The 64,491-nt window shown below is 37.2% G+C and overlaps 2 protein-coding genes and 1 pseudogene across 3 annotated transcripts; 2 read left to right on the top strand and 1 right to left on the bottom strand.

Annotated features, from left to right (window-relative positions):
- Window positions 1–3,788: 3,788 nt before the first annotated feature.
- POLB (DNA polymerase beta) lies at window positions 3,789–39,541 on the top strand. Of its 2 annotated transcripts, XR_011166018.1 has the most exons (15): window positions 3,789–4,071; window positions 5,076–5,133; window positions 9,097–9,163; window positions 11,660–11,734; window positions 12,777–12,835; window positions 14,598–14,647; window positions 18,670–18,721; window positions 23,005–23,059; window positions 23,165–23,237; window positions 24,241–24,311; window positions 25,221–25,307; window positions 33,122–33,186; window positions 34,061–34,200; window positions 36,464–36,617; window positions 37,435–39,541. XR_011166018.1 is itself a non-coding variant. In XM_069075820.1 (14 exons), the coding sequence occupies exons 1-14, from the start codon at window positions 4,011–4,013 to the stop codon at window positions 36,556–36,558; spliced, it is 1,008 nt and encodes a 335-aa protein (XP_068931921.1). In that variant the 5' UTR covers window positions 3,789–4,010; the 3' UTR covers window positions 36,559–36,698. The 2 variants fall into 2 exon arrangements, 1 of the variants encoding a protein (XP_068931921.1); XM_069075820.1 differs by lacking the exon at window positions 37,435–39,541 and having other exon boundaries at window positions 36,464–36,698.
- Window positions 37,643–41,351, bottom strand: DKK4 (dickkopf WNT signaling pathway inhibitor 4). The gene is made up of 4 exons (XM_069075822.1): window positions 41,005–41,351; window positions 39,996–40,149; window positions 39,029–39,178; window positions 37,643–37,893 (listed from the first exon to the last, which is right to left on the bottom strand). The coding sequence occupies exons 1-4, from the start codon at window positions 41,113–41,115 to the stop codon at window positions 37,643–37,645; spliced, it is 666 nt and encodes a 221-aa protein (XP_068931923.1). The 5' UTR covers window positions 41,116–41,351.
- A 10,461-nt stretch (window positions 41,352–51,812) lies between these two features.
- LOC138152083 (glutathione S-transferase Mu 3-like) lies at window positions 51,813–52,886 on the top strand (annotated as a pseudogene).
- The last annotated feature ends 11,605 nt before the right edge of the window (window positions 52,887–64,491 follow it).

Genomic DNA, 64,491 nt, shown 5'->3' with positions numbered 1-64,491 from the left:
TTAGAGGTAGCTAGGTGGTACAGTGGAAAGAATGCTAGACCTGGAGTTAGGAAGACCTGTGATCAAATCTGGCCTCAGATACTCAATAGCTGTGTGACCTCCCATGGTCAAGTCACTTAACCTCTCTTTGCCTTGGTTTCCTCAATTGTAAAATGGGGATAATAATATAAGCCCTTTGGGCATAGTTCCAAACTGCTCTACAGAATGGTTGAATCAGTTCACAAATCCACCAACAGTACATTAATGTCTCATTTTCTCCACATCCCCTCCAACATACCTTTTCTATCCTATTAACCAATCAAATTGGTACTGTGTTTCCCCGATAATAAGACCTATCCCGAATATAAGCCCTCCCCTTACTGTGTAAGATTCCTCTAAAATAAGCCCTCCCCCGAAAATAAGCCCTATTGAGATTGCTACTGTAGTGAAGGTGATCCCTGCACTACATGCACCGCCCCCCCCCACCCCCCGAAACGCACGCCGCACTGCGAGCTGCATCCAATCAGAGCTGCAGCAGTGAGCGTGTCATCCTGTTCTTCCCCAATGATTTGCTTGCTGGTACACTTTTTTGTTCACATTTACCTGTTTATTAAAATTGCTGTCAATGTTCATTAAAATAAGACCTCCCCTGAAAATAAGCCCTCTGGTGTTTTTCTGTCCAAAAAAATAATAAGACAGTGTCTTATTATCGGGAAAACACGGTATGAAATAGCACCTCAGAATTGTTTTAATTTGCATCCCTCCAATTAATAATGAGTTAGAGAATTTTTTCTTAAGGCTATAGATAGCTTTGATTCCTTCATCTAAAAACTGATCCTATTTTTGGATCATTTTTCAGTTGGGGAATGGCTCTTATTTTTACAAATTTAACTCTGTTCTCTATATGTTTGAGAAATGAGGCCTTTATCAGAGAAAGTTGTTTCAAAAAAAATTTTATAGCAACTGTTTTTATATATGTGTTTATATCTATCCTGGAATACAAAGCTGCAGAAGTTCTTGAGCTAGCAGGAAATGCATCAGAAAACTTACTCCTTGCTATTTGCAACTTGCTTCATGGGGTAATGATGAATGGGACTCTTGTATTAAGAAAAGCAACAACAGCTGTTGGTGGTGGTGTGTGCTTCCAGCCATCCCTAAATCTCTGATTGGAAAGGACAACAGAAGACTATTTAAAGGATGCCAGGATCCCATGTTCTCTTAGGACTCTGACAACTGCCCAGTGTCAGTAATTTCCAGTGCAATATATCTCTGTGAAAAACACAAATTTAACATTTTTGTAATTCAATTTTGATTCATCTGGAAGCTTACTAAGTTCTTCAGCCAATCACATTTCAGCATTGAAGTCTTAGTGGTAGTTAAATGGTACTGTGGCTTCAAAGAAGCTATTGATTCTGTAGTAGTGGGTTGGGATTGAGTTGTTTTAAAAATATGTGTGTTTAGGGGCGGCCAGGTGGCTCAGCAAGCAAGAGCATCAGCTCCAGTGTCGGGATGACCTGGGGATCGAATCAGGGCTCAGATACTTAGTACCACACCCAGAAATAACTGGCCGAATAACCTTGAGCAAGTTACTTAACCCCGATTGCTTTAAAAAAATTTTTTTTTAAATATGTGTGTTCAGATTTTAATTGTGATGCCTAGTTAGAGTAACAAATATTGGGTCTTATATAGACTTTTATTTCCACTCTGATGGGTAAGTTCAAAAACGGCCAAATTTTCCTCATACACATCTTCTTATTGTTGAGTTGTGTCCAACTTTTCATGACCCTATTTGGGGTTTTCTTGGTTTGCCATTTCCTTTTCTAGCTTTTTTTACAGAAGAGGAAACTGAGGCAAATTGGGGGTCATACAGTTAGTGTCTGAGGCCAGATTTGAATTCAGGAAGAACTCTAACTTCCTAGCTCTAGGCCCAGCATTCTATCCACTGCACTATCTAGCTGTTGGTCAAGGAGTAATAGGGAGTCCCTAAATATCTGAGAGCATAGGTAGGTGGCACAGTGGATAGAGTGCCCTGCTTAGAGTTAGGAAGACCTGAGTCCAAATCTGGTCTCAGATACTGTGTGACCCTGGGCAAATCGCATAATGCTGTTTGCCTCAGTTTCCTCATCTGTAAGATGAGCTGGAGAAAGAAATGGCAAACCACTCCATTATCTTTGCCAAGAAAACCCAAAATTAGGTCATGAAGAGTTGGACAGGACTAATTGACCCAAATATATGTTTATGTGTTTGTATATATATGTATATATGCATAAAATTTTTTGGAGTGTGGCATATTTAGACCTATGCCCTTGGAAAATTATTTTACTCTCTATGACAAATTGGTAAGGGGGAGATACTAGCAGCAGGAATGCAAATCACTAGAGCAATTATATTAGTATAGAACTATCTTAATTAAGGGAATGGCCCTAAGAATGGAGAAGTGATGTGTGTGAGAAATGTTGGGTACACATAGATTATCACAAGATTTGGAACTGATTGGATAAAAAGGCAAGGCTGACTCCAAGGTTTTGAACCTGGGTGATAAGGAGCTAATTCTTTTTTTTTTTTTTTGGAGGGCAATTGGGGTTAAGTGACTTGCTCAAAGTCACACGGCTAGTTAATTGTGTCAAGTGTCTGAGGCTGGATTTGAACTCAGTTTCTCCTGACTCCAGGGCCAGTGTTCTATTCACTGCCCCACCTAGCGGCCCCCCAAGGAGTTAATTCTTAACAGAAACGGGGAAATTGAGAGAAATGGGAAAGCTGAGTTCAGTCTGGGGCATGTGAAGCTTCAGAGGCCAATAGGACCGTGGGCTGAAATGTTCCGAAGGCTTGAACAGCACTTGAGAGTTCAAGCTCAGGAGAGAGCTCGGGGCTGGACATATGTGTGTATATGATCATGTAAAAGGTACCGCGCTAGGTTTGGAGGCTAGAAATATGAAGGACCAGCACAGTCCTTACTGTCAGGAAACTTACATTTTACCAGGAGGATAAGCAGGCACCTTTACACAGTATCACAGTGATGGTGGCAAAGGAGAGACGCAAAGAAAAAGCTCTAGAGATATTTGAGGGAGAAAGCACTTGCAGGTGAGCGTGGAGGGAGTAAGGAAGGTCGCAGGGAAGAGAGGGCCCCTGAACTCAGCCATGAAGAAAAAGAAGGATCTTAATAGGCAGAGGAGAGGAAGGCATGGATTCCAAGAATGGGTGATGGCATGCAGGAATTCCCCTGCAGAAGACAGCCGACCAAGCAAGCTGACACCATCCGGAGAAACAGAATAATCCTTTTTGGTGGGAACGAGATTAAGGAGGATTTTTATACCAAATTAAATAGTTGATATTTCATCCCACAGACAATAGGGAGCCAGGGGAAGTTTCATGGCAGGGGAGTAAATGGCAAACTCATCCCTAAGTGCTTTTACCATGGACTAAGCTCCCCCTTGCTTTTTTCCGGGATTCCGGTCTTTTGGGTATTTCTAAACCACCCCAAATGATTTGTGATTTTTCGTCCAAGACCAAGGTTCCAAGGAACAACACTAGGAAGAATCTATGTAAATTTTGCGAAAAGGAGAAGAAGCCTGTGGGCCCCGCCCCGCCCCCTTGCTCCATGAAGAAATTCCAAGTCTCGGAGAGCCCTCTGCTGGCTTTTCTCGGTTCCTTCTCTTCCTCCTCTGCCAACCTCCTTAATCCTCCCCTCCTCCCAGCGCTTTAAAGACACTCACTGCGCAGGCGCACACATCTCACGCTTCTTTCTCTTTTTCTCCCTTCCCTTTAAAAAATTTGGGGGGGGGGGGGGAATGGGGCTCACGTTCAACGTGCTGACGAAGGCGCAAGCGCATGCGCAGGACCCGTCTCCGTCTGTCAGAGCGCCCGGGTAGCCATTGTTACCGCTTCTGACTTCGGTATTTGTTGGAGCGGATGCCCGGCTCCTTGTCGGGGGGCCGTCCTCCCTCACCCCCAGCGAGGTCCCCGCTACCCCGCTCGGCCTCCATAGACAGAGGTGGGGGAGGCCCCGAGCTGGGGCTCCAGTCCATTCCACCATGAGCAAACGGAAGGCGCCGCAGGAGACTCTCAACATGGGCATCACCGACTTCCTGACGGGTCAGCGGACGCGGCGTCCGATCCTGCCCCCCCTTCCCTCCCCCCCAGGGGCCCCCGCAGAGGCCACGCAGACCCCGATAGCTTTTCCCGAAAAGCCATTTGCTTTGTCATCGTCATTAACATGATGTTAATTAACCTCGTTTTGGTTGGGGGGGCCTGGGCATGGAGGGGGCCTTGAGCACTGCTGGGGGGGGGGGGTGCTCACTCTCGAGGAGGGCAGGGCAAGGTGCTCCACCTGCCCCTACCGGATCCCAGGTGGCTCACCTGTCAGGCAGGGGTGCTGATACTGACGCTGCTGACCTCAGCAGAATCGCTGTGAAAAAAGTGCCTTGTTGACTGGTAAAGTGCTTTTAGAAACTCGGGTTTGCAGTCAGGAGACCTGAGTTCAAGTCCTGGTTCAGGCAGGGTTCCTGTGCAACCCATGGGCAAGTAGTTATAATAATAATAGCATTTATATGGCTGTTTAAGATTTTTAATGTATTTACAAACATTATCTAATTTTATTCTCACAGCAAGCCTGGGAAGTAGGAGCTATTTGTTGTCCCTATGTTAAGGCTGGAGAAAATGAAGCAGAGGTTTAGTGACTTGACCAGGGTCACAGCTAGTAAGTGTCAGAGACTGGATTTGAACCCGGATATTCCTGTCTTCAGGTCCAGCACTCTGTCATCGAGCTGTTTACCTTACTAAGCCTCAGCTTCCTTAATCTGTATAACATTGAAATGATACGTGGCTGTCTCAGTGTGGTAGGGTAAGTGCTTTGCAAACATAAAAGCGGTATAGAAATGCTATTTATTATTTGCTGTTCAAGGGTTATTTGACTGGTGCCCTCCTTACCAAGGCCATCTCTTCTTGGCCTGGTTCTGCCCTGCCACAAACAACAGTGGACATGAGTCAGTTAGTACAGTAGAGGTATTTTTGCCCAGTCTCATTGCAGGAAGCCCAGTTTGCACAAATGTGCCTATTAGACATTCTAGCTCACCATATACTTCTTGTTGCTTTTCCAGAACTCGCAAATTATGAGAGGAATGTGAACCGAGCAATCCATAAGTACAATGCTTACAGGTAGGAGGATACTGTGTTTTCTGGTTACACTTGGTCTCACAGAATGCACTAGAACAATTTTGTTCTTTAAATTAATAGTAATTTAAATGAGCAGAGTTGAATGTTATTGGATTGTCTTCAAGGAAACTGAGTCTGTTGTGGTCAAATTATTCCTGTTTGACTATTCCTGGATAAAGCTTGACAAGATCCTTTTTGGGTTAGCTATCAGCATGTTTTTTTGTCTGTAATTCATTGCAGGAGATGTGATCTTGGATAGTAAAGATGTTAATAGTGATAAAAACAAGATCAAAAACGTCTAGTTCTAAAATTCTTTTAGTCTGCTTTGAGTCTTTGCAGTTTTCACTGACTTGTCCAGTACTATGGCAGCTGTGAGAAATTCACTTTTATGAAAATATGACCAGTCATGTCAAATGATGAGGTTCTGTCAGACTCATTCTCCTTTACTATTGGAGTACTTTACAAGTGCTTACTCGGTTTGAATGCCTATGTGCCCAGCACAGTTGTAGTCAGCCAGTTCTAACACAGTCAGTGTGATGATATTGAAGGATATAACACAGGACCCAGAAGTGACATCAGACTGTTTTCAGATGATGTGGGAAATTCAGAATTATGTAAAAATCACTTAAACTTTTCAAAAATTACTCCTAGAGTTTCTTGTTCAGCCATTTCAGTCACATCCAACTCTTTGTGACCTCATTTGGGGTTTTCTTGGCAAAGATACTGAAGTGGTTTGCTATTTCCTTCGCCAGTTCATTTTACAGATGAGGAAACTGAGGCAGACAGGGTTAAGTGACTTGCTCAGGGTCATACAGTTAGTGTCTGAGGCCCATTTGAACTCATGAAGATGAGTCTTCTGGCTCTAGGCCCAGCACTCTCCACTCTGCTACCTAACTTATTTATGCTTTAATTTAACATCTGAGGGTAGTGTGGATATTACAGGTCAAAACAGTATTATATACTGCAACCTCTATCACCAAAATTATGTATATAGGCAAAACTTCATTAGCAATACATAATGAAAAAATGTCAGTGAAATTCTGCACATTATTGGTGATATCCTGTTAGAAAAGTTAAAGTACAAATCAAAAAGTCTAGTTTTTTTGTGGGGGAGGGGTTTGGAATGGCAGAATAACAGAATAAGACTATTAAAAGCACTGAGAGAAACTGTTGACAGAGCATATAGTTTTTGAGCAATTTTGTCATCTTCACTTACAATGCAGAGTTACTATTAAATGACAAGATTAGATTGCCAGCAGTGAGATTCTAGAGTGTCCCAGTCTGCTACCCAGTATGTTCATGAACTGAATGAGTATAGAACAGTTCTCAAATACTGGAGTATAAGGACCCCTTTTTATTATCAAATTTCACAGAACTCCATGATAGTAGTTGTACTACTGGTATATCTATTGACTGAGAAAATACATAATAACAAAACACTGCTATAAAGTCATTAATACTTTTAAATGAGTTTGTATTTTATTAATCACAATAGTGTCTAAATATAATTGGAAATTTGAAATCTCTACTCTTAAGACTTATTAATGTTCAATTTGCAAAAGATATGTTTACTTATTTATGGTGTCTTGAACTTCTTGCAATAATTCCAAAGTCTTCCAGTGTCCATGACCTACACAAATTAGGAACTACAATTATACAGCTGAAATTACCTGATCATCTAGTGAAGAATAGTTTTTACATTTTAAATAAAACTTTATTTTAAAATGTGAAAACTATTCTCAGTTTGGGCCCCATAGTTTGCTGATCCAAGTATAGAGGGTGGGTGTCAGCAAGGAACCACAAGTGACTACTTTGAGATAAACTAAAATGAGGCAAACAAGTAAGGCAAAGTGAAGAAACGTCATAAGAATGTTTTGAAACACAAGTTCAAAATAAATGGCAAGTAGTTGTTAAAATATTGAGGAAGCGATCAGTTGATAGATTAGCTTGCCATGGAGTAGTCAAAATGTGGGGAATAAATTTCAGTTGAAAAGGTGGATCTGTAAAGAAAGTCCTCTAGATTGGCTGTTTCACAAACAATTCATTAAATACACATTAAGTACTTATAATTTGCATTGTATCATGCTAAGACCTAGGAGAGAAAAAAAAGGTAAATATAGCATCTTTCCTGGCCCTTAAAAGCTTACCATCTAGTTAGGGTAGATATAATACAAACTTGACATAGTGAATCTTTGATCTTGCTGCTGTATGGATACTCCCATCAACAGTGCAGATAGCAGTATTTGTGCAGACAGCAAGTACCTTAATTCTTGTCCATGTTCTGCAAGTCCTCCACAGAGGGACAACCCAGTGTGCTTTCTGTAGATCTCTTGACATTGCATAGATTTCACTGGAGTCCATGGATTAGTTAGCACCCTCCAAATTGTGTACCTTGAACATAGATTTCCCGTGTATATACAGTATAGACTATGGGCAGATAAAATGCTATAAGAGTAGATAAGAGACTACTTCCATCTTAGGTTAGGGTTAGGGACTGAGGGAAGGCTTCTTGGAGGAGGTGACAACTGATCTGGCCCTAGAAAGATGAGTAGGTTATCAACAGAAGGGATAGGCCAGGTATAGTAAACAATGCATACAAAGACTCCAGGGTAGGAAAACTTGGGTTTGGGTTTTTTTTTTTAGATGACTGTAAGTTTGGCTGGAATATTATATTTGTAATGAGGAAGAGTGTGGGGTAAGGCTTAAATGGTAGTTTGGTGCCAGATAGTTGAAGACTAGTAATACCAGGGTAAGAATTGATTTAAAATAGGTAGGATCATTGATTTAATACTGAGAAGCATCTTAGAAAAGCCAGCAGTAAAGCCATTAGAGTTTTTGAGCAGTGACATAATGTGATCTGATCTGTGTGTTAGGAAGATTACACTGACAACTGTATATAAGATTGGAGTGGGGAGAGAGGCTAGTGAGGTAACCAATTGCTTTAGCCTAAACAAAAATATGATAAGAGCCTGAACGGGTGGCTGTAAGAACGAGAAAGATAGGAAAGACATAATGTGAAGTTAATACCTTATGACAGTCTTGGCCTATGCATGGTGAAAAAAGACCGCTGCTGACAAAAAAACTTGAAAAATCCTTGTGCCCGAAAGTTGAGGAATAGTTAAACAAATTTTGGTCTGTGAAAGTAATGGAATTTTAGTGTACTATAAGAAATGACAAAGAATTAATGGCTAGAGAGCTGTCTTTAGAGTAAGAAAACCTGGGTTCAGAAGTACTGCCTCTGGCATATACTATGAGACCTTGCAAGTCATTTAATCTCCCAAGGATGAGGCAGTCGACTAAGTTTTTTTTTTTCCAAATAGTTGCTCATTTGTATTGTTGGAGGGAGTTTCCTCATGGGAATCCCTGCACCAATGAAATTACAGGTCCAGGCCAAAAAAAAGGAAATAACAAATACAAAGAAATGAAGGAGCAACTTATATGAGCAACATAATGGAAAAAGTTAAATCAGAACAACATGTAGATTGTCTACAATTAGGTTAAAAAAAGAGACAAAACTATACATAGAGCCTAAAAGCAAACAGAAAAGTAAACCAAACTTTTGCACTCTTATTAAAATTAATATATGTGCTTTTTAAAAAAATTGAGTGACCTTTTTGTTTTTATTTTTGTTTGTGAATGTTTTCATTAATAGTACCTAAGCTTAGAATACATTTTTCAAAGCACTGCTTTGTTATGTTATGTTAGTCTTTATAACCAAATTCCTTGAGTAAGGCTCTAACAGTGTCATCTCCAAACACGAAGGTGGACACAGTACTTACACAGATAGACAGCAGTAGAGGTTCAATAAATGACTTGGAGCATCACATATGAGAGTCATAAAAATTTTGTTTTGAGGAAGAAATGATAGTATTTTGGTAGAAATTGAGGGGTGACTGAGTATATCTTAAAGGTTCCCTAATAGAAAAGCTTAAAATCTGACTTGGTTGGTTTTGGTTTGTTTTAAAGAAAAGCAGCCTCTGTGATAGCCAAGTACCCAAGCAAAATAAAGAGTGGAGCAGAAGCAAAGAAACTGGTAAGACTTATAACCAATTAAAATAAAGAAGTATCCTAATTTGCATCATACATCATATCCAGATATTAAACTAAAGACTATCCCTTTTCTTGGAATGATTCTAATATATCGTTCAGCCTGTTGAAACAGCTAAAACTCAAAAGATTAATTTTAACGGTCTTTTTTTTTTTTTAATAAAAGTGCTAACATGTTTTCCAAAAATCTCCTGTGGAATACATAGTAGTATAGTACAGGGGTTAGCCACCCAGCAGACATCTGTTTTTATATGGCCCAATAGCTAAGAATGGTTTGAACATTTTAAACTACTGTAATTTTTTTAATGTAAAAAATATTTTTAGCTCTTGAATCATACAGGAATGTGGTCCCCTAGCATAGTGCATAGACTACTAGACATCAAGTCAAAAAGACTGTTTCAAATCCTGTTTCTGACATTTACCAGTTACCAACATAAGGAACTTCACTTCCTTAGTCTTTGTCCTCATCTTGAAAATGAAAATAATAATATTCATAGTACCTCTATTGCATAGTTGTTATGAGACTCAAATGAGATAATGTAATGTAAAGCATTTTTCAAACCTTAAAGTGTCATGTAAATGTCAGCTAAACTTATAACTTACTGCTCCCACCACTTCCATGTACCTGTTGATCCACAATCTAAATATCAAATCTCAACTATGAACCAGTTTCCATTTTCATTTTTGTTTTGAGAATCCATGACCTCTTTGCTATTATGTGATAAGTATATTTAGCAACACCTGCATGTTTAGAAAAATTTAGATTTTTTTAAAGTATGACTAATTTTCCTTCATAGCTTTTAATGTTAGAATGGAAAATATTTTGTCCTTCCTTGAACATTGCTCTATTTATTTAATTAATGTTTTATTCATGCTTCTTTTTTCATTACTCCCCAATGACCTCCTCCCTCCATAGAATACTTCCACTTCGAATAGTAGAATTAAGCAAAGCAAACCACTTTATTTTCTCTTTAGTGAAGAATTAAAGCTGCTAAAAATGCATTGTCCGCAATGTTCTTTTCCCTCGTTAGAAGAGGCAGCATAATGCAGTAAAAAGAATACAGAATTTGGTATCAGAGGACCTCAGAAACCTTTCCTACTTTCCTTTTCTACTTTTTATCTTGGAAAAGGTCCCTTGGCCTCTGTAGGTCTGTTTCCTCATGAGGGGTTTGGACTAGGTGGCCTCTAAGGTCCCTTCCAGCTCTAATTCATCCTTTGAATATATTGGCATGCCCAACAAAGTATATCTCATTTTGCATCTCTAGTCTACCACCTCTCTGCCAAGAAGAAGGATGTATGTTTCATCATCTAGTCTTCTGATGTCAAAGAATTCTGATGTCCTTCAGTGTATTAGTTCACTCTACATCAGTTCCTACAAATCTTCCCCAGTGTCTCTGAATTCTTCATATGTCTTTTCGTAAAGCACAGTGATACTATGTTTAATTTTTATAACACAATTGTTTAGCTGTTTCCCACTTTGTTTCCAGTAATTTGATACTCTGTCAAAAATACTATGTATCCATGGAGCTTTTTTCTCTGTCTCTGACCTTCTTGTGGCTTAATTCCCATAGTGACATCACTGGGTCAGAGGGTGTATACATTTTAGTTCCAAATTGTTTCCAGAGTCGTAGACCAATTCACAGCTCCAGAACTGCATTGGTATGCTTGTTTTCTTAAAGCCCTTTCAAAATTCACCATTTTCATCTTTTATACCTTTGCCAATGGAATAACTGAGAGGCAGAACCTCAAAACTTGGAACATTTGCCTTCCTTCTTTTGCTCTTAGTGATTTGGGGGCATTTTTCATGTGTTGACACTACATTTCTTATGAAAATTTACTGTTCATGTCTTTCTACTTATTCTCTGTGGAAAGATTCTTGTCAGACATGAGTTTTAGTTTTAAGAGGGGAAAAGTCTGTATCCAGATACAGAAAATCAAAGGCCTTGAACTTTACTTTCAGCCTTTATTTTTTTTTTTTACAGTAATGGACTTACTTCCAATGAGCTTGAAAAATTGATTTAATATTTAATTCAGGAAATCTATTTATTCTCAGTTATCATGTGTTTTAGTGCATATTTAAATATTCTACCCCATAGAGGTGATTTTTTAACTGGAGCAGAGTTTCACTTATCCCTTATTTCTTTTTTTGGCCTGGGGGTGGGGAGAGGCAAGGCATTCCAGGTTAAGTGACTTGCCCATGGTCACACAGCTAGTAAGAGTCAAGTGTCTGAGGGCAGATTTGAACTCAGGTCCTCTTGACTACAGGGCTGGTGCTCTATTCACTGCTCCACCTAGCTGCCCTTCATCTATTCCTTATTTCAAGACTTTCTAGGTGATGGTCACTTATTTTCTGTTTTGCTTTTTATTTTGCTTTTAGTTAATGTAGACTTCAAAGATTTCATATTTCATTTATGTGTGAACTGCCTAGCATGTATTAAGTGCTTAGTAAATACTTATTGATTAATCTTTATTTCCAATTTAGGATGGTGTAGGAGCAAAAATTGCTGAGAAGATTGATGAGTTTTTAACTACTGGAAAATTACGTAAACTGGAAAAGGTAAATCCTCATTTGATTTACTTTTACTTCATTATAATTTTTTACAGTTCAATGATGTATTCAGAATTAGTAATGTCTCATAAAATATTAATAAGATTACTAAAGAAAAAAGATATTACATTAAGAACATTATATTTTTAAAATGTTTATCATTCTAATAAAACATTCACTTTTTACTCACTGTTTTAAGAGATGGCTTCAGCTTTTAGGATCACATGAGTTCCATATTCACATTGCTATTCCAGTGGAGAACCTATAAGAACCAGCGAAGTGAAGAACTATGTTTACCTCAAATAGTTTTCAACTTTATTTCAGCCTTATGCTAATCAGTAGCTTTGTCTCTCCTGATGGTTTGTATGTAGATCTTTGTATAGAATTGGATAAATTGGAGATAGGAAATCTTCAGGAGGTTCTATAACTGGCTTTGCCAGTTTAGAAAGTTCCCTATAGAAATATAGTTAGTCTTTCACAATATGGAAACATTTTGAATAACTACACATGTATAACCTATATTGAATTGCTTATCTTCTCAGTGGGGGTGGGTGAGGAGGGAAGAAGGCAAAGAATCTGGAAATCAAAGTTTTAAAAACAAATATAAAAAAACTTTTTTTAATTGTGTTGGTTTTGGTTGTTTTTTTTTTTTACATTCAGCTGGGAAATAAGATATACAGGCACTGGGGTATAGAAATCCATCCTGCCCTACTAGAAAGTTAGAGGGGGTTTGGGGGAGGATATAAGAGAGAGCAGACTGGGGGAAGGGATATTCAGTAGGCTCACTATTTTGGGGTGGGGGATAGGAGAAAGACAGGGAGAAAATTTGTAACTCAAAATCTTGTGAAAATGAAGGTTGAAAACTAAAAATAAATTTCAAAAACGTTCCCTATATTATCCATTATACTTGAATATTTTCTCTCTGCAGATCTAAAAATGTCACCCTGAAATGGCTATGCATATTTGTTGACTGGTTGATGACTTAAATAAAATAATATTAGTTATAAAGGCAACCCAGATTGATATGTGCCTTTTTTATTCTTTTTTGAAGATTAGGGAGGATGATACAAGTTCATCCATCAATTTCCTGACACGAGTTAGTGGTATTGGGTAAGAAATGCATTTTAAATTATACTATGACTGTTTTGTTTAGTATATGTAATCTTTTAATTTTGTATCAAAGCAGGCCTTTTTGGCACTGAACAAAGTAAAATATTAATATAGGAAGGCCCGTTTTATTTTTACAGAATGAAGTATTCTTCCAGGTTTCAAAAGACGAAACTTTTAACTACTTTTAATAGATGTCTTACTAAAGTATGTGTTTACCTATCTTGAACAGTGTACATTTGGTGTGCATACACTGAGTATGTTAACCTGGTTTTAATGACTACACTATACACTACACTATATTGGAAAGAACACTGAATGGAAGAGTTTTGACACCTGGGTTCAAATCTAGTTTTGCTTTTTTACTACTTGTGTGACCTTAGGAAAGTCACTTAAATTAGCTGATCCTCAGTTTCCTTATCTTTTAAATGAATTTATAATGAAACTGAAGACTTCTACATTCCCTTCCAGCTCGACATCTATGATTCTGTGACCATCTAGTCTAGGGGTTCTTAACTTAGAATCTTTGAACTTGGGGTTTTTTTTTTTTAGTGTGTTGATAACCTATATTTCAGTATCATTGGTTCCCTTTGTTTTTTCATTTATCATTTGTTTTCCTATTTTATTTTATGCATTTAAAAACATTTTTCTGAGAAGAGGTTCATAGGCTTCACCAGGCCCAAGGATTCTGTGATGAAAGAAAAAAGTTAAGAACTGATCTCATTCAATCTTGTCAATTAATAGATGAAGAAGATGAAGTTCATAGAGATACAGTGATATGCACAAGGTCAACATAACTAGTTAGCTGGGACTAGAATCCATTTTAGTGCTTTTTATATTACCACTGCCTGGCCATTGTGAATTTGAGTTATTGTAGAATACAATGGTGGTCCCCTTAAGTACCATTAAGGTATAAAATGCTTTCTTCCTCCCTAGTAAATAACCCCAGACTATTGTACATTTATAATTATTATGTCTAATTTATTATTTCCCATTATTCCTCTTTACTTACTCCCCATTCCAACCAAACTGGACTACTAGCTATGCCCTGAATTGAGCCTTCAGTCTTCTGCCTTTATTCATACTGGTATTCTAATATGCCTGAAATATACTCCCTATTTATATGTGCCTTTTAGAGTCCTTATCTTCCTTCAAAACTTCACTTGGATGCCACTTCTTCTTTTAAGCCTTCCCTGATCCTCTTCCAACCCTCTTGACATTTTAGTGAGTGTTTTTGTCCCAAATTTCCCTTTAGAACTTCAATCTCTCACTTGCCCCTTCACTCCTTACTTTGTATTATATTTACTGGCATATACATTGTTTCCCTCCAGGGAAATGTAAGCTCCATGAGGGCAGGGATATTACACTTTCATATCCCCCAACTTAATAAATATTTTTTTAATGGAGCTGGATTTCTTTCTCCTACTATCAGCTGTCATTTCTTTAGGTGAGCAGTTTATGTTGTGTTGTTCTAATACAGGATAGGGACCAGCTAAGTATCTCCATAATTATCCTGTGGAGTAAGGAGCATCGACTTTGTGATACTAGTCCGACATATATGCCTTTTTCGATTTCAGGTTCATGACTGTGTTACTTATGATCAAAGTTAGTATAGTAAATGACAAATTATTGTAGTAACATTGTAGTTTAAATAGCGACTCTTAGGTTAAGGTGTTTATGAAGACATATAACTGTATAGCATTCTATTTCAAGGACAAAAAATTTTTACTTTTCACATGTAGTTGATGATTTCCTTTCTTTGCAGTCCATCTGCTGCAAGGAAACTTGTAGATGAAGGAATTAAAACATTAGAAGGTGAGTATAAACTATTAGTCATCATTTGTAAGCTTAATTTCAAAAAAATTTTTTATATCATTAAATATTTCCCAATTACATGTAAAAAAATTTTAACAATCATTAAAAAAATTTTTTTTGGTTCCAAATACTCTCCCTTCCATTCCCCACCCTCCTCCTTGAGAAGGGAAACAATTTGATATTAGTTACATATATGAAGTCATGTAAAACATATTTTCCTCTTAGCCATGTTGCAAAAGAAAGCACAAAATAAAACAACAAAAATAAAGTTAAAAAAAGTATGCTTCAATCTGCATTTATAGTTTATAAATTTTCTCTAGAAGCAGATAGTATTTTTCATGATGTGTCCTCTGGAATTGTCTCAGATTATTGTCTTGATCAGAGTAGTAAACTAAATTTAGTCTTTGGAAAGACCATTAGAATTACATAGAACCCTGGGGCAACTCGGTGGTGCAGTGAGTAAAGCGCTGGCCCCGGAGTCAGGAGGACCCGAGTTCGGTTCTGGCCTCAGACACTTAAACCCACACAAAAAAACTAGCCGTGTAACCTTGGGCAAGTTACTTAACCCCAGTTGCCCTCCAAAAGGCCCAAAAAAAAAAGAATTACATGGAACCCAAAAAACTTAGCACTTGTGTGTACAAATGATAGACTATGGCTGTGACTCTACTACCAAGATCTAAGGTATAGTATTCATATGTATTTAGATATATGTAAGCTTATAATTCACAGGAAAGAAACTAATCTGGCAGTAAAATTTACTAGCTAATATAATTTCTGTTCACATATTTCCTAAGTTTAAGACTGGAAAGAATTGCTTCTTTTTCCTTTAATAAAGGAAATGGGATAATTTATAATGTTTTTGAATTAGTTTTTAAGGTTATGAGTTGCCTTTGTACAAAAGCTTTTCTATTTAATGTAATCAAATATATTCATTTTGCATTTCATAATGTTCTGTCTCTTGTTTGGTCACAAATTCTTCCCTTCTCCATAAATCTGACATATAAATTATTCCTTGCTAATTTGTTTATAATATCAGCCTTTACATCTAAATTGTGTACCCATTTGAACTTTATTTTGGTATATGGTGTCATACATTGGTCTGGTTGACCCATTTTCACCATACTGTTTTCCAATTTTCCCAGCAGTTTTTGTCAAATAGTGATGAACAGTCAGCTTTCAAAAGAAGAAATGTAAGCTGTCACAAGTAGCCAAAAGAAAAAATATTTTGTAAACAAAGTAAAGCAAATTCAGAGGTTCTACCTCATCTTGATTAGATTTGCAAAAATGGCTAAAAAATAATAATAATGACCAATAATTGACAAATAGAAAATGGACACATTAGTACAATGTTAATGAAACAGAATTTAGCTGTTTGGAAAGCAGTTTGGAACTATACACCCAAAGTCAATAACTACATATACCTTGATGCAGCAATACTACTATAGAGCTATACCTTTAAAGTGATACAAAAAAAAATAGGAAAAGGGCCCTATTGTACAGAAATATTTATAGAAGTTCTTTTCATAATGGCAAATAACTGGAAACTAAAAGGGATATCCATCAATTGGCTAATAGCTGAACAAATTATAGTCTGTGAATGTATTGGAATACTAATGTGCCAAAAGAAATTGTGAAAGACAAAGTATTAGAGAAACTTGAGAACACTTGTGTGAACTGGAGAAGGGTGAAATAAGCAGAACCAGGAGAACAATCTCTAAAATCACAACAACATTATAAAGACAAACAACTCTGAAAAACTTAAGCAACTTAAGCACTGATAAGTACCATAACCAACCATGAATCCAGTGGACTAATGAGGAAATATGCTACCCACTTTATGTTAAAAAGATGATGGATTCGGTTTGCAAATGACACAGATTAGTCAGTGCTGGAATTTGTTTTCTTCTAGTTATATTTGTTATAAGAATTTGGTATTTTTTCTTTTGTTGGGGGAGAAAATAAATGATGTGAACTAAAAAAAATTTTTATAAGACAAAACTAATTGGGATAGGAGAGGAAAAAACTATTACAAGAAACAATTTAATGAAAGGAATGACATGGCTTAGTGACAGATGGACTGTAGTTTCCCAAGGAGTCAAAGGTGACTCCAAGATTTTTGACTGAATAGAAGAATGTACAATTCACTGACAGAAATAAGAAAGTTGAAAAGGGAGATAGTTTTGAGAGAGAAAGGTAATGTGCTTTGTTTAAAACCTTTTAAATGAAGTGGCTGAGGACATCCAAATAGAAATGCTCTAATGATCATTTTAAAATATTAGATGTGGTGCACAGATGAGGTCAGTATGGGAAATGTAGTTTGGGGATCACCAACCTGTAGGTGAGAATTAGTACAGTGTAGTAGAAAGAGTAACTGGACTTTGAGTCAGAAGACCCAGGGATTAATTCTGTTACTTGTTACTATAAGCAGATCACTTAACTTTTTAAGTCTCCGTTTCCTCATCTGTAAAATGAGAATAATATTACTTGCCCTATCTATAGGGTTGATCTGAACAAAGTGGTTCATAAACTTTAAAGGGTTGCTTAGTTGTGCTGTGGTGACCGACAAAGTCAGAATAAATGAACCCCCTGAAGAAGGAAGGGTAAAGAAAAGAGCAGAGAACCCATAGTTAGATGTTTGGATAAGGATCCAGGAAAGGAAAAAGAAAGAGCAGTTCAGAGGAAGGAGAGCCAGAAGGGCAAAGGAGGAGGATATTTTGAAAAGAAATATGATCAATAGTGTCAAATTCCTGAGAAGGTAGGAGAATTAGAAACAGAATGGGAAACAAGGTTTTTTGGTTTAGCCAGATTGATTCTTAAGAGAGTGGTTTTAGTAGAGTGGTGAGGAAACAAAATTGTAGGTGGGGATAATTAAGAAGGAAATGGGTATACATCATCTATTGATGGAGTTTCACAGTGAAGAAAAACAATAGATTGGAACAAGTAAGATTCAAACAAAGTTTTAGGTTTGTTTGGGTTTTTTTTCTTTCTTTTTTTTGAAGGATGGGGAGGTCTGAATATGTTTGAAGCCAGGAAGCAATAAGCCAGTGTAGAAGGGTGGATTTTCTGAGTAAAACTATAGTGGCTGTTGCTTTCTCCATCCCTTCCAACTACTTTTGAAAATCCTGAAATCCCTTTCATTCATTCTTTTCATTTACTGCTATGTGTAGTCATCATTTTGTAGTTATTGTTCATACAAGTTTTTAAAAATTTTACTAGTATATATGAAGATTCAACTATATTATGTGACTTCCTTGAATCTGTAATTGTTTGGTATATTGATTTATTTTAGGTGATCTGGAGGTACTTAATTTTCGCCATTATATTGTTCTCTTGTATCTTTTTATCCATCAGATTAAGGGTGTGTCATTTAAATTTTGAATCATATTAATATTGCTACATTGTCATTCAGATTTAATTCAGAGCCAGTGGTACTAAAGAATGTTATATTGAACCTATATCTGTTCTGTCAAGACATACAGTTGACCATTCAGTCTGTTTATCCCAGGAGATAAATAGTAATTTCCAGCACAGGTTCCATATGGTGCTGTTCTATATTATACCCTGAGGAATTAGCCTAACACTGCTAATTTCTTGAAATTATGTTACAAAACTTGAATGTAATTAATGCATATCCATCATAAGAGCAGCAGTTCGAGGTAGTATGGTTATGAAATATCTAATTCTTAATCCCATCAAAGTATTTTTATATTTAATTTCTTTTCTGATAAGCTTTTTTTTTTTCAGCTTTTTTGAGGGGGGGAAGGCAGGGCGATTAGGGTTAAGTGACTTGCCCAAGGTCACACGGCTAGTAAGTGTTAAGTATTTGAGGCCGGATTTGAACTCAGGTCTTCCTGACTCCAGGGCCATGCTCTATTCACTGCATCACCTAGCCGCCCCTCTGATAAGCTTTTGAAAGATCTTTTCAATGAACTAATATTTTGATTAGTTTTCATTTTATAACAAAGTAATTTTTCCAAAGTGTTAAATTTTACTTCTCAAAATTTTTTCTATTTCCTAAATAGATCTTAGGAAAAATGAACACAAATTGAACCATCATCAGCGAATTGGGCTGAGGTAAGATAATTATCTTTTTTTGTTGACACTTGAAATTTTAAGGCTAATTCCAAAACTGCTCTTTGAGACTTCAGTAAAATCTCTTCAGCGTTAGTAGAACTCAATTTTTCATTGCAGAAATGCCCAGTGTTATTACTGTGTGTCCTGTTAGATACAATGTCAGTATTTTCACAGATTTAGCTATATATATAAAAGGTTACCAACACGTGTTTACATACCTCAAGAGACTCATATTTAAACAAATGTAAGTACTCCTACCCACACAAATTATAATCCCTTCATGCCTTTAGGTGATGAATTTCCCAGAATTTAGACTGGTCTTAGGGTGACAGTCTCTTTTGTCACATTGACACTTAAAACTTTTCCAACTTGAAAGGATCTGCCAAAGCTTATTAGGGGTTCACTGGGGGTAACAGGAACAGTCAATTCCATGCCTTGTTGAGTCATTAGAGAAAGGCTTTATTGTAGGATATATATAATGTGTGTGTATATACATACATATATATTTTCTCAAATAAATATGTATTCTCCTTCATTAAAATCCTTCTCTGATATCTTATCTTAGCATTGATATTACCTTGGTTCTTAAATGTTATTCTTTGATAGGTGCTACCAAACTGAAAAGATAATCACTTTTAGTCTTTTTGATAAAATTGTAAGTTTGTTATCCAATAACCAGCCTGAGTTTAGAGAGGCTTATCATTAACTTGACTGCATAATGATGAATTATTCAGGCACAATAATTCTGGGTAAGGCCATTTACAAAATTGTGGAGGATCTGTAGTCTGGATCAGTGGCTGGCTGGAGTACCCACTCACACAGTCAAATGCCAAATTTTAAAAAAGTTTTGTGCATGTGGTGTGGGGTGGTATTTATGTATCATAACACATACTAGTTGGGTGACAGAGCATGAATATGAGAAGTTTAATAGCAATATGGAAAGAAATAAATTACAGTTACTCAGATATTAGTTAAGTGTGTTGAACAGTTATAGCTCTCATTTATACAGGTCTTTACATTTCATAGAACACTTTAAAGCAGTCTTAGGAGGTGCTTAATGCAAGTCTCATCATCTCCAGAGGCTTTGCTAGGTTAAAGGTCTTTTCTAATCCTATGACTACTAAGTAGTAGAGCCATGACTTGAAACCTGAAGTCCTCAGATTCCAAGTTCCTTGCTCTTTCTGTCATTGTCTTGGAAGGTTACCAATGATTTCTTCTTTCCTAAGTCCAGTAACCTTGTCTCACTCCCTGTTCTTGATCTTTCTGCATCTTTTGACATTTGACTGCCCCATTCCCTTAGATGTTTTTTCCTCAGTTGGCTTTTTTGACACACTGTCTTCTAGTTCTCTTCCTAATCAGTGACCAGCAGTTACCAAGCCTACCAAGTTCTACCTCTGCAATATCTGTTGTATTTATCTCCTATACATCACTTACATAGCCACTACCCTGGTTCAGGATATCATCACTTTCCATCTGAACTTTTGTTTCCCCAGTTATTTAGATCTAACCTTATTTGTGTGAAAAGTGTTTTGTTATGTTTTGTTTTGTTAATTTTTAATTTTTTAAAAATAATTTATTTTTAGTTTTCAACATTCATTTCCATAAGATTTTGAGTTTCAAATTTTCTCCCTCTCCCTTTTTTCCTCCCTCCCCAAGACAGCATGTAATCTGATATATTCTATATTTATACATTCATATTAAACATATTTTCACATTAGTCATGATGTAAAGAAGAATTAGAACTAATGGGAGGAACCACGAGAAGGAAGAAACAAAACAACAGAAGAAAAGGAGAACAAAGAGCATGCTTACATCTGCATTCAGTCTCTAAGGTTCTTTCTCTGAATGTGGACAGCATTTTCCATCGTGAGTCTTTTGGAGTTGTCTTAGATCCTTGCATTACTAAGAAGAGCTAAGTCTATCAGAGTTGATCATTGTACAATGCGGCTGTTACTGTGTACAATGGTCTCCTGGTTCTGCTCATTTCACTTAGCATCAATTCATATGTGTCTTTCCAGGTTTATCTGAAGTCTACTTGCTCATTATTTCTTATAGCATAACAGTATTCCATTACATTCATAGCACAACTTGTTCAGCTATTCCCCAATTGATAGACATCCCCTCAGTTTCCAATCCTTGGTCACCACAAGAAGAGCTGCTATAAATATATTTGTACATATGGGTCCTTTCCCCCTTTTTATGATCTTTTTAGGATACAGACCTAGAAGTGGTATTGCTGGGTCAAAGGGTATGTACAGTTTGATAGTCCTTTGGGCATAGTTCCAAATTGCTCTCCAGAATGGTTGGATCTGATCATAACTCCAACAACAATGCATTAGTTCATCTGAACTCTTTTGATAGCCTTTTAATTGAACTTTGCTTCCAGGATCCCTTTGCTATGGTTATAACCCTTTGCTATCCCTTCCACATCTGCCAAAATAATTTTCCTAAGGCACAGTTCTCTAGGGTAAAATACAAACTCCTTAGACTGACCATAAGGCCATCACATAGTCTAGGACCAGCCTGCTTTTCCAGATTTATTCCATATTATCCTCTTTTACATAGTCTATATTCTGCTCAAGTCCAACTACAAGCTGTTTGTACCATGAACTTCACATTCATGTCTCTTGTCTCCATGCCTTTACTCAAGCAATCTCTTCATTTCCACAACTCTGCTTATGTATCTTTATTTTCCCTTCAAGTTTTATCTCAGGTATTCTCTCCATGAAGCAATCCTTGCTCTCAGTTGTCTGTATTCTGCTTCTCCGTAGTGTGACTTATGTGTGTTTCCATAGCATTCTTCACTCCTCAGTAAAGTGTAATAAATGTAAGGGCAGAAATTATTTTATTTTTGTCTTTGTATCTCAAGTGCCTTACATACAGCAGGCATTTAATAAGTGTTTTGTAGTTTGACTTTAATTTCCACTATATAACATTGTAGGAGAAGCAGACTGATATAGTAGAAGGGAAACTGATTTTTGAGTAAGGAGACCTAGATTTGAGTCTGGACTCCCTGATACTTAGTAATTATGTGACCCTGAGCAGGTCATTTCACCTATCTGAGCCTTAGTTTCTTCACCTGTAAAATGGGGAATAATTTTTATACTACCTATTTCACAAGATTGTTGTAAAAAAAGAAAAACCTTAAATCATTGTATAAATATTAACTATTCTTATAGTCAGCATTGGTGACTAAATTTTTCTTGGTTCTCTATGCTTTTAGAAAGACTTAATTATTTATGTTTATACTCTCTTTAAAAAGTGGAAAATAGGGGCGGCCAGGTAGCACAGCGAGTAAGAGCACTGGCTACAGTGTCGGGGTGACATGTGGATTGAATCCGGGCTCAGACACTTATTACCCACCCAGAAACACCTGGCTGTGTAACCTTGAGCAAGTTACTTAACCCCAATTGCTTAGGGGCGGCCAGGTGGCTCAGCGAGTAAGAGCATCGACCGGCCCCAGTGTCGGGATGACCTGGGGATCAAATCTGGGCTTAGATGCTTAGCACCACACCCAGAAATAACTGGCCGTGTAACCTTGAGCAAGTTACTTAACCCCCGTTGCTTAAAAAAAAAAAGTGGAAAATATTTTTAGAAAGTGATATCACCCTTCCCAAATTTCTACTTCTTGGGATGGGGATCCCTCATACTGTACAGTAATCTTTCTAACTGTAGAATACTTGATTTTAGAATATTCTATCATTCCTTTATCTAAACACACATATGATTTAGATAGAAGTCCTTCTATCTAAATTTAACCTTTCCTAGGTTTTCTTCCAGGAAGAGACCAGTGTTGTTAAGTCATTACTTTCCAAGCTTTTATCCAATAATCTGAAATATTCTAAAGAACCTGGTTGTCCTGAAGGATCATATTAATTAATTGGTGCCTCTGTGAAGCCAATTGGCATAACATACATACTGATTCAGGAAAATAGAAACTGTAACTCCCTGGATTACCAGCAAAGAGCAATTTAATTTGTTAACAAATTCACTGACTTAAATTCATTCATTTCTCTCATTTTTAGAAAGTGAGTCAGAACATAATATTTACTTATTACTAAGTGTATATAAAGTTTTCTGAATTGTTATAGCACTTAGGGTTTTGGCCCTTAGGAACTGAGGTTAAGAAACAAATTGCTATTACTTAGCTAGTGTATAATGAAGCTTTATTTTTATGTAAGATTTATTTTTTGAAAAGTCTTTTAATGGGAAGTCACTTACTTTCAATGTTTAATTTTGAGGACAATTGAAGCTCACAGTTTTTAATTCTTTTTTTGTTGTAGATATTTTGAAGACTTTGAGAAGAGAATTCCCAGGAAAGAGATGTTACAAATGCAAGTAAGAGATTCCTTTGTTGTAATTTGGTGGTTTGAGGGAAAAGTGACTAAAATAAAACAAAGCACTTTTAGAATTTTTATTTGCTTTTTTTCCCTTATTGCTTAGGATATTGTATTGAATGAAATTAAGAAAGTTGATCCAAAATATATTGCTACAGTCTGTGGAAGTTTCCGACGAGGTGAGTGATTTCTAGTCCTGTAATGTTATATAATAATTGAATTTCCCTGACATGGCTAAAATTGTAAACCCCCAAAAAGCCATTAAAACCCAGTAGTATTGGCTTGAAGAAATGTATGGTTGTTTCTGTGTGATTAGAATCTAAATTGGTTAGATTCAGGGAACAGTTAACTTATTTTCGTTGTAGGATGATACTATAATAAGCTTTCACAAAATCTATGAAATCAGGTTCCCTTTTAACTGAATTAATTTGCTTGCCACTAAGTAGGAAAGAATTCTGTCTTAATCATCTTTTCCCTTGGAGTTGTAGACTTTAAAATAAAATAAAATAACTACAGAATCCTCCATGGTTTTAAATTTGGAGGGCATGAAGGAAATTCAGTATTTTTGGGACAAGGGGAAAATGGTAGGAAGACAAACTGATAGGAGGAAATTATTTTAAAAAGCAACATCTAGGATGTGTCCTAGAATTAGTACATATTCAATGTAATCTCTTCCTTATTTACAGTACTGGACAAAGATCATTCATTGATGTTTAGGATAAAGATCCTCAGTCACCAAAAAAGCTTATGTTCACAATGCTGTACTTACCAGGACAGGAAAGTGTACTAGTATATTTATGAAAAATTTCCAACCATAAGGTTTGAACAAAGGTTTTTTGGTTAACATTAATTTAACCAAAATACATGAATGTTCCAGTTAAGTAAGATTTTGCATTTTGAAGTTTAAACCATAGACACATTTTCTAATACGTTGAAATAGGTTGTTTGTATAAAACTCTAGTACTAGTTACTGTTTTTATCCCAGATCCTACTGATTGCATCAGTATTTACCCAAATAGCTAGGCAGTTAAGATCTTTTAACTTGCTCTCAATATGAAGAACAGTGAAATATTAAGTTAAGCAAAAGAGTAGGATCTTTCAATATCATCAGCTAGGTTCCATGTCTACCTAATTTTATAACTTTGCATTAAGAATTTAATTTATTGGTATTTACGTTTACAGGTGCAGAGTCAAGTGGAGATATGGATATTCTCCTCACCCATCCTAGCTTCACTTCTGAGTCAGCTAAACAGGTATCTAAGTCCATTAGTTAAGTTTAGTCAGTTTCTCATAGCAGTGCTTATGCTTGTTTGTGTTTATTGGCATTTGAGTAGTTACAATGGGTCTTATTCATGACAAGACACTCATTTAGGAATTTTTTGTGCTGAGTTCTATGACAAGGAAAACTTGTTAAGGAAATTAGGTAAAATATATTTTCCCTCAACAAGCTGTGAAAAGGGCAATTGAACTTTGAGAGGGGTAAGTTTTGGTGAAGTATTTCCATTGCTGATTGACTATATCAGGATTTAGTAGTAAATATTATAGTTAGTTTTTCATGAAAGGAGTATTTTTCAATTAAAACAAAGTTGATATTAATGAAAATGCAGATGACACAAACCTGAGTAAGGTATAACTAACACACTGGAATTACAGGATCCATGACAGTCTTGATAGCCTAGAATAGATAGCTTGAATTGGAGGGATAAATATAAAGTTTTATATTTGAATTCAAGAAATCAACTTTATAAGATAGGAAAATCATGATTAGACAGCAATTTTAAACAGATCTGGTGTTTTAGTGGACTGTGGCATTGAGATCCCTTCCAAGTCTGAATTACGTGATTCAATGCCATTACCCCTCACAAGAGATTCAAATATATTGAATTCGTTTGGGGAAATGTGTGCTTTAAACATCACCTAGTTTATTAATATGATTTATTGAAAAATAATGAATTATGTATTCTTCCTGGTTAGATGATTTTTTAATGATCAACTGTCTTTTCCAAAAAATATATTTCATTTACTTATATCAGTTTTTTCTGGAGAAAAAGTATTAAATGAAGAAAATAAGAATGTCGTGTATTCTTTTGTAGGTCTTCAGAAAGATTAACTTCTAACGTTTTCTTTTCCTTTTGTTTATTTCACTAATTTTGATCCTGTAGCCCAAGCTGTTGCATCAAGTTGTAGAACAACTACAAAAAGTCCACTTCATCACAGATGTTCTGTCAAAGGGGGACACAAAATTTATGGTGAGGTTTTAGATTTTTTTGAGTAACACAATTGAAAAAACCTTGGAGACTTACTTCTCAGTAACCAGCCTGATTGGTCGCAAGCTTTTTTTCTCTGAAGTCTAATATTACATACAGTAAACAAAACTAGCATTTATAGCCCATTGTAGATAAACTTATTTAAAAATTTGCTTGAAATTTCCCACTTGTGATTGATTTTTACTATTGAAGTAGATAATCAAGGGGGAGCAGTGAGGTGGGTCAGTGGAGAGAGCACCAGTCCTAGAGTCAGGAAGACTTATCTTCATGAGTTCAATCCAGCCTCAAACACTTACTAGCTGTATGGCCCTAGCTAAGTCACTAAGCCCTGTTTGCCTCAGTTTCCTCATCTGTAAAATGAGCTGGAGAAGGATATCACAAACCACTCTAGTATCTTTGCCAAGAAAACTCCAGATGGGGTCATGAACAACTGAAATGACTAAACAAGAAGAGGATAATCAAGGGAGCTCTGCAGTGCTTCTTAATCCAATTATTTTTAAAATTACTAAATGATTTAGATATAGAATTGTTACCATTAAAGTAAATTCATTACTAAAATTATCTGCTAAAGTCTTACTTTCATACTTCATCATAATGTGGAGGTGAACCTGAGTTATTGACAGCTGGATTAGCAGAAACACAAGCCCTGGCTGGTTCTGTGAAACTGGAAAAGCTTTCAGTGTGCACCTAATAATAGATTGTATATCTTGTGTCCAGGAGTTCTAGCCAAGTTCAGAAAAGTTCATCCAAAGTTGACTGCAAGCTGATAAAATTTTTGGCTGCGACAGCTCTCAGAATCCATCTACTAAGTTATAGTGGGTTAAACGTCTGTGTCAGCAGAAATATCTACTCTAGTGAAACTGCAGCATTCCTAAAATTCATCTTTAATTTGAAATTTCTGGCAGACCTCTTCCATCATCAAGATTAGAATTAATCTGAAAAGTATTAGTTTACACAGGAGAGAAAAGGAGTAGGAGTTGTACAGGAAGATATATGAGGGGAGAGGCAGGGAATGCAAACAAGGCATAATTAGAGAAGGAAATGGAAGAACACTGTTATAGGAGTCTTTTACAATGAAACGAAGTCTAATCAGTCATCATAATCCCTCAGTCTTCCTAGAGGCTTAGGGGATAAAGATGCAAGAAGGAAAAACTACATATGGATTAAAGATAGATTATCAAACAATACTTTATAAGTATCAACGGAAAGGCTTCTTCATAAATCTAGAAAATCCTTTTCCTTTTTGACTTGTTAATGTTTGTAATCATATATCATTTCTAGTCTCTATTTGGAAGTGTAAAACCTCTGGTCTAAATTCCATCTATTTCTTAAATTAATTTACCCAGTAACAAATAGAGTAGGAACTTTGTCATCTGGGGTGATCACACATACACACACACACTCACTCTCTCTCTCTGTCTCTCTGTCTCTCTCTCTCTCTCCCTCTCCCTCTCCCTCCCCCTCCCCCTCCCCCTCTCTTTCTCTCTCTCTCTGTCTCTCTCTATCTGTCTCTCTCTTTCTTTCTCTCTCTCTCTCTCTCTCTCTGTCTCTGTCTGTCTCTGTCTGTCTGTCTGTCTGTCTGTCTGTCTGTCTCTCTCTCTCTCCAGGAATAATAAGTTAACCATACTATACAATTACTGAGCTATTCCAGGTAAACTTTCAGAGACTCTATTCTAACTGGCATAACCACAGCCCCAGCAGCACAGAAAATTATATCCAGGGTTACAGCAATTGGCTAAACACTGTAGTAATACTTATTAATTTATGTAGTACCTTATTATTTTAGTGCTTCAATATATTTTATCTCATTTGATCATACAGAACTGTTTTCCAGAAGGAAACAGTTATAAAAAGGAAAAGTGACCAGTTTTAAATACAGTAACTCAGACTAGGTATAATGTTAGGAAATTGTAAGGCTCTGTATGATACACAAGATAGGAGGCATTTGAGTTTTGCAGATAACTATTAACTCTTGTTCTTGGGACTCATAGGATCCCTAGTTTGGTTCTGTTGTTTAGAGGATCAAAATCAGTTTTTATTTGTAAGGACAAGGAAAGCTTAACTTTCACCCTTCTAAGTGTGGTTGGAACAATTTTGCCTGGGGCATCAGAATATGTTTGAAGAGGGAAAGTATCTGTATGTTTCAGAATACTGGAAAAATCCATAGACTAGGAAATAAGATGTAGATTGTAATTCCAACTATCTGTCTATCTTCCCCTTTTCTGGGCCCTAGTTTTCTTATCTGTAAAATTAGGATTATATCTGTTCTGCATACTTTAGACATAAAGTTGTCTTTATAAGCCTCAAATGAGAGGATACCTGTGAAACCACTTTGAAAAAAAATACAAAGTACACATACATATTTTATATATTATTTTCATTTTGATATACCACTTATCTCTTAATCGCCAAATCTGTTGTCTTTTCTCAGTCTTCTTCCTCCTTGGCCTTTCTGCAGTACTTGACACTATTGCTTACCTCCTCCTCCTGAATACTTTCTCTCCATGTTTTTGTCAGTGTTCCTTTTTTGATTTCCTATATATGTGATCTCTCTTCAAGTCTCCTTTACTGACTCTTTCTCTATGTCATACCCACCAACTTAGGTGTCCCTCAAGGCTCTATCCTAGGCCTTCTTCTCTTTTCCCTCTGTGAGATCTGACCCAATGATTTCATCGGTTTCCATGGGTTCAGTCATCTCTATACAGATGATTCCCAGATCTATATATCCAGTGCTGTTCTCTTTCTTGAACTCCATTTTCACACCATTAGCCACCTTTTGAACATCTCAATCTGGATATTACATAGACATCGTAAATTTAACATGTGCAAAACAGAACTCATGATCTTGTCTCCCAAACAGTCTCCTCTTCCCAACTGCTGTTCGGGGTATTACTATCCTCCCAGTTACCTGGGCTCCTCATTCTCACTCACCCCATATAGCCATTTCTTGCCAAATCTTGTTTCTATCTACACAGTATTTGTATATGTCCCCTTTTTGCTACTTATTCAGCCACTACCTTAGTTCATAGCCTTATCACCTCAATCTGTACTGTTATAGTTGATTTTTAGTTGGTCTCCTGTCCTTAAGTCTCTTCCCATTCTAATCCATCCAGCTAAAGTGATTTTCCTAAAGTATAGGTTTATCCACGTGTCTCCCTATTACTCCAGAAACAAATATAAAGCCCTGTATTTGTCATTTAAAAACTCTTAACGACCTGACTCCTTTCTCTTTCCAGTCTTTTTATACTTTACTCCCCCTCGCACCTTCTGTGATCCCTCTTTCCTGGCCTCCTTACTGTTTCTTGCACACAGCACTCCCTCTTCCATCTCATTCCCTTTGCCCAGGCTTCTCCCCCATGCCTGGCATGCTTATCCTTCTCCCTGATACCTTTTAAGCTTCCTTGAAGACTTAGCTCAAAACTTGCTTTCTTTGGGTGGCCTTTTCCATGCCCTTATGCTGCTAGTGCTTTTTTCCTCTGAGATCACTTAACTCCCATCTACTCTCCATGTAATTTTTATGCACCTCATTGTCTACTCCATTAGAATGTGAGTTCCATGAGGTCAGGAGCTCCGTTTTTGCCTTTCCTTGTGACTCCATAACTTAGCACAGTGCTTGGCACATATAAATGCTTAATAAATGTTCGTTGACTGATTGACTATCTGGGAATGGATTGTTAGAATAGAGGGAACCTACTGAGGAAAAACATTGAGGAATGGAAAATGAAAGGTGAGGATACAGTAATAGGAGTAATGTGGAGAGAATGACTGCCAAGGAGTAGGTGAACAGGTGGTACAACAGTAGAAGAGATATTTTAGGGAACCCAGACTACATGACTTTCAAGTAAATTCAAATTTAAAAGGTAGAGTTAAACTATCAGAGTCCTGTTACAAAGACCAATTATTCCCTGACCTTTTGATAATATAACCTGTAGGCTGGCAATCATGAACATTTTCTGACCTACTTCAGGGAAGTGGCTTGACATTGTTCCAAAATGCCTGTTAGGTTGTGAGCATCTATTTGTGTTAGTTATTCTCAGGATGTAATATATATATATTTTTTAATTCCTTTAAGCAGCAGTAAGCTAACCTTTTAAAAGCTGGGGTTATTCCAAATCTTTTTTTTTGTTTGTTTGTTTAATCAGAGTCTAGATAATTGTACTGTTTATTCTATTGCCATATCATTTAGAAGAAAAAAATGAGCTTTTCTCCTTTTAGGTGCTTATTATTGACTATAATAGGAATCAGTTAAACTATAATATTGAGTGTGAGCTTGGCCTCAAATAATTTCTATAGAATTAGGTAGTAAGAATGTTAGGGACAATAGAAGGTACCTAGAATCCCCTGAGGAAATCAAAGAGGTTTTATTTCAAACACTCAACATGAATCCATCCAATTGAAATGCCAAACAAAGCTAATCCATTCAATCCAGCAAGGAATTTATAATAATACACAGAAATTCTTTAACACTAGCTCTCTAGCAAAAGTGCAGGAAATCAAATTAGCCTTGAGGAAAGGAGAAAAACCATTGGATAAAATCCTTTTACTAACTTGACAAACAGCAAGATTATTGCCTCAGGAACAAAAACAGCTGTATCCGTAAGGTATTACCGTATGATAATTCCAGATGGAAATAATTTCTGATCCAGTTAGGGGTAGAAGTTGAGTTGAAACTTGTTAATGCCTAAGATGAGCTTCATGTTGTGAAGCTAACCAAAAGTTTTATTAATCCTCTAGCCATTGGCCCCTTTCTGTATGAGAAACTCTTAAGTATAGTCTTCCAAATGAGGAAAATCTAGTCTTTGGGAACTCATTAAATTTTAGCAGTTTAGCCTAAATTCTACCCCAGGTCTTGCTGTTTGTGTGTGTGTTTTATCATGAAGATTGGATGAATGAATGAAAAAGCATTTATTACATGTTTATTATATAGAAAGCATTTTGCTAGAAGTCTTGGGATTTAAATAAAAAGGAAAAAGTTCTTTCTCTCAGGGGGCTCACATACTAATTCAGGGAGACAACACATATAGCACTTTTCAGCATCAAAGTAAAATGGAAAGTTCCCATGACCAATAGAATACAGTAGCAAAGTAAATGATAATGCATTCTTTATTTTTTTCTTTTGATTTTTGGAGGGCAATTGGGGTTAAGTGACTTGCCCAAAATCAAATGGCTAGTAAGTGTGTCAAGTGTCTGAGGCCAGGTTTGAACTCAGGTCCTCCTGACTCCAGGGATGGTGCTCTATTCACTTCGCCACCTAGCCACCCCAATGCATATTCTTTAATATCAATTCCAACAATAAAATCCCATCAGTTAAATCATTTGACAGGGCCCAAGGACTTTAGTGACAACAACTTGTTTTTGAAGGTCTTTTGGTAGTTGTACCTGAAGTTCTTAAAGAAGCAGTTGTCAGGCCATGTTTTCATGGGTTGCTACCCAGTGGGCTAAGGCAAAAGGAAAGCTGATAGACTGGGGCCCAGCCATTCCCAGGGCTCATGGATTTACATATCAGTAATTGGACATCTGTTGATGTTGGTGGCAGGGAAGGTAGAGCCCTTCTCTACAGATATTTGCCCTCTCAGTGATGACTGTGGAACATAAGTTGGAAGCAGGACTGATAGTTTGAACAGAACTGCTATTTCTAGGGTTCAGGGCCCTGGGCTATCTAGGTCTCAGGAGGTAGTAATGGTGATTAGACTGTCTTGTCATAAACTGTTTCCTGGCTCTCCCTTAGGGTACCTTGCTGCTTCAGGTAGGCTGCCTTCCATTAAGCTTGGTGGGGACAGCTGGACCCTTCTCTGTAGGATTTGCTTCCTCAGATGTTGTGCTAGAAACAGGGCTAGATGTCTGGGGAGCATTATTATTCCTAAGGCTCTTGGGGTCTGGGTCCTAGGCCATCTCCATCCAAGTCTCACTGGAAGTAGTAGTTGATTTGATATTTGTGGTGGGTTGACTGGCCTAGTATAGAATGTCTCCTATAGGGCGCCTTGATGCTTCATACAAGTAATAAATGAAGGAATCTGACATACCTTCTTTTTTTTTTTTGCCTTTTGGAGGGCAATTGGGATTAAGTAAGTTGCCCAAGGTTACATGGCTAGTTTTTTTGTGTGGGTGTTAAGTGTCTGAGGCCAGAACCGAACTTGGGTCCTCCTGACTCCAGGGCCAGCGCTTTACTCACTGTGCCACCTAGCCACCCCCTACCTTCTTTTTTAACATTAATATGAAATTGTTAGAAAGTATAGATCAGTGCTCTTATAGGCCTTTCTCCTCAAATTTCTGGAAAGGACAAAGAATTCATCTTAACTGTATAAATTTGTTTGGTGACTAGAAATGCATTGTGGGATGACACCTATAAAGTAATAAAATACAATGCTTTCTTTATCACCTGAAAAAGCCCTTCATGGAATTAGAATTGAAATTAGTACTACTTTCAGCATTAATCTATATGTACTTATTCATATTGTTTCCGCATATTGAAAGTTCACTTATTACACTTTGTACTTCAAAGAAACTGTTTCACTATCTATATGACACTTGTTTTCTTTGGGATGGAATAGATTTTTAAAACTGTAGAATAGAGTTAAATGTATAGTTTGACTTCTGGATTCTTTGCAGGATAAGAAAAGTAATAGTCCCACTGTCCTCTGCCTTGGTGAGACAACATCTGGAGTATTGTGTTCAGTGTTTTGAATGGCATGTTTTAGGAAGGAAATAGATAAACTGGAGAGTATCCAGAGGAGTATAACCAGGACAGTAAAAGGCCTTATGTTCCAGCCATGTGAGTTAAGAGCATTTAACCTGGAGAAGAGAGAATGTAGGGGAGCATGACAGCGGTCTTTAATTTGGTGAAGGACAGTCACATCAAACAGTGCTCCAGAGGACCAGTGGAGTCAGAATCACAGGGAAACAGAGTGCTGGCCTTGGAGTCAGGAAGTCTTGGCCTTGAATCCTGTATCTAACATTGAATAGTTATGTAAACAGAGGCAAGTACTTTAAACTCTCTGAGCCTCAACTTCCTCAACAGTAAAATGGAGATAATAATACCTGTAGCACCTAAGTCTGCAGGCTGTGAGGCTCAAATGAGATACTGTGTGTAACAGTAGCACTTTACACAATTTAAAGTGCTGTATAAAGAACCATGGAAAAAATCAGAATGAGATCTGGGGCCAGGGACTATTAATAACAATAGCAGCATTTATATAGTGCCTACTATGCTAGACTCTGTCTCAGTACTTTACAAATATTATCTTATTGAACCTTATAACAACTCTGGGATTTCTGGGTAGGTATTATTATTACCCCCATTTTGCTGTTGAGGAAACTGAGGCAAACAGATTTAAGGACTTGCCCAGAGTCACGCAACCAATTTGAATCCAGATTTTAATTCAAGACTTCCTGACTCCAGGCCCAGGCCTCTATCCATTGAGCCACCTGGCTGCCTCCTGCATCTTATCTAGAATGGAGAATGTGTAAAGAAGAACAATGCGTATGTAATAAAATTGAAAAGGAAGGCTGGAGCCACATTAGGGGAAGTCTTAAATATGAACTTAAGGGAGTTGTATTTTATTGATGAAATAATGGCAAGCTACTAAAGATTGTTCAGTGATTAGTGGCTTATATATCAGGGAACTCATTCAGAAGCTAGTAATATAAAATCAAAAACTGATGAGATAAAGGGTTTTGATCTAAAACTTAAGCTTTCCAAATTATAGGTTTAAATATCTGCATTTTTAAAAATAAGTGATTAAACATTAAATTTTTAAAATTATCTTTTCTGTTTTTTATCATTTGTTTGCTCTTAGGGTGTCTGTCAGCTGTCAAGTGAAGATGAAGAAGTTGCATATCCCTATAGAAGAATTGATATCAGGTATTGTTCACAATCTGTCTCAAACTTGCTTGAGCAATTTTTCCTTTGTTTCTCCTTCTTATCCAGTTCTTTTTCAGTAAATGGACAAACCCTGGACTTTATTTCTTTATTCATAGTATGCTTGTTTTTAGTAAAATAAGAATTTTCAAAAGACCATATAGTCCTTCTGCAGATGTTGTTTAGTATGAAAAAGTATATAAAGAAATTTGATTCCAAACTCTGACTTTGGTCATTAAACAAATATTTATTCTGTTCTTTGCAGAGAAGCTGTATATCATGATGGACTATATCTTACCTCTTTTCTTTGCACCTAAAAAGATTCATGTCTGAGAGTCAAAGACTGTTGGGGTGAAATATTCAAGGATGTTGCTATTACACTCTTCCTTTACCCTCAACAGAATATTGCCTCCTGGCATCCTTCAGTGACTCTCACTAGCCCCATTGTGGGTATATTTAAGTTCGGATCCATAGAAGTTTTTCTTGGCCAATTTCATTTTCATGGTACTGTTTTCCTCAGGTGATCTGGCCACCTCGTCAAAGCAGAGCATCTGTGACCTTGGCATCAGGAGACTGAGGCAGAGCTCCATCTGTCCTCGAATATTCCCTGTGCCACCATGGGCATATTATTTCACCTCAAAAACCCTCCATCTCCTCCTCTCTAACACGGACATGATAGGAATGCCTTTCCTACCCACCTACCTACCTCAGAGGGCTGTTGAGGAGCATTGTCAAAGGCTTAAAGCACTATATACTATGATATTTTTTTTTATTAGCAGCTTTTTTTTTTTTACCATTAATAGCACCTTTAAAATCCTATCTAGTATGTACCATATTAGATAAGAAAAAGTTTTGTCCATTTTTTCCATATTTTTAGATTGATTCCTAAGGACCAGTATTACTGTGGTGTTCTTTACTTCACTGGCAGTGATATTTTCAATAAGAATATGAGGGCCCATGCCCTAGAAAAGGGCTTCACAATCAATGAGTATACAATCCGGCCCTTGGGAGTTACTGGTGAGTATTGTTCTTTTGTTGGCATTGATAAATGGCTGTTTTGAACAAAGAAAGTCATTTACAGAGAAATTTCATTGTTAGCAAGTTGGATCTGTTAGAAAACCTTTCAGTGAATGATTTGGTTAATTTTAGCAAGGCTTTGTATCAGTGTTCAATATTTATCCCAGGAAACATTCCCATCCTCGTGAAAGCATAATGCCTGTAAAGGTATTTTTTCCCCAATTACATGTAAAAACAATTTTAACATAAATTTTTAAAAATTTTGAATTCCAAATTCTCTCCCATCCCCTCCCTGAGACAGCCATTTGATATAGTTATTCATGTGCAGTCATGCAAAACATTTCCATGTTAGTTATGTTGTGAAAGAAGAGGTAAGGAAACCCCTTAAAAAAATTAAGTGAAAAATAATATGCTTTGATCTGCTGTCAGACTCCAGTTTTTTCTCTGGATGTGGATAGCATTTTCATTATCCAGATCTTTAGGAATTGTCTTAGATCATTGTATTGCTGAAATTAGCTAAGTCATTCACAATTGATCATCTTACAATATTGTTATTATTTTGTACAATGTTCTGGTTCTGCTCACTTCACTTTGCATCAGTTCATGTAAGTCTTCCCAGGTTTTTCTGAAATCATCTTGCTCATCATTTCTTACAGCACAGTAGTATTCCATTACAATTATAAACCACATCTTGTTCATCCATTCCCCAATTGATGCCATTCCCTCAATTTCCAGTTCTTTGCACCACAAAAAGAGCTGCTGTGAATATTTTTGTACAAATAGGTCCATTCTCTCTTTTTTTGATCACTTTGGAATATAGACCCAGTAGTGGTATTGCTGTAAGCACAGTTTTATAGCCCTTTGGGCATACTTCCAATTGGCTCTCTAGAATGGTTAGATCACTTCACAGTTCCACCAACAGTGCTTTAAAGTCCCAGTTTTCCCACATCCCCTCCAACATTTATCTTTTTCCTTTTCTTTCATAATAGCCAATCTGAAGAGTATGTCATATTAGCCAATTAGTCTGTCATATTAGCCAATCTGAAAGGTGTGAGGTAGTACCTCAGAGTTGTTTTAATTTGTATTTTTCTAACCAATAATTATTTAGAGTGGTTTTTTTTTTCATATGACTATAGGTAACTTTGATTTCTTCTTCTGAAAACTCCCTGTTCATATCCTTTGACTATTTATCAATTGGGGAATGACTTGTATTCTTACAAATTTGATTCAGTACTTTATATACTTGAGAAATGAGGCTTTTATTAGAGATATTTGCTGTAAAATTCTTTTCCAGTTTTCTGTTTTCTTTCTATATTTTGACTGCATTGGTTTTGTTTGTGCAAAACCTTTTAAATTTAACATAATCAGAATTATCCATTTTACCTCCCATAATGCTCTCTGTCTCTTGTTTCAAAATTCTTCCCTTTTCAAACTAACTTTTTTAACATTTGCAAATTAACTACTTTTTTCCTGTCAGTTTAACAAGTATTTATTAAGAACCTAATCTGCAAGGTACTATTCACACAAAAGTGAAAATAGTCCTGTTTTTCTGGAGTCCTCCAAGAGTCTATATTCTGATAGGGTATTTGACATAGACACAGATAAATAGAAGAAAATATGAAGAAAGAAAAAGCACTTAGAATTAGAAAATTAGGAAAGGTTTACTGTAGGAAGCTACACCTGAGCTGTGAAGAGTGCATTCCAAGCAAGGGGGTCAACCTGTACAAAGTCACAGAGGTAGGAGAGAAGTTCTGAGTTTGGGGAACAGCAAGTAGGCCAGTTTAAGTTGGACACATGGCATGTGTGAAAAGACATACTGTGAAATGTCTTAAACTTTAGGCTGAAGCTATATTGTGAAGGACTTTAAAGCCCTAAGGTTTTATTTCAACCCAAAGCCAATAGAAAGCCATTGAAGATTAAATAAGAGAGACACAGTCAGATCTGGGTGTTAGGAATGTGTGCAGATTCCAAATAAGAGGTGATGAGGGAGGGACTCAACTAGGGTAGTGGCTGTGTGAGTGAAGATAAGGGGACAGATGAGAGAGAGTTCAGTTAACAGGCATTTACATGTCAGGCATTGGGCACACAGATACCAAGAATGAAACAATTTCTATTCTCAAGTAGCTTACATTCTAACACATCATGAAGGTAGATTTAACAATACTTGACAACTGATTGGATATGGGGGATGAATGAAAGTGAGCCATAGGAATTAAGCTCCAGATCTGAACTCTAAAAATATTTTTCCTCCTCCATTTTACAGGAGTTGCTGGAGAACCCCTTCCAGTGGACAGTGAGAAAGACATCTTTGACTACATCCAGTGGAAATACCGAGAACCCAAGGACAGAAGCGAGTGATGCTTTTTTCAATGCAAAGAGCCACCACACAGCAATATTTATTTCTTGAACTTTACTGTGTAAGGGTCCTTCTGTTTATAAATGATAGCTTTCTCTTCACTCTTTAGACTTGTAACCATTAAAATATCCATCATAATCAAGTGGTATTATTCTTATTTTATTAGCAAATAGATCAATTTAAATATACACATTTTATTCATGTTTATTCTTTATGAAGGATTTAAGATAAATATCATGGAGAGAAGGAAAACTGGTTGATCTCTGCGAGGGATTTTATTCTACCACTTTTTGCCCCACTTTGCCTGTACTTCAGATACCTTGTACCTGGGCTTCAGGAAACATTATAACCTAAACAGCTGCAATTTCTCTTGAAAAGAAACTAGCACCAGTAAATTGGCTTCTAAATCAAACTAATTCATCTTTCTGTGTTTACAACTATTAAATTATGTCCTCTTCACTTTTTCTTGGCATTATCATTCAAGTGTTAAGGATAAAAATACTAAGTATTGAAGGCCAGGTTTTTTGAAGTGAAATGTATATTTTCAGTTCTAGAATTCCTTGGGGGTTAGAATTCCATAACACAAAATAAGTCATCTGCTTAGTAAAACTCTTTCTAATAATGTATTTAATTTAAACTCTCATATAGTTTCATCTGTGCATGATGATATGGCCTTAGTGGATGAGAAATCAGTATCAAAACAGCAGATGTTTGGTTTACCAGTATTTGCAGGGATTATTTTCACTCTTAAGTCTATAGGAATTAATTTACTATTGCTTACATACCCCTTCACTTTTCTTCCATATCTGTCAAGAAACCACTTAATGGCTTGTTATTAATTGAGTCACCAGGTTAAAACTACATTTTTTTGTTTTCAGGGACCTCAGTTTTCATGTACAGTGAAGAACACAGACAAAGAACCAGCTCCTTTTTCCACCATGGTTTACAGTAGTAGTTTCAGAGTATCAGATAGTCTAGTTTTAACTTCAAGTGTTGCATGATCCTAGTACAAGAAATGTCTATATTAAAGGCTTTAAGAATCAGTTTGAGTTTTGTGTTTCCACAAGATTTTGAAGTATTTGGAGACTAGATTTTTTGACAGACTCTTAAACGTGAATGTTTTCGAGGCCCAGTACTTTGACTTCGGCAAAACAGTCCAGGACCACAGTCACAACGCTGGAAAATTTCTGGAGCTTGAGCACCATCTTTATGGCCACGTCTAGAACAAACTTGCCCCTCCAGGAGGACTGGCTTACAAATTTTTGTCCAAAAATGACGAGCACAGCAAAGTCCAGGATTGCAGTCAAAAGTTCGTAGACAACTTTCACCTTCTTGCCCTGTAAAAAAATCAAGATAGGTCTTTTAGTAACACTACACTTCTATTAGTAGATGGGTGTTGATGTTGTTTAGTAGTTTTTCAGTCATGTCTGACTCTTCATGACCCCATTTGGGGTTTTCTTGGCAAAGATAGTGGAGTAGTTTGCCATTTTCTTCTCTAGTTCATTTGACAGATGAGGGAACTGGGGCAAACAGAGTTTGTTTGTGACTTGCTCAGGGTCACATAGCTATTAAGTGTCTGAGGCTAGATTTGAACTCAGGAAAATGAGTCTTCCTGAAGTCAAGACTTCTATCTATCATGCCACCGAACTACCCTGAAATTAATATAATTTATGTTTTATTGTATTTTTTATCTATTTTGTTAAACATTTCCCAACTGAATTTTAATCTGATTCCCCTTGGGCATTTTGCAGGCCACAATTCTGACAATGTTGCTTTAGGATATATATATATTCGATGGCTGGTAAGGTCCTTTCCAACTCTCAGATTATATAATGCTTTAAGTTTCCAAGGGATTTGGAGTTAGACTCTATATTGAAGCTAGAATTAAGCTTTCATACCTAAAAAGTGCCATGACAGTAGATTTAGTAATGTGGTTTTATGTTTACTATTTTAGAGAGGAAAATCTTGCTGTCAGTTTCTCACAGAATCTATATTCTGATCATGGAGTTCTGTGGAACAGTTTAGTAACTTTTATCGTAGTAACATATATTATAAATTAAAACAGAATGAAACATTTAGAAAATTTCACTTAACTTGATAAGGTTTGTTTTTCTACAAATATAAAGAGTACCATTCTTTTACTAATGCAGTCCAAGAATCAAAGGATGTAAACTGGTGGGTTCTCTCATCAGTGAGTTTGTGATTAGTATATTCATGTTGTGCTGCACTGATTTCTGCTTTTCTTATTTCATGTTCCCTATCCCTTTTTCCCAAATTCGTTCTTTACCCACTATCTCTCATAAGATTGAGCCTCCTGCTTTTCAGCACAATTAGATTAGAGAGAAGGCAGAAAAAAGTTTCTAGTAGTACTATATTGAAGAAGACAAGTTTTGTTTCATCTCCTACCTTAATCCTAGAAGCCAAGAGGAAAAAAAGAAAATCATTTTACTGTGTTAATAGTATTGTCTTTACCTTTACTGCCTTGAGCTTTGTTAGTGTTGGGCTTCTTTTTGAGTTTGCTTTCTTGAATTGGATGCTGAGTTGTCACCTTAGAATCCAAGCCTCCTTGGTCATCATTTCTCTCCAGGATTGGGGTTGTCTCTTCAATGAGTGTACAGACATCTGAGGGACAGTCATTCAAGGCTAGAGTTATTTGTAACATTTTGGGGGGCAGGCATATGAACACATCATAATATGCTTTGGCAGCACCTGTATTTTCTATTTCTGTTATTTTAAATGCTTGTTGCATGTGTCAGTACTTAAAAGAACCATGATTTTATCATTGTTAGCATGCCTTGCAATGATAGAGAGCATAATCCAAATAGTATTGAACTGCTTTTGCTAAAAAATTGATTGCCTGCGGTGATTTGTTTTATATTTTATATAACCTAAGTAGTATGTGATGTTCTTGAGAACCAAGACTGTTTTTATCTTTGTTTCCCCAGTACATGGTAGGTGTTTTAATAAATGCCTTTTGAATTCACACACACCAGTCTATGCTTTAAGCCTTTCCAGTCTGGTAAAGGACCTGGCTTGTGGTCTATTGACATAACCTGCAAAAACCCAGGGTCACTTCCATTCTATAATGAAGACTAAAGGATGACTTTAGTGGAAGATTTTTTTTACATGTCCCAGAAAATTAAAGTTGGTTTTTAATTAAGAGGGAAACATATGGAGTATGTATTGTGGGGGAAAAGAATAAAGAAATAATTACAAGATACAGTATTCAATTTTGGATCATTTTAAGCAACAAATTCTCAACACAAATACAACTAAGAATAACTCATTAAGAAATGTTTTAAGTTAAGGTGAAAACTATAAGAAACCTAAAATTTTTAGAGGAGCCCTTGAAGTGTTCTTGTCTATATGGTATATATGTGCAGTGTCCTTTAAGGGCTATATACACTTTAATGCACTGCATGGGTTCATGACAACTTACCATTGACACAGAGAGTCCCTGGGCAACACATGCCATTACGCTGGCATCGTCTCCTTAATCCCCGGCACATTGTACAGAATGGCTTTTCATCCCTGGATTTGAGGCAGAATTTTTGGGCACCACAATCCTTGTCATTCAAGCACTGCGAAGAACCCTGTAGAGTAGAAGTACTTCCATGAAATACATAACACAGAGCAAGAAAATGCACCAAGATGTCAGACGCCTCAAAGGACTTGGAGCAGAGAAGACCTCAGAGGTTATCCAGTGGCTGTCAAAGTAGGTGATGATACCCCAAGGGGGCAGTTGGGCGCAATTGTACACTTAATCTGAGACTTCTTTTCTAGTTGGTAAAATTTTCAGGGTGGTGCTGAATAATTTTTTTTTTAAGGGTGGTAGGCCAAATAAGTTTGGGAACCTTTGATTTAACCCTTCTCATTTTACAAATGAGGGAACTGAGACCTTGAGAAGTGAAACCAGGATAAAAGTCAAATGCCTACATTTAAAAATTCACCCCAACAAGCATTTATTAAGCAATTATTATATGCCAGCTTCATTCCAAGAGTCCACATTTGGTTTCTTAAAATCATCAGATTTCATGCTATTATGGTGTTTCCACCATTCATGGAATTGTTTGCTCTTTGTGAACCTTCTTAAAAATTTAGTACTTTGGCTTTGTGGCAGTGCCTTCACATATAGTGAAAGGATGCCAAGGAACAAAATAAATTTATGTTCTTTATCCTTAAAATAGCATTATAGAGTACCTCATATTCATATCCTTACCAGAGCCTTAATATACTTTAGGTTCATTATTGGAATGGGTCTCAGCATCTCATTGCTCAGATTATTAGCTTCACTTTATGCATGGAAAAAGACCCAAGTTCCCTCCTCCCTTCCAGATAAGAGACTGACCTATGGATTTTAATGATTTCGTTATAAAATCTGGAACTTCACCAATGAGACTAAAACAGCAAACTCAGTTATAAGCATTCATCCCCAGCACAAATTTTACCTTCCGAGGGTCTTGTACTTCAGCAGAACTCTTGATGGTATTAAAATCCAGAACCAAAGCTCCCAGGGGAGAGCACAAATAACTTAGTCCCAGCAAGAAAACTACCACCATTCTTCAGATATCCAGATCTCAGTGTTTGCTATTCTTAGGAGACTTGCTTGCAGATTTCACTCACTACCTGTCCCTCTGCACGTGTGTTCCTTCAAACTAGTAATTAGTTTTGCCAAGACATAAAAATATAAAGTCTTGCAAAGCTTCTTCTGCAATAGAAGAAAATTTCAAGGCTAAGTAATGTGTGTGAAAAGTGATGAATGAAACCTGACCAGTAGGCTCCTTCCTGGAGTATTTATAGCCAGATGTGCCCATTTCATCCTCCCCCCAACATTTCCTTCCTCTTCAGCCCACACAGGCTTCAACAAATCCCTTCAAATCTGTTTGATCAATAGTTCAAAACAAGGACTCAATAGAGTGAGAGAGGAGGCAGGGCTGCAGCAGCCTCTTCTCCTGGGGCTGAATCCCTCCTAATTATTGCATATCAAAGTGAGTTCAAAGGGCTCCGAGAAGAGCAGGATGTCTGTATCAAAGGCAAACTCTGATAATCACCTGCATTTCCTACCTTCAATAATCCTTTGCAAAAAAAAGTCTTAAGATCTGTTTTCACAGCTAATTGTGCTCAAAGAAAGAATGAATCATATTGGCCTGTGTTCGAGAGAGGATGCCAAAAATTAACGAGTTACAAAATATACTGAGAACCTTTAAACTGTGCCTCAAATAGTGAAAAAGGTAGAAAAACACCTTCTGATTAACTCTGGCATCCAGATGTAAAAAAATCCTACCAGCTTAAAAGCAGCTGCCAAAATAACACCTGTTCCAACTAAATATCAGTTTGGAAAGAGGGTACAATGTTCCTTAAATGAAAAAAAAATTGTTTGAAGTTAGGGTTAATTAATTCAGAAAATGACAAGATTCATAAAAAAACTTCTGATGTTATAGATGTTAGCGAAAAGTCCATTTTTTATTGAGTTACACACCACTTTTGAAAGAACTAGCAGAAAGCTATTGGTTTACTTTATATGTGATGTAATTTATATCATATTCTCATAATGAATTAAATGGAAGCAGATTCCTTATGCTAGCTGATTTCTTAAGTATTATCCTAACCCATTTCCAAACTTCCTAATTAGAAATTGCTTTTCTCCAGTTCCAGCTCCTTCCTATCAGATTGTTTTTCAGTCAGCATAGTTGACAAGGGCAAGTCAAATGTCTTAAGTACTTTAAGGTTGGAATCTAAAGAGAGGACAACTATTGTTACTTTCCCTCTTCATTTTCTTTTTTTTTTTAATCTAAATTAATTCCAGTATCTCAGATGCGAGGTGTTTCTAAACTGAGTTCGACCTTTGTCACATTTTCACTTATGGCTTACCATGATTTAAAGTGCTTCCAGAATGTTTTTCACAACATAGCAATCCATTAGAATTTATCTAGTTATTCCTTTACAATTATGAGATCTCTCCATTTTGAAGTCCACTATAGATGATGACCAATAGAAAACTGGGTTACATGGGTTGTGCATATAACCCAAGTTTTAACTGTATGGCTCGATTTCTCTTTTTCCATAGCCTTACTGAATTATTTACTGTTTATTTAATGTAATGGTAGCCATTTATGCTAGCTAACACCACTCCCCCTTATTGGAGAAAATATTCTTTGATAGGATAATAAGGACATGGCTGAAATATACTTTATGGTTATTTTGATGCTGGTCAATCATTACAGAGAGTAATAGGGAAAGCGCCCAAGGTCTCCTCTCTTCCATTTGTTCACTTAATATTTACTGATTACCTACTATGTGTAAGTTCTTGTACTAAGCAATGAAAGCACTTTAAAGATAAAATAACAATGGTCCCTTCCCTCAGAGGGAAGATGAAGAAGCTAAAAGGGGGAGATGAGATTTATATAAATAAACATGTACAAAGTACAATTTTAAAATGCCTATTAAAAATATAAGTGCTATCTGAACTCTCCTTGGGGAAAAAGGGGAGACTTCATGGAGGTAGAGGCATTTGAGAAAAATCTTGAAGGATGGATATGGATGGGGGGAGATAATCTAGATATATAAAGCATTGCAGAGGCATGGAGGAAAGGAAGTGCAGGCTCTGCTAGAAAACAGTTTAGTTGAAGTGTAGAGAATATGAGTAGTATAAGATAAGGGAGGCTTGTGAGGAGCATTGAAAAGCAAGATAAAAAAAAAAGAAAAGCAAGATAAAGATTATAGATAGGATCCCAGATTTAGTACTAGAAACTAAGGCCCAAAGGTGTTTTTGATTTGTCCAAAAGTGCATAGGTAGTAATGAACAGAATTAGTATTTAAATTCATTCATTAATAAGGGAATCATTGAAGATTTTTGAGCAGGAAAGTGAGGTGATTAGGCCATAAAACAAAGGATGAATTAGTTGTGGGAGGGACTAGAAGTAGTGAAACTAATTAGAAAGTTTATTGCAAGGCCCAGAAGTAAAGTGGGATTGGACTAAGATGGTGGCAATAGGAATGGAAAGGAGGAAACAAGGAGGCATCAATGTCTACAGAGGCAGAAAGGTATATAGAGCACTGATGGGAGTCAGATGGGCTCTAGTCACATGTCTGTCATTAAGAAGCTGTGCATTAAAGAATCACAGGTGGAACCAGAGACCTTAAAAATCACCTAATCCAATGCTTTCCTTTTTATGGATGAAGAAAGAGTTAAATTATGGTCTAGAAGAGTTAAGTGGCTTGCATGAAGTTACATCTGATTAGTGGCAAAGAAGAGAAATAGAAGATACATCTCTAGGCTTCAATTTTCTCAAGTGGAAAATCAGTTTGGATTAGATAATTTTTAAAACTTCATCAGGTCTAATATCATTCTACAATTCTCCTTGAATGCCTCCTCCTGATCTGGAGGTAGTCTTGGGTTTCCAAAGGTTAATCCAACATTATGTAAATTTCTACAGTTCTACAGATGCAAGAAATACTGTGAAAGACAAATTAAAAGAAAACTGGCAAATAATTAGATGGGCACTTGGGAATAGCTGAACAAGTTGTGGCGTATTATGCTTGTGATGGAATATTATTGTGCTTTAAGAAATGATAAGCAGGATCCATTCAGAAAAACCTGGGAAGATTTATATGGACTGATGCAAAGTGCAGCAAGCAGAACCAGGAGAACATTGTACTCAGTAACAGCAATATTGTAATAATGATCAACTGTGAAAGACTTAGCCGTTCTGATCAAGACAATGATCCAAGCAACTTCCAAAGGACCTATGATGAAAAATATTATCCACCTCCAGAGAGAGAATTAATAAGCTCTGAGTACAGATTGAAGCATGCTTTTTAAAAACCTTATTTTTCTTGTTTTCTATGTGTGTGTGTGTTTTCTTTTGCAACATAGTTAATATAGAAATTTTTTTTATGATTTCACATGTATAATCCATATTATATCGCTTACCTTCTCAAGGAGTGGGGCAGGGAATGAAAAGGAGAGAACTTGGAACTCAAAATCAATGATAACCTTTTTTACATGTAATTGGAAAATAATGAAATGAAATATATTTAAAATAATTAGATGGGGTAAGGATATGGGATTAGCAGTGGGCTGGGGAGGAATTTTTTAATGATATTTTTGAAGCCTAGAAGATTAGTAGAATGGTATTATTACTAGGGATATGCTAGAGCCAGCTTAAACTTGCAGGAGTCAATTATTAAATTTTCAGTGTCAACGTTTATACCTCGGAAATCAGGGTTTTATTTTTTTCATTTCATGAGGAAATGTTAATAATACAGATTAAACTTAAAAGTGTGTCGTGGGTACTTTTTTTTTTTAAGCTGATTGTTAAATATTTACGGGCACACCCCTACATGTAACCCTAGTATCAGAGACTCTCTTCTGAGATGAAGAACCTGGGTATGATTTAGAGATAGATTCTCTGGCTCATTGCCACCTCCTAAGTAGAACATGGAAACTTCAGTATCAGTGATCTTCTTGCTCAGGCCCACAAGGCCTCAAAATATAGGATGGTTTTATTCACATAGTAAAGGACAAATAAGGGACATATATCCAAGTCCCTAGACATCACCAGTAAGTTACCGTATCCCGCAGACTGACTATAGTGGATGGGCCCCCAATAGGGGGGTTAGTGGTCCCCTTTTCTGCACTGCTCTTTCATTGGCAGTTCTCTGGTTATTGCCCTTTATAGCTCTCTTATATTTCCAGTAGCATCATTGTTGATGTGGGTCCTCTTGCTGCGGTTGCTGTTCTTCAACTCCACTGTCCAACTCCACGCTAACGGATGGTACTCGTTATAAACTCCGTTAGTTTTTAAAGCCCTTCACAACCTAGCCTCAATCTATGTCCATTGTCACTGGATATTACTCCCAACCGCTTCCTCTGTAATTCAATCAAGCTAGTTTTCTGTCTGATCCTCGTATACAACACTCATCTACCCATCTCCATACTTTGCACTGGCTGTTCACCATGCCTGGAATGTACTCCTTCCCCACTCTGCCTCAGAGAATCCCCACTTCAAAACAGTTCAACCACCATTTCTACGTGAAGCTAATCTCAACTTCCACCCTCCCAAAGAGTCTCAAATTTAACTACTTTTTCAATATTTATTCTGTTTGTGTGTGTGCACACATGTATGTATCTCTGTTCTATGCACTCTTCTCCCTCTATACTCTCTGTGATCTTATCAGCTTTCATGGATTCAGTTATCATCTCTATTCAGGTTATTCACAGATTGTTTATCTAGCCCTCACCTCTCTTCTGGCCTCCAGTTTCATACTTCCAGTAGTCTATCAGATATCTCAAACTGGATTTCCATAGACATCTTAAAATTCAACATGCTTAGAATTGCCCTCATTCTCTTTTCTCCAAAATCCTCCCCTCTTCTGAACTTCCCTATTGCTCTCAAGGGCACCATCATACTCTCCTAGGGGCCATCTTCAACTCCTCATGCTTAGCCCTCACACAGGCAACCTGTTACCAAGCCCTAATGATTCTCTCTTCACAATTTCCTTTTTACAGGCCCTCCTCTCTCTTGTAACACAGTTGCCTCCCTAGTACAGGCCCTTATCACCTCATACCTGGGCTATTGCAATAGCCCACTAGTTGGTCTTCCCGCCTCCTGTTTCTCCCCACTTCAGTCTATTCATTCAATTGCCAAAGTGATCTTTCTGAAGGGTAGATCTGATCATATCAGCACCCTACTCAAAATCCAGTGGCTCTCTATCATCTCCAGGATTAGATATACAATTATCCTGCTTAGCTTTTAAAATTCTTCATAACCTGGACCAGGGGTGGGTGGAACCTGTGGCCTTAAGACCACATGTGGCCCTCTAGGTCCTCCTTTGACTAAATCCAAACTTCACAGAACAAATCCCCTTGTTTGTTCTGCAAAACTTGGACTCAGTCAAAAGGCCACATCCAAGGACCTAGAGGGCCACATGTGGCCTCAAGGCCTCAGGTTTCCCACCCCTGTCTGTACCCTTCTTATCTTTCTAGTCTTCTTGCACTTGACTCCCTTCTATGCAGTCTACAATCCAGCAGCAGGGACTGCTTGGTATTCCTCGAACATGCCACTCCATTTCCCTACTCTGCCTTTCACTGACTTTCCTAGAATGTTCTAGGCCCCATGCCTAGACTGTTTTCCCTCTTACTCTCAGCCTCCCGGTTTACTTCAAGCCTCAGCTTAAATCTCACTTTCTACAGTAAAGCCTTTCACGGTCCCATTCAATTTAGTGACCTCTTTCTGGGATTTTCCCCAAATTACCCTGTATATATCTTAGAGGCAAATAATGGTTTGCAAGTTGTCTCCCTCATTAGACTATAAGCTCCTTGAGATTGGGGCCTATATTTTGCCTGTATTGTTTTCACCCTTCTATCATTTAGTACATGGAAAGCACTCAATAAATGTTTATTTTGTGTCAGTCCATATACCTTCCTATGCTTCTCTGTATTCTTCGTATTCATCACTTCTTGTTCAATAACATTCCATCACATTCACATGTCACAATTTGTTTAGCCATCCCAGTTCTTTGTTGCTACAAAAAATGCTGCTTTAAATATTTTGGTGTCTATGACCTATGTCTACCATTATTTCTACCTTTAATCTCCTTGGAATATATGTCTATCAGTGGGTTCTCTCACAGGAACATTTTAGTCACTTTCTTAACCACAATATTTATTCAGTTTATGAATTATCAAGGATTTGATCATTCCCACGTGACTTCTGGATTTCATGATCTCTAGAAATGCATGCAAGATGAAATCAATTCTATAATTCACACCTCTCAAATCATTTCTCACCCTGGCTGCAGGAATTCATCAAGCCCCCATCGCTGGGACCTCCTCACACCTTTTCCAGATTCTTTTTTCTATATTTTCTTCCCTCACTAGAATGTGAGCTCCTTGAGGGCAGGGATTATCTTTTGCCTCTCTTTGCATCTCCACTACTTAGCACAGTGTCTGGCACATAGTAGGCAATTAATAAATGTTAATGATTCCAGCTCTGATTTATTGAGTATCTACTAGAGAAGTAAAAGTCTCTGCTTCTTTTATCTCTGGTACTTTCCTGAAGGGGGTACAATTTTGTTCTCTTGATCACTAAGAAGCATAAGGGTAGAACTAAGAAAGAATGGACTTAAAAATTGCTCAAAAATTGTTAATGGCTTTGTATTGCCTATAATGAATGAAATTCAGACTCCTTTGCCTGATATGAAGGTCCTCCTTAACCTTGTGCCATCTGACCTTGCTAGCCTTAACTCATAGTGTTCCCCTTCATGGATTCTACATTCCATGAACTACCTACCCTAAATACATCCCACACCGAGCCTTTGAATTATAGGTTCCTTACACCTATAATGCTCTTCTCCCACTCATCTTCACTTGTTAAAACCCTACCTATCCTCAAATGCCACCCCTCCATGAAATTTTTTCTGACAACTCCATTCCAAGCAATAATGATCCTGCCTTACCCTCTCACCTCAAAAAAACATTTCATATGTATTTGTCATGTGTCATTTTTCATTATAGTTATTATGTCATCATATGATATATGTCATCTATTCCTATTATAGTGTGAGCTCCATGATAGTCAGACTCTGTTTTATTTAATTCTTATATCTCTCCAGAGCCTAGCATAACGCTCTGCATGTAGTCGGAATGGAGATAGGGATATGATGTCCTCGGTATAATGAACTCCCAGGCAAGGAAAAACCCTCTAAAAGCCTTTTTAAGGTATTTAATAAATGTATAAGTTGAAGTTGGAATGGGAATTAGAGAAGCAATCAGCCACTGTTTGATCCAAAGTATAGCTCCTTTCTCTTCTATAACCTGTCCCTCAAATTGACCTACCTGAGTTATCTCAAAAGGGCAGCTAGGTGGCACAGTGGAAGGATTGTCAGGCCTGGAACCAGGAAGACTCCTCTTCCTGAGTTCAAATCCATCCTCAGCCACTTACTAGCTGTGTGATTCTGGCCAAATCACTTAACCCTGTTTGTTCAGTTTCCTTATCTGTAAAATGAGCTGGAGAAAGAAATGGCAAACCATCCCTGTATCTCTGCCAAGAAAATCCCAAATGGGATCACAAAGAGTCAGATATGACTGAAAAATGACTCAACAACAGAGTTATTTCATATTTTTAAAATGACTCCTAAAAAGTTATTTTGAAAAGAATTCATTCCACAAAGTCCTCCCTGTAAAATTTCTTTTGGAATAAGGAGACTATTTCTTCTGGAATGGTTTTGTTTTTTTTTTTTGGCTAACTCTGCCTAGTATGCCACCATTACTAACTAAAGAACCCCTGTGCCTATAGGAAGATATCTTAATCTAGGATCTCAATTACTAGAGTGTTAAGGTGGGGGGAGGGATGTAAGAGGAAAGGACCTGTGAAGGGGGGAGTGAAAGGTTTTAAAATGTTCATTTTTGCTTGAAAAGTATTTTCCTAGTGGATAGTTTCATGCTACTAAATTTCACTGCTCCGACTCCAGCATGCACAGACAGCTCCTCACATTAGCAATACCTTAAAGCCCAAAGAGGACAACTAGGCTGCCCTTAGAACGTAGCTCCCATTCACAGACACCCAGAGTGGGTAGAACAAAGGCAGAAACCCAATCCACATGTCACCTGCCAGGGAGCTGGTATCTTGGCTCCTCCGGGCAAGTATTATAAATTCAGGTTAGTATTTCAAATAGATCCCCTCAGATCTATTTAGGAATTCCAAAGGAAAACTGAAACTGAGCAATCTTGATCACTGTTTAGAAGCAATGAGAGTTCCTGGAAATAAATGTGCTCCCCAGCTCCCCTTTTCCAAGGCTCAGGTTTCATTCCATTTCCTGGAGTCAGTCAGCCTGCCCACAAAGAAGAATTTTGATAGCTGTACACCTGTAGCCTGCAGAATTACAGCTGCTATCACTTAAGTCAAATGCAAGACGTCAAGACAGGTGATTTATAGTTCACATAGGAATGGAGATTTTAATTTTGTTAGAGCTCCTGTGTCGAAACCAGCTTATTTGCAATAAACTTTACTTTTCTCTAAAGAAAAAAAAAATCATCAAAGAAACTAGAAAAAGTAAGTCCCTGGCAGAATCTCACAGGAATTAATGAGTGAAGGTAAAAAGATGAAAAGGGACAGCATGTCATCTTATGGGAGTAGACAGAATATGGCTGCTTGGTTAGCTGAGGTCTGGAGGTATTTACAACAGTGTGGATTCCAGACTGGGGGTGGGGCACCATGTTTGTATGCTTAAGGGAAGACTGCAGCCGAAAGGGACAGATGAACATAAGAGAAAGGAGAAATGATTGTTAGTGTGAGGTTTCAGACTGGTTGAGTAAGGTTTCAGATTGTTAGAGTAAATGGGAGAGCGTCCAGATGGAACAAATCTCCCTTCTCTGGTAAGAGTTGCTCAAATAGCCTGCCAGCTAGGTTGCATAGTAGATAAAGCACTGAACTTGGAGTCAGGAAGACCCAAGTTCAAAACTAGCCTCAGAAACATACTGTGTGACCCTGAGCAAGTCACTTAACTCCTGTCTGCGTCAGATTTCTCATCTATAAAATGGGGATAATATTAGCACCCCAGGCTTGTGAGGCTCAAATGAGATAGTGTTTGTAAAGCACTTTGCAAATTGTAAAGGTTACAGAAATGCTAGCTATTATTGTTGTTATCTCAGCGTTAACTCTAGAAGCCAGACCAGGAGAAACCACAGAAACAAGCTGCCTTCTAATCTAAGCTTGACCATCTTGTGGACATGAGCTTCTGAATATATCCCTACCCACATTTCTACCCTTATTTAATAATACTTGATATTTCTAGTTCTCCAAGCTCTTTACAAACATTATCTCAACCCTGTGAAGTAATCGCTATGGGGTACTATTATCTCCATTTAATAAATGGGGAAACTGAGACTCAGAGAGGCTGACTTGCCAAAAGTCATGCTATTATTAAGTATCAGAGGCGGGTTCAAATGCAGATCTCTGTTGCTTTCAAGTCCAATATTGTTTACAGAGCAAAATACTGCCTCTCTAATTATTTCATTGTATTCTTCACACACAACATTCTAGCAATACTGAGTTAGCTGCTATTAGTTCCTGCTCTGTAGTCTCCCACATCTGTGCAGAAAATGAATTTGCACATCAGTTGCTGGCATATATAAATATGTACGTATATACATACATGTATACATAAATACATACATATACAATAACACATATTTATACACACAGTAAAACTCTACTGGCATAGCCTAAGAAAACCCAGGATCATCACAGTACCACAGTGAGAACTGAAAGTAGAACTTTTGTGGCAGAAGACATAATTAACTATACTCCAAAGGAGAATGTGGCAAACACATAAGAAGGGTACCGAGTACTATATGGGGAGATGGAACGAAGTTTGATGAAGCAGCAGGAAGAAATAAAACAAACTCCCCCCTCTCAAAAAAAAAACAAAAAACAACCCTCCTCTAACACATCTAGAAAACACACCAGACCACATCCTTATTGGGAAACCCAAGTGCTATGTGAATTTAGAGAGGGATGAATTTTTAGCTTTCAACTGAGAATCAACTAGGAGAATCAAAGAAAGCTTTATATAATTATATGTGGGGAATGACATCTGAGCTGCATTTTGAAAGTGAGTAGAAACAGGCAGAGATGAGGAATAGAAAACACTTGGCAGGTATGCTAAGACACACACAGGAACTATATGAACACAGTTATAAAACATTCTTCATGCAAATAAAGATATATCCAAATAATTGGAGAAATACTAATTGATCATGGGTAGGCTAAGTCAATATAATAAAAATTATAATACCATCTAAATTAATGTACTTAATCAGTGCTATGCCAATCAAACCATCAAATAATTACTTTATAGTATTAGAAAAAAATAATAAAATTTACCTGGAGGAACAAAAGGTCAATAATATCAAAGGAATTCATGGGGCGGGGGTGGGGGGGAACCATGAAGGAAGGGAACCAATGATTTGGATATAATTCCTAATTGTTTTCCAGAATGGTTGGACTAGTGCCCAGATACACTAACAATGCATTAGTGTACCAGATCTCAAACTATGCTTCAAAGATGTAATCATCAAAATAATTGGTACAGAATGAGATATAGAGTGGTTCATCAGTGGAACTAATTAGATACACAATATTTGAAGCAAATGAGCCTAGTAATCCAGTTTTGGTAAGCCCAAAGATTCTACTTATTGCAGCAAGGACTCACTATTTGACAAAAACTGTTAAGAATACTGGGAAGTGGCCCCCTTGGAGCTGCAGATAAATTCCCCCACGTCCACCCTGACTTCAGAGTTACCTGATCCACTCTGTTGACGACATGGCTATGATCTTCAGCTACTGGGACTTCTGCGGGCTGGCCCATGCCATTCACCTGCTCCTGGAATACAAGGATGCAAACTATGAGGAGAAGCTGTACTGTTGTGGGGAAGCTCCTGACTATGACCGCAGCCAATGTCTGGAGGTGAAGTTCAAGCTGGGCCTGGATTTCCCAAACCTGCCATACCTGATTGACCGGGAACATAAGCTCACCCAGAGCAATGCCATCCAATTGCTCGAAAGCACAACATGTGTGGTGAGACTGAAGAAGACAAGATTTGTGTGGACTTGCTAGAGAACCAGGTCATGGACTTCCGTATGCAGCTAGTCTGGGTCTCCTACAGCCCAGATTTCGACAAACTGAAACCTGGGTACCTGGAGCAGCTCCCAGGTCAGCTGAAGCTCTTCTCCCAGTTCCTGGGAAAGCAGACATGGTTTGCAGGGGACAAGATCACTTTTGCAGACTTCCTCATGTATGATATCCTAGACTAGAACCAAATGTTTGAACCCAAGTGCCTGGATGAATTCCCAAATCTGAAGGATTTCCTTGCCCGCTTTGAGGCACTGGAGAAGATTGTGGCCTACATGCGCTCTGACAGATTCTATAAGCTGCCCATCAATAACAAGATGGACAAATGGGCCAACAAAAGAGCTTAGCTATGCCAAGACCCAAGCAGGAGAGGGGCTTTCCACAGGCCCTTCTCTGCTCCGACAGACCTGGTTTGCTTGCCAGGTTCCCCTAGCCCTGCCCTTGCTGTTTCTGAAACACACTTGTGTCTCCCTCCAGCCTGCTTCCCACTGTTCTGGCATGGTTTAGGGGAAGGTATGGTCACTGAGGCAGGGGAAGGGCCCAAGGGCAGGGAAGACTGGCTAGATCCCAATGGGGCTAGAAGAAGGGCCTCATTCCCTCCCCCACCTCCATCCTCCCTTCCTGCAACTTTGTGAACTTGCTCTGGAAATTAAAAATAAACATGAATCTGTGTGAAAAAAGAAAAAAAAAAGAATACTGGGAAGTAGTTGGCAGAAATTAGGGGCACACAAACATATTACACTGTATAACAAGATAAGCTCAAAATGGGCATTATAATTTTAGACATTAAGTATAATAGCACAAGTAAATTAGTGGGATATGGAAGATATTACCTGTCAGATTTATGAATAGAGGGAAAGGTTCAGGTCAGAACAAGAGATAGATTCACAAAAAATAAAACTGATAATTTTGATTACCAAAAAAAATTAAAATGTTTTTGCACAAACAAAACAAAGCAGCTAACAGAATAAAATTTGAAAACCTGTGGGGAAATCTTGGCAGCCAGTTTCTCTTATAAAAGATTTGTTTCTCAAATATATAGGGAAATGAGTCAAATTTATAGGAATAAGAGACATTCCCCAATTGATAAATGGTTAAAGGGATATGAATAGGCTGTTTTTAGAGGAAGAAATCAAAGATATCAATAGACCAAATGAAAAATGCTCTAAATAACTAATAACTAAAGAACTTCAAATTAAATAAATCTGAGGTACCACATACCTCACACCCATCAGACTGGCTAACAAGAGAAAAAGGAAAATGACAAATGCTCAAGGAGATATGGGGAAAAGAGGTATACTAATGTATTATTTGTGTATCTGTGCACTAGTCTGGCCATTCTGGAAAGCAATTGGGAATTATATCCAAAGGGCTATAAAACTGTTCATACCTTTTGACCCAGCAATATTATTATCAGGTCTATAACTCTATAAGATCAAAGAAAGAGGAAAAGGACACACATGTGCAAAAATATTTATAGTAGTTATTTTTGAGGTGGCAAAGAATTGGAAACTGAAGGGTTACCCATCAATTGGAACATGGCTAAACAAGTTATGGTAGGTGGTATAGTAAATAGAGGACGAGGGCTAGAATCAGAAGACTCATCTTCCTGAATTCAACTCTAGCCTCAGACACTTATTAGCTGTGTGACTCTTGGCAAGTCACTTAAACTCTGTTTACCTTGATCCACTGGAGAAGGAAATGACAAACCACTCCAATATCTTTGCCAAGAAAACTCCATGGAGTGTATAGTCCATGGTATCATGTAGAGTTGTACACAACTGAACAACAAGAAGAAGATTAAGAGAAAGGATGGGAAGACTCAAAGACAAATTCAGGGTTTTTAACCTGAGTGACTAAGAGAATGATATTGCTTTTAACAGTGATAGGGCAGTCAGAACAGGAGACCAGTTCAGTTTTGAACATGAGTTTGTAGTATAGTGAGTTACCCAGGTGGAAGTGCCCAAAAGACAGTTGGAGATAATGCTCTGGAGCCTAGGAGGAAAATCAAGGGTAGAGATAAGATTTGAGAGTTATTTTCATAGAAACAATAACTAAAAACTTGGAAGGAGACAAGAAGGTTAAGGAAGACAGAGTCCAGAGAAAAGGGAGCCTAGGAAAGAACCTTAGGAAATCTTTGTTTCATGTATAAGAGGAAGAATAGGTACTGGCAAAGAAGGCAGAGAAAGGGACATCTAGGTGGCGCAGTGAGTAAAAGCACCCGACCCAGAGTCAGGAGGACCCGAGTTCAGTTCCGGCCTCAGACACTTAACACCCACACAAAAAGAAACTACCCCTGTAACCTTGGGCAAGTTAACCCCAATTGCCCTCCAAAAAGCAAAAAAAAAAAAAAAAAGGCGGCAGAGAAGGCATAGTCAGAGAGGTGGTAAAAGAGCCAGGATAGTGTAATATCAGATAAGCCAAGGCAGTTGTTTGAATCAGGAAGGGGCCAGTCAACAGGGCCAAATGCTATAGAGATCCAGGACGATGAGTACTGTGAAATGACTACTGGTAGAGCAATTTCAAATAGTGGAGGGAAATAATGTCAGATTGAAAAGAGGTTGCAAGATTAAAAGGAGAGAGTGAGGTGTGATGAAATGGAGGCAGCAAACAGACTACTCTTTCAAGAAGTTTATCAGCAAAAGAGAATAGAGACATAAAATACTAACCCTTGGGGTAGAAGGGTGGAAGGCAGAGTTTTCTTGCCTGGAGGAGACTGGGCCATATTCACAGGCTTAGGGAAAGACAGTAGTGGAAAAGAAAAGCTTTATATATGAGAATATGAGAAATGGAGAATGATTGTTAAGGTAAGGTCCCGAAAGCGAATGGGAAGGATAAAAGCAAGGGCACAGAATTAAACAAGAGGAGAATGTACTGAATTGCCTTTGAGGAATCGGAAAGCTTCTATAGTGACTCCAAACTTTTTCCAGAAACAAAGGCTCATATTTTTAATACCAATATTCTAACAGCACAACTTGCAGAGTATTGCAGTCTCTGAAGAATTAAAAAGGAGCATCACTCATAGATCTATAGAGAGGTATGGTGGGTATGGTCAGGCTGAAAACTTATAACACATTAGGAATTTTTAAAAACTGGAGTAGAGGATGTCACCAAAGTAATTTATGAACAAAAGAGATGGGCTTCTCACATGAGAAGAACTAGTGATAACCACTGGATAACCTGAGTACTCCACTGGCATTCTCGTGATGTCAGGAAAAAGTGAGGCAGGTTTTTGGCACATTGGTTGGCCCCACTGGTGAAATTCTGGAAAGATATGGATAAAGAGTCACACAAGATGGGCAGAGGGGGATGGTTTGCAATCTGCATCATTTGAAGAAAATCCACATTGAGGAGAACACAGATGTATTTCAGTGTTTGAGTAGTTGGAGTTGCACAACTTCAGGTAGATAAAAAAAAAACTTAGGGGGAACTCAGAGGAGAGAGAAATGGAAAAATAAAGGGTTGAGCAAAGGTGACAGGAATTAGGGTTGCTTAGTTAAGGGAAAAACTGACAAAATTGCATATAACAATGGGATCCAAATATTGTCTATGAAAGCATAACACATTGTTACAATTAAGTCTAAAGGCAATAATATATCAGCTCCCCAGGGCCAAGTGATTCCCTCTACTGCTTTAAGGATTTTTTATTAAGTGAATAGTTAGGAGTATATTCACAATTACTCTAAGGCCCCAATTAGGAAAATTCCTAACATATGGACAGAAGTTTGACTATTTGCTTTAATTTACCTCTGGCTTCTTTGTGTTTAAGGCAAAATTCAGGTTATTTGAAACTTTCAGGTAAAGAAGCAGCCAAGGATATTATAGTGTCTATTAATATATAGGCACTGGAAGGGAAAATTAGGGGAAAAGCCAACATTTTCCTGAAATGTCCTCCAGTCTTCGAGGAGATGGGCACACCTGACAGTGATAGCTTGAATATTCTGAACTAAGATGGCTTCAGAGCCAATGGCCCTCCCTGATCTCTCCTCTGCTACAGTTGTCTAGCCTTCTCTTTCTTCTTTTGCTGCTTTCTCCTGGGTTACTAATTCTTTCCAGCTCAGCCCTTGATGTCCAACTGATTGACTCAATAAATGTTCTTATCTTAAAGTTACTAAAAAGTAAAAGATTATTTTTGTTGTTTAGTTGTATCCGACTCTTCTTAACCCAATTTGGGGTTTTCTTGGCAAAGATACTCTAGTGGTTTGCCATTTCCTTTTCTAGTTCATTTTACAGATGAGAAAACCGAGTCAATCAGCGTTAAGTGACTTGTCCAGGGTCACATAGCTAGTAAGTGTCTGAGGTCAGATTTTAACTCAGGTCTTCTTGAGTCCAGACCCAGCACTCTAATCCACTGCAGCACCTAGCTGCCCTACTTTTAAGTGAGGTGGGGCAATCCTTGTAATGTCATTGGTCTTCTTCAAGAACAAAAGACAAACAAAAATAATAACAATCAATGGACTCTCACCCAGACAAAAGAATACTGTGAAGTTGCTTTTTACTAGATTTCTTCATGGATGAAGCAGTCTACCATAGATTAGATTTTCATTAGATACTAATTGGTCAATAATCTTGCATATTGTGGGAATGATAATAACAACTTTTATGTAGCATTGCAGAGTTTGCAAAGCACCTTACATATATTAGCTCATTCAATCCTTGTAACAACCCTATGGGGTAGGTGCTATTATCATCCCCATTTTACAGATGAGGAAACTCAGGCTGAGAGAGGTTAAGTGACTTGCCCAGAGTCACACAGCTAGTAAATATGTGAGACTGAGACTTTGAATTCATGTTTTCTTGATTCAAAGTCCAACACTCTCTATTATGCCATCTAGAATAACTATGAAAATGACTAAGATAAAGACAGCAGTGCTGATAAAAATGAATTAAGTTTCTTTAGCTTGAAAGGAATATTGAAAGAGAATCTCTTACAATAAATATATTTTATACCATTTATACTTAGAAATATATATGGCATAAAACACATTTTATACCTTGATCTTTTCAACTTTTTTTCCCCCAAAAGATTTCATTTTATGAAATATATAATCAGATCACAAAGGAATTTGGGGGATGGAATATTTTTTCCATAACCCTTAAATTATCCTAATAATTTACTTTGCTTCTGCACAAAGTTGGCCTAAGCTTAGGAGGTAGGAGAGAAAAGGAATATTTTGCAACCTTCAGACTCCTCCCCTGTGGATGGGAAAGAGGAGATCCGTGCTTTGCTTTCTTCCTCTGTAATTAGCACTCCCAGCTTTCTGTTGGAAGCTTGAGAATTAAATTGACTTGGCTGATCTTAATTTCTCAGTGAAGGCATATGTGAGGAATTCCCATTTCAGGGATTGGTTATGGAGCTGGACAACTAGAGAAACACCTTAGGATGGCTATGTGCTCCTCTCAGTTCTTCTTTATTGTTCTGTAATGGGGATTGGCCAGTGAGCCCTGTCCTCATGAGCACACTCAGCATGCTCTGCCGAGTCAATTTTATTTGGACTTCTGAGCATGGGTTCAGGAGTCTTTCAACCGACTGCTGAGTCATAAATGACAATGCTTACAAAACACAAATCCAAGGTGATTCCTCTTTCCTTTTGTGCTATGATTGAGAGAAAACATGCTGGAAGCCTTCTCATAGTAGGAGAGGCCTTAAGACTTAACCTCCTCACCTAGAGACACACATGGCTACGAATTTTGCCAAGTACTATTATTTGTACTTTGCCTCTTTCTGTTTATATCCTGCTCTTAAATAAAGGAGTATTAGACCAGGTTGCAACCCTATCAGCTTTAAATATTCTAGAAAGGAAGACTCCAGAGATGCAGGAGCTGGACTCCATGCCAGATTTTTCAGACAGCTGAGCCCTGTGAAAGTCAAAGTGTCAACTGACCTGCTTGACCCAGCATAGAAATAGCTGTCAAAAAAAGGAGTGTCAGTGATTTCCTCATTAGCTATACCATATTTAGAAGAAAATGTAATGGAGTAAATGCTATATATAAATTCCTTTAAGTTTGAGCCCATTCCCTGCCCCAAGGGATGAAGGTCGCATAGAGGAGAGTAAGCTCCTAGATAGGGAGAAGTTTATACTTCTGTTCTTGCTTAAATATCGCTTGTGAAAAATGAAGTTAGTTAAATGAAACTGAAGCACTAATCACTGGCTATTGACACTGGGAAGAAAACACCAAAGTGGATGCTTGTGCTGATAGCATCAGAGAAAGAACTGATGCTCTCTCAACACCTCTGGGGTATGCCTAGAATCCTGAGATGTGGCCTTTCTCTAGGGGACCAGACTCATTATGGATAGTATGCTTTTAAGTCCTATTACAACCTGATCATTCTCCTCTAATGGTATATAACTGTCCTTCCAAAGATGCAGTGGCTGAATACAAATACTCCAGATATGTTTTGACTAGAGTGAAGTACAACACTTCTTTTATCTCCCTCATTTTTAGGCATTAGCTTATATTAATGCAGGTTAAGACTATCGTTTTGGGGGAAAGCTGTCACACAATGCCACCGATCTATATGTAGCCACTAAACGGTCCAGGCCTATTTCACTTGAACTAGTCACATCTCTTATCTGATACTTGTGCAGTGGATTTTTAAAATTTGAGTGTAGTTTACCTATTGCTTCATCATATTAGATTTATTTAAATATTTTAGCTTTCCAAGATCTTTTGGGCTTTCATTTTTGTTATCCAATATGTCAGTTATTTTCCCAGCTTTGTGTCATCTACAAATCTGATAAGCAGGCTACTTATGCTTTCATTCAAATCATAAAGAAAAATGATGAACAGAGAAGATTAAAATACCTCATAGGATTGTGGGGAAAATACTTTGTTGACCTTAGAACACTATATAAATGTGATTTACTATCATTAACAGGCCAAGGAGAAGGTCCTATAACATCCCCCCTAGGGATTCCTCATGACTGATAGTGATTCCTCACCACTCTTTGAGCCCAGTCATCTAGCCAGTTCTCAATGTGCCTAATAGTGCTGTCATTATCTCATCACGTTTGCAAGGATATTATAAGAAATTTTCTTGAAGGTCTCACTTCCACTCAGGTATTTGACCTCTATGGCCTGCTCCTAAACCACAATAAGTCTAGTAAGTAAACCTAGCCAGAAGATCTGTGAGGCTGATCTGGCATCCCTTGTTTTTTATGAATCCATACTGGCTCAAAGTGATCAAAAGTGACTGCTTCCCTCTCTGAGTTACATAAACCATACCTTTAATAATACTTTTTAAAATTTTATCAGAAACCAAAGTCAATTTTGCCATTTAATTATCTAAGAATTTACCTTTTCCCATTTTGGGAAATGAAACATTTCACCTATCTCTAGTCCTGTGGTCCTTCTCTTATTTTCCATGATTAAAAAAAACAACAACAAAACCTTACATGTACTTAATAGAAAACATAAGCTTCTCAATTCAAATATAGAAGCATATCTCAACTTGGTAGGTAAGCCATTGGGCAAACAATCCAACCATGATAACTTTTCTTAGTCATATTCTAAGATGTGAGTGATGAAGTAGTAAGAGAGGTATCATGGTAAACAGCACCAGTTCAAATACTGTCTGTAACACACACACACACGCTATGTGTTGGTAGATAAATTCCTTAAACTTCCATTGCCCCCATTGGCAACTCTCTGATTATAAATTATAAGGGAATAGATGGCCGATCACATAGGTAGAAAGAATTTCCACGTCAGCAGTTCTCTAGACCACTGAAAATACAAGCCTGATCCCAGCCCTTCATATTTCTCCCCTTAACCTTTCCCCACCCCCCACAAAATCTAACAACCTAGGGTAGAGCATTCTACTATACCTTGATAAAACAATGGCAAGTTATTGTCCTGTGTATGAAATAGGAGTGGATGCTCTACACCTACCATTTTTGTTCATCTTTTCTTATTTCCTTGCTCCACCTTGTGGCTTAAAATGGTGCCAGGGCTCAGAAAACTTTTGGTAGGGGCATTAAGCAGTTCTTAATTTCTGGTTGAGAACTGAAATCATAGAACCTCTTCTGATAAAGCTAAACATTCTTCCAACTTCTACCAAAGGGCACAACTTTCCATTTTTAAGCAAGAGTTTCCACTTCTACTATAAGAGTTTCTTCAATCATATGTTACTATCCTATTTCTACAATGCAGTGAATGAGTTTGGAGATGACTGCGGATTCTAATTCATTCATACTATCATTCAACAAAAACTTATTGAATGCAAGGACTATGTGTGCAAACTCTTGCTAGGTGCTGTGGGGAATATGAAGAGGTGTACAGGAATAACAGCTTCCTGCAGGTAATAAGGATTCACATCCCATATCTATAGGACACCTCCTTTAAATCCATATTATACTATGTGACATTTTTAAAAAATAAAATTTTATGCTTTTTAGTTATCTGGCATATTTTTTTTTCTCCCTTTCACCTCCTCCTTCCCCACAGAGGGGTGAAAAAGGAAAAAAAACACTATATAAGCAGAGTCAAGTAAAACAAATTTCCATAATGGCAATATCCCAAAAATGTTTGCCTCATTCCACCTCTATTATAAGATGGACAGCATTTGTATCATTGGTCCTCTGGAATTATGGTTGTTCATTTTGTTGAATTCATTCTTATGTCTTTCGGAATTGTTCATTGTTTACAGTAAGGACATTATGGCATAAATTAGTTTATGTAATATTGGAATTAATTGCTCTTTGAGTATTTGATAGAATTTGCTTGTGAATCCATATTGTCCTGAGTTTTTTACTTTAGTAGTTTACTTACAAATTTTTCTAAAAGTGGGTTTTTTTTTAACACTCTATTTTGTGTTATGTTAATCTGGATAGTTGGGGTTTTTTTTGTTTATTTGTTTTTTGCTTTTTGGAGGGGGAAGGTAGGGCAATTGGGGTTAAGTGACTTGCTCAAGGTCACAGGACTAGTTTTTTGTGTTAAGTGTCTGAGGCTGAATTTGAACTCAGGTTCTCCTGACTCCAGGGCCGGCACTCTATTCACTGTACCACCTAGCTGCCCTGTAGTTTTTTTTTTTTTAAATAATCAACCATTTCATTTGTCAGTTTTATTGGCATATAGTTAGGTAAAAAAAATTTTCTAATAATATCCTTTATTCTACATTTATTATGAAATCACCTTTTTCATTTTTGATACTGTTAATTTTGTTTTCCTCCTCTTTTTAATCAAATTAGCTGATGACTTTTCTATTTTATTTTGGGGGGGGGACTCTTACTTTTATTTATTAATTAAATGACTTTTCCTTTTAGTTTCATTATTTTATTGATTTTAGGCTTTCTATTTTGGTGTTTAGATTTTAAAAATTCATTGATTTTCTAGTTTTTTTAGTTACATGCTGAATTTATTCAACTGTTTTTTTCTCTCTTTTGTTGATGAAAATGTTTAGAGATAAAAGCTTTCCCCAAACAACTGTTCTGGCTGCATCCAAAAACTTTTGATGTGTTTTTTCATTGTTGTTATAATTTTTAATTAAATTATCTGTTATTTCTATAATTTGTTCTTTGACTCCCCAATTCTTTAGGATTGTTATTTTGTCTCCATTTGATTTTTAATCCTTTCTCCAGCAGCTTTTATTCAATATAATTTTATTCCATTGTGGTCAGCAAAGGATGAGTTTAATTGCTTTTTGGCATTCGTTTGTAAGGTTTTTATGTCCTAATACGTGATTAATTTTCCATCCTTCCTTTCCTTTCTTCCATCTCTTTTTCTCACTCTTTCTCTTATTCCCCCTCTCCCTTCCTTTCTTTTCTTTGATCTGTGATTTCATTAATGTAGGGAACTCCTGGATGAGGAAATTCCCTCTACCAATTCAGGCCAGAACCTTTTCTTCAGTTTGTAGTCTTGGAGGGATGCCTAGAGCACTGAGAGATTAAGTGACTTACCCAAGATCCTTCAATCAGCATATAGTACAGGTGTGACCTAAATTCAAGTCTAACTGGTTCCAAGACCTATTCTCTATTTACTTTACTACCCCATTTCTCTATTAATTTTTTTGTAAAGGCATCATGCATAGTTGAGAAATATATATATGTATAAAAATCTCCTGAGATCTATCATATCTAGTTTTCAAAATCTTATTCAGGTTTTAAATGTCTTTATTATTTATTTTTTGGTTAGATTTGTCTAATTATAAAAGAGATATATTAAGGTCCCCCATTATAGTTTTTACTGTCCTTTTCTCCCTGCAACTTGTTTAGTTTTAAGTATGTAGATACTATGCCATTCAGTGCCTATATTTTAAGCATGGAGATGAATTCATTATCTATGGCATCTTTCAGTAAAATGCACTGTTCTATCCTGTTTGTCTCTTTTAATTAAGTATATTTTTGCTGTTGCCTCTTTTAAAATTGTGATTGTTCTAAACACTTTATTTTAACTCTATGTGAATCTTTGTTTACGTGTGTTACAAACAACATAAAAGATTCTTTTTTAAATTCAATCTGCTATCCTAATCTGTTTTATGGATGTGAAAGAAGTGATTATTTTCTATTATGTTAGTAACCAATTATTAAATTAGGATTCAGGTTTTTCCTTTCTATTTTCTCATTCAGGTACTAGTCCTTGCAGGTAATTCAATCAATCTCTGAAAGACACTGATGATAGATAAGATTGACCAAATCCTCTGGATACATACTCTGCAAAGAAGAAATGGAGTAGCCCTCATAGTCAATAAAAGGGTGAAAAAAGCAGTACTGGGGTATAATTTCAAAAATGACAGAATGATAACTGTTCATATTCAAGGCAAATCATTGGCTATCACAGTAATTAATGCAAGCCTATGTTCCAACCACTGATGCTAAGAAGCCAAAATTGATCAGTTCTATGAAGTTCTACATCTTCTAGAAATAACACCAAAAAAGATGTCATATTTGTCATAGGGGATTAGAATGCTAAAGCAGGAAATAGAAATATAATTACAATAATAGGCAAGCTTGGCTTTGGAGTACAAAATTAAGCAGGGCAGAAAATAACAAAGTTTTGTCAAGGTAATTTGCTTGTCATAGCAAACACTCATTTTTTTTTTTGCTTTTTATTTTTGGAGGGCAATTGGGGTTAGGTGACTTGCCCAAGGTCATACAGCTAGTTTCTGTGTTAAGTGTCTGAGGCTGGATTTGAACTCAGGTCCTCCTGACTCCAGGGCCAGGACTCTATTCACTGCACCACCTAGCCGCCCCAATAAATGTCTGCGGAAGATATGAACCTATTGTTTTTGCTTTTGTTTTTTTGCTTTTTGGAGGGTAATTGGGGTTAAGTGACTTGCCCAAGGTCGCATGGCTAGTTTCTGTGTTAAGTGTCTGAGGCCAAATTTGAACTCAGGTCCTCCTGACTCCAGGGCCAGTGCTCTATTCACTGTGCCACCTAGTTGCCCCTAGCAAACACTCATTTTTAAAAAAGTTTTTACATTATTTCTGCTGTGATGAAAAAAATCCGTATTATCTTCACCATTAAACATCATCCACAGTGCCTTTTTTCTTTCTGTTATGAAATCTCCAGCTCAGTTTTTCTTTTTTGCTTTTTGGAGGGCAGTTGGGGTTAAGTGACTTGCCCAAGTCTAGTTTTTTTTGTGTGTGTGTTAAGTGTCTGAGGCCGGATCTGAACCCAGGTCCTCCTGACTCCAGGTACTCTACTCACTGTACCACCTAGGCGCCCCTCCAGCTCACTTTTTGCCAGCACTGATATTTGCCTTTGCAATACCCCTGACTTTCTTCATTCTACCCTTGAGTTCCTTTTGCTGCTTTTTTTTTTTTTTGCTGTGCTGTTGGTAATGCCTTTTTTTTTTTAAGCAATTGGGGTTACATAACTTGCTCAAGGTTACACAGCCAGTTATTTCTGGGTGTGGTGGTAAGTATATGAGCCCAGATTCGATCCAGGTCATCCCAACTCTGGGGCCAGTGCTCTTACTCACTGTGCTACCTGGCCACCCCCATTTGCTGCTTTCTTGATGTCTTTTTCTTCTCATATAGGCCATGCCTTACAAATCTGTACTTTGGTTCATTTTTCTTTGCATAGTTAAGGAATCATAAATCGTGCCAAAGTCTGTTGTTTTGCCACCAGCAAAATGGGTTCTGAATCCAAAGACAAAAATCACATCTGGATTTGTCTTGTGCATGTTGGTCAGTTTTTTCAAATTTCAGTCTTAGGCATTATGGTCTTTCCAGGATGGAGGAAATCTATAACCATCTGTTCACACTGAAGAAATCTGCTTGTCATGAACTTACTGTTCTGATAGTTTACAGTGTCATTTGCTCTTAGGGGAGGTTCCCAGCTAGTTTCAACATTGG

Source organism: Petaurus breviceps, unplaced genomic scaffold, assembly GCF_028583685.1.
Source record: "Petaurus breviceps papuanus isolate PSGF00001 unplaced genomic scaffold, PetGlider_PUasm1.0 90919, whole genome shotgun sequence".
NCBI classification, from domain to species: Eukaryota; Metazoa; Chordata; class Mammalia; order Diprotodontia; family Petauridae; genus Petaurus; species Petaurus breviceps.
The sequence above is the reverse complement of the archived record's forward strand: the minus strand, read 5'-3'. Positions and strand labels throughout refer to the sequence as shown.

Excerpts from the sequence above, each read along its gene's own strand:
- DKK4 (XM_069075822.1), bottom strand. The coding sequence starts at position 41,115 with ATGGTGGTAGTTTTCTTGCTGGGACTAAGTTATTTGTGCTCTCCCCTG. Across the intron at positions 40,150-41,004 it reads AAGTACAAGACCCTCGGAAG|GGTTCTTCGCAGTGCTTGAA; the intron begins GTAAAATTTGTG and ends TCTACTCTACAG. Across the intron at positions 39,179-39,995 it reads AGGGACTCTCTGTGTCAATG|ATGTCTGTACACTCATTGAA; the intron begins GTAAGTTGTCAT and ends ACTGTCCCTCAG.
- POLB (XM_069075820.1), top strand. The coding sequence starts at position 4,011 with ATGAGCAAACGGAAGGCGCCGCAGGAGACTCTCAACATGGGCATCACC. Across the intron at positions 11,735-12,776 it reads AATTACGTAAACTGGAAAAG|ATTAGGGAGGATGATACAAG; the intron begins GTAAATCCTCAT and ends TCTTTTTTGAAG. Across the intron at positions 25,308-33,121 it reads AGGGGGACACAAAATTTATG|GGTGTCTGTCAGCTGTCAAG; the intron begins GTGAGGTTTTAG and ends GTTTGCTCTTAG.